General features: G+C 44.1%; 5 protein-coding genes, 2 long non-coding RNA genes and 2 pseudogenes across 10 annotated transcripts; 2 read left to right on the forward strand and 7 right to left on the reverse strand.

The window, feature by feature from the left end:
• Nucleotides 1–13,396: 13,396 nt before the first annotated feature.
• LOC120648946 lies at nt 13,397–14,021 on the reverse strand. Its single transcript, XR_005665124.1, has 4 exons — nt 13,956–14,021; nt 13,826–13,870; nt 13,643–13,738; nt 13,397–13,513 (listed from the first exon to the last, which is right to left on the reverse strand). It is a non-coding gene; the product is annotated as an uncharacterized LOC120648946 (long non-coding RNA).
• A 167-nt stretch (nt 14,022–14,188) lies between these two features.
• LOC120649502 lies at nt 14,189–15,494 on the reverse strand. Its single transcript, XM_039926314.1, has 7 exons — nt 15,317–15,494; nt 15,145–15,233; nt 14,943–15,056; nt 14,813–14,864; nt 14,653–14,727; nt 14,413–14,462; nt 14,189–14,209 (listed from the first exon to the last, which is right to left on the reverse strand). Exons 1-7 carry the CDS (start codon nt 15,492–15,494, stop codon nt 14,189–14,191), a joined length of 579 nt encoding a protein of 192 aa, XP_039782248.1.
• A 1,182-nt stretch (nt 15,495–16,676) lies between these two features.
• LOC120648489 lies at nt 16,677–16,995 on the reverse strand. Its single transcript, XR_005664964.1, has 3 exons — nt 16,962–16,995; nt 16,822–16,875; nt 16,677–16,730 (listed from the first exon to the last, which is right to left on the reverse strand). It is a non-coding gene; the product is annotated as an uncharacterized LOC120648489 (long non-coding RNA).
• Nucleotides 16,996–19,046: 2,051 nt separating this feature from the next.
• On the forward strand, nt 19,047–20,717 carry LOC120649658 (dof zinc finger protein 4-like). The gene has a single exon (XM_039926516.1). It carries the CDS (start codon nt 19,226–19,228, stop codon nt 20,339–20,341), a length of 1,116 nt encoding a protein of 371 aa, XP_039782450.1. The 5' UTR covers nt 19,047–19,225; the 3' UTR covers nt 20,342–20,717.
• A 4,397-nt stretch (nt 20,718–25,114) lies between these two features.
• LOC120649659 lies at nt 25,115–30,558 on the reverse strand (annotated as a pseudogene). Its single transcript, XR_005665330.1, has 9 exons — nt 30,068–30,558; nt 27,844–27,918; nt 27,666–27,767; nt 27,532–27,585; nt 27,341–27,433; nt 26,945–27,038; nt 26,271–26,375; nt 25,985–26,083; nt 25,115–25,863 (listed from the first exon to the last, which is right to left on the reverse strand). The product of XR_005665330.1 is annotated as a serine/threonine-protein kinase SAPK8-like (transcript).
• Nucleotides 30,559–35,196: 4,638 nt separating this feature from the next.
• LOC120649660 (transcription factor HHO5-like) lies at nt 35,197–37,179 on the reverse strand. 2 transcript variants are annotated; one of them, XM_039926518.1, is made up of 5 exons: nt 36,793–37,179; nt 36,596–36,723; nt 36,067–36,460; nt 35,895–35,971; nt 35,197–35,771 (listed from the first exon to the last, which is right to left on the reverse strand). In XM_039926518.1, exons 1-5 carry the CDS (start codon nt 37,004–37,006, stop codon nt 35,538–35,540), a joined length of 1,047 nt encoding a protein of 348 aa, XP_039782452.1. In that variant the 5' UTR covers nt 37,007–37,179; the 3' UTR covers nt 35,197–35,537. The 2 variants fall into 2 exon arrangements, with proteins under 2 accessions (XP_039782452.1, XP_039782451.1); XM_039926517.1 differs by having other exon boundaries at nt 36,596–37,179.
• Nucleotides 37,180–49,556: 12,377 nt separating this feature from the next.
• On the reverse strand, nt 49,557–57,155 carry LOC120649662 (upstream activation factor subunit spp27-like). Its single transcript, XM_039926519.1, has 6 exons — nt 56,701–57,155; nt 55,120–55,231; nt 54,827–54,998; nt 53,234–53,296; nt 52,994–53,157; nt 49,557–49,879 (listed from the first exon to the last, which is right to left on the reverse strand). Exons 1-6 carry the CDS (start codon nt 57,072–57,074, stop codon nt 49,757–49,759), a joined length of 1,008 nt encoding a protein of 335 aa, XP_039782453.1. The 5' UTR covers nt 57,075–57,155; the 3' UTR covers nt 49,557–49,756.
• Nucleotides 57,156–59,852: 2,697 nt separating this feature from the next.
• On the forward strand, nt 59,853–67,169 carry LOC120649661 (annotated as a pseudogene). The gene is made up of 11 exons (XR_005665331.1): nt 59,853–60,587; nt 61,578–62,219; nt 62,306–62,393; nt 62,719–62,781; nt 62,872–63,035; nt 63,441–63,516; nt 64,170–64,229; nt 65,484–65,603; nt 65,923–66,180; nt 66,281–66,357; nt 66,463–67,169. The product of XR_005665331.1 is annotated as a mitogen-activated protein kinase kinase kinase 5-like (transcript).
• An 875-nt stretch (nt 67,170–68,044) lies between these two features.
• Nucleotides 68,045–68,654, reverse strand: LOC120649549 (transcription factor bHLH84-like). Its single transcript, XM_039926374.1, has 4 exons — nt 68,544–68,654; nt 68,378–68,443; nt 68,224–68,289; nt 68,045–68,137 (listed from the first exon to the last, which is right to left on the reverse strand). The coding sequence occupies exons 1-4, from the start codon at nt 68,652–68,654 to the stop codon at nt 68,045–68,047; spliced, it is 336 nt and encodes a 111-aa protein (XP_039782308.1).
• Between the last annotated feature and the right edge of the window lie 1,635 nt (nt 68,655–70,289).

A 70,289-nucleotide genomic window follows, 5' to 3' on the forward strand; every position in this document is an offset into this window, starting at 1 on the left:
CTGCGACGCTCGCCGCCTTCCCACAGTGTACTTCCTACAGTGTTCGACCACTATACCCCCGCGATTCAGGGGAAAACGACGACTTCCACGCCCCCACTCACGTGTCCCGCCCCTCCTTGTAACTATAAAAGGAGGCGGGCTTCCTTTAGACTCTCTCGTCTAAACTCTGGCTGGACCTTCTCTGGTTTCTCTTTTCCAAGAGGACGTTCAGGGACTACCGAGCATTCATCTCAACCGACTCCACTCCTAGCAGAGACTTGGGAGCTTCCCTCCCTCTCTCGCCTTACTTGTACCCTTACTACAAGCACTCCAGGTGCAAGATAATACAGTGCCCTCGCACACCCCCTTTGCTGGACGTACGGCCCCGCGGCCGGAACCAGGATAAACCGTGCGTTACTGTGATTGCCTCTTGCATCATTATCTGGGACGAGGAAACACGCAGCATTTACTAGTTGGGATCCAGGCCCCCAGGTCGGGACACCGACAGGGATATAGGCCGACGGTTTGAATTTCGGAAGAAATTTTGATCGGCTCCATTCACCCCTCTAGTCGCCAGTTTCGGTCCCTCACGGACAAACATGTGTTGGCCCTGCACCCACTCTGCCTGCTGCCTGCACCCGTCGACTCATTCATCTTTCCCGAACTCCGAAAGTGCTGGCCAGACCAGGACCAGGCACAATTGAGTGACCAGACCAGACTCATGGCCACTCGCCCAAGATTTCAGCGTGACCAGACTCAGATTCCGGAGTGCTTCTTGATGTCTGATGCCTCTCTTTCCCGGTCTCTCTCTCCCCCAAGGACCCTCTCCCTCCCCTTTCCATCTTCACTCATGAGCCATCATGAGACACACCGCAATTTTGGACCTTTCCATGTGTCTGAGCCCTGATCAGTTGATCATCACTAGCTTCCCTTCTGGTAGTATAACTCAGAGCTTTTGATTGTACTGCCGCTGCTTCCACATTTGCTTTTGTGTCATTCGAAACGTGCTCATTTCATCACCTAGACATCTACAACATTGCCATTGGTTCCCAATTAATACCAAAGAAAATTCCTGTGTTTTCTATCCGTTACCAAAGACCATGCATGCGGATCAATGTGCTGTGCATGTGCATCCAGGGGAAACACAAAGGAATCAAATGAACAGTGCGTCTAGATGGGGTTCACAGTGTATCGTGTACCATCATGGCACGGAAACGAGCTACTACGCCTGGTAGAGTAGTAGTAGCTAGCACACGCAGACACGGTAGGTGGCGGGGGGGGGGGGGGGGGGGGTCGAGTCGAGGTCGAGGAAGAGAATCTCCCTTCGCATGCATCGCATCGCATCTCTCTCAGCTCGTCGTCGAGGCCTCCCATGACCGGTCGTCGTGTCCGGGAGAAGCGAAGCAGCCGGGCAAAGACCAGGGAGCCCGGGTTTCTAGGAGTCAATCCATCGGCGCACCGCCACCAGACCACCAGGCCAGGGTGCCGAGCCTCTAGGTAGCTAGCCCCGCCTCCTGGTCCTGGTAGCGGTAGCTCCTCTCGCTTTTGCGCGTGTCGCTTTTGCGCTTTGCGTTTGCCGCTCTGCCCGCCCTGCCGGTGCCGGCCCTGCCTTGGCGCCCAGCGGGGTCGGCCCCCAAACAAGAGGTGACCCTGCCACGGCGTGGGATCCATGTCGCGCCGCGCCGCGCCGAGGGGACGAGACGAGCGCGCGGCCGCGTTGGGTTGGGTTCGGTCTGGAGCAGGTCGCGCGGCAGCGCGGGGCGCAGGAATCCGGGGCGCCCGGTGAGGCGTGGGGCAGGGCCGGCCACCTGCACGCGGTCGTCTCCGCGGGGGCACCGTACGACCGCCTGTTGGCTGCCACTGCCCCGCCCCCGCGCGGCACGCTCCGACGCGCCCACCCCCCACCCGGCGCCGGCTTCTCGCTGCGCCGTAATTTGACCGGGCGGCGCTCATCATTCGCCGCCTCTGTATGTACCAGCACAATGGGTTAACGATCAAGCGCCCAAGTGGTTTTGCCGTCGTGGGAAAACCATTTCTTTCTGCAGATTTCGGCGCCTGTCTGACATATCGGAACCGATCAGCTGAAGCTTGAGATTATCATTCTGAAAAGAACCGTGAAAGGATGCTATTTAGCAGATCCAGTGGGAACGGAGACCAGGGTTTTGCTACCAGTGGGGGCAGCTTTGCTTTTCTGCCTTTTTTCTGCCTGTGATTTTTTTATTTTGAAATAAAACTGCTTGTGATTGGTGAATAATCTGTGAGAGGATACGCATGGCCGTGACCGTGCTGACGGCAGGCGTGCGTTACGAGCCGGCCCCACTGGGCCTTGGAGGATGGGCCACCACGCCGACCGACCGAGGCCGGACACTGGGCGAGGCGACCGGTCCGGCCGGATGCGCTTTGCCGCAGGGGACGACCTCCTTCCTTGTTCCTTCGCCGCGGCGCGGCGTACAAACATGCATACATGGGCCGCGGCGGCAGACGGGGAAGGCGAGCGTGCTCCTGTGTGTGTGTGCATACGAGCAGTATGCGTCTTGCCACGTCCAGATAAAGCTGGCTGCCCCGTGGAGCACTGTAGCACGCTCGCATAGGAGTCCTTGCCTAATTCTTCGGGCTGTGACCACTGACCAACATATGATGATTAGAGTAACTACAAAGTGATGTACTTGTATAAAAATCTCAATAACAACGACATGCTTGTTTACGTAGAAAGTGGATCCCTGGACTGAAACAAATGGTAACTCCCTGGTAATGCTATTTTTAATTTTTAACACGTTCCAATCACATCCCCTATTGCTACTTCTACAGCATGATGAGTGGTGATGACTAGAAACATCACGCCAAAAGCAGCTGCATCCATCTTGTAGCTTGTTCAAACCAAATTGCAGGGAGGGGGTCAAGGCGGGTTGTCACCTCACGCGAGTCACAGAGCTCTGGCATTTCCCGGGACGGTCAAGGCAGTTCCCTGCCGACCATTCTGGTGGGCGATAAGCCCATTATTAGAGCCTTCCAAGGCCCCAAAATTGCCAGGCTCAGCACCCACCACAATGCTTTCCTTCTTTCTCCCTCCATTTGGAACAAGAATGCAGCCACGCGGCTGTACTCTCGCAGGCGTGCATGGCAACGACACATGGCCTTGTACTCTTCCGGTATCTGGGAAGTCTGGGCTGGCCGCTCCGATCCGGGGCATTGACTGCATGATTGGGGAATGGAGAATCCCCCTGCCCGTCTCCACTGCTAAGCTACTACTCCTGACTCATGAGCATGTTCCTTTCCTTTCGGCTTAGAAAATTCCTGTGATGATTTGATTCCGATCGCTGGCTTGCGCAACTTCTACTGCTCCGGACTCTGAGTTGGAGTGCCATGATCACACGCTCCCGGGACGGGCCTACCCGGGCTGATCATGACGTTGCCGTCGTTGCATGCCACGGTCCGCTGACTGCGATGCACGGGCTCCATGACCACGATCACCTCCGTATACTATCGCTACTCGTGTTATACTCATCAACAATATAAGATGACACATCTCGTCACGGCCGTCACGCATATGTGCGTGGATTCGTAGTTTTCGACGCCCTGTTACTCTTTTTTTTTTTTGACCGAGAAGTACAGCGAGAAATCACCTCTGCGTTTTTAGGAAGGGTCCGTCTATTGCTAACTTGAGTGATTTGGCACAGTCCAACACTCAAGTGTTTTGGCTGTTTGAATCACCCAAAAAAAATCAAAGAAAAAACCGAGTGAAACATAGGACCTCCTCACTTGAATTTCATAACCATTAGATCTGAGATCAACGGCAGCCATATAATTTCAGAAAATAACTGAACAAAATAAATAAAACGGAAAAACTAAATAATTTCAGAAATACAAATAACAGAAAAAAGGAAAAACCATATAAAAGAAAATATTACAAATAAACTAAAATAATAAATCAAAATATGTCAAAAAAAATTCTATGAATTACAGATGCCAAAATAAAAAAATGGACTTACGCCCAAAAGGGACAAAAATGACAGTAGTTTGAATACTGTAATTTCAAATAAAATGAACAGTCAAATAATACTAAAAATTCAAATAATAAAAAATTCAAAAAATGAACATGGAATACAAATACTAAATAATCAAAAATTCAAATAACAATACTAAAAATATAAAAACTTATGACAAAATTTATCAAAATACTTTTATGGAATACAGAAACATGGACTTACGGCCAAAATGAACAAAAATGACAGTAGTTTAGAGGCTGTAATTATCAGTAAAATGAACAGTCATTACGAAAAAAGGGGGCGCAGTATGTAATGCCAAACACATGTGACAAATTCAAATAATCAAAAAATCAAAAGACAATATAAAAAATGCAAAAACTTATGACAAAATTTATCAAAATACTTCGATGGAATACAGAAACTCAAAATTATTTTGGGGGGGGGAGTAAACCCCACAGATGCCAAAAACAAATAATAAACATGGACTTACGGCCAAAATGAACAAAAATGACAGTAGATTGGAGGCTGTAATTATCAGTAAAATGAACTGTCATTACAAAATGAATATATTTTTATGTAATCCCCAACATATGACAAATTAAAAATTTCAAAATTCACCTAAATAAAAGGTTGGAAAAAAAACTTCTACGGATAACATAATCTTGAAAAAATGTTGATGCACTGAGTAATCCAAACACAGGTACCACATATAATAATTAGAGAAGATATTACGCCGAAAATGAACTTAAATGACAGTGGTTTAAAGACTGTAATTTTTAATAAAATTAACTGTCATTAGAAGAACAAATTTCTGAACCGTAGAAGTAAAAAAGAATATAGCCCTGATTATATTTGAACCAGTATCCACAATCCAAGCTGGTGGCACTGGTCAAAAAAAGGGCTGTAGATACAACAACAAAAAAGGATAATGAAAGTTCACTGAAATAATGATTGTGGACATGTGGGGACAACAAATAAAAATTGAAAAGAAAAAGACATACTGTAATATCATATAATGAAGGTCTTAAAAATAGAAAATGCCATAGTAGAAGCATGATTAGATCTGATTGTTTCAGTGGCTAAAATTAAAAAGTACTAAAAATTTTGGAAGGGCAGTAGTCACAGCTTTTTGGTCAGCTCCTTCTCAAATCATCTTGGACACTCTTGGATGTTGGTTGACATCATTGAGATAAAGCATGTAAGCAATGCTGGAAACAATATCAAAAAAGATCTTGTCATCACCAACCCTGACATAGTGCCCTCGAAGTCTTTCAGCCTTGTCCTCGTCAGGGCACAAAATGACTCGTCAGGGCACAAAATGAAACCAAAATTCCGTGAAGGATCAGCAGCAACACGATAATCTAGGACTTGCTTTGATCCAACATGACACTGCAAAGCTCGGACAGTCAGCATATGGCGATCAGTTTGCTTGGTTTCCTTTGACCATGCCAAAACAAGACAGCTTTGGGGGCCTTCTTCAATTCCAAGATAAGTGAAGTTTTCACGGCTCATGAGAACAAGCTCCCTTCTAAAAGCATCAGGCTTAAGTTCAGATAACTGAAAAAAAACAGAATCAGAACTCAGATATGTTTGTGCTATTAAACTACAAGACATTAAAATACTCAAAATTGATATTGGGGGGATTCTATAGAATTTCAGACTACCAAGCAGCGAATAAACAAAATCATAAATAAAAAAAATTGATATTGACATGAAAATTTCAAGCCTAAAAAATCTGGATTGGTACAAATTCAGAAATAACATACACCTGTTAGTAATAAAAAAAGGGCAAATACAGATATATCAGATTACTGAAATTGTGGGGCCAACACTGTGTCAAACACACATATGAAGAAAAAATGGTATTTAATGTCTGATATCACCTCACATTTCAGTAGTTACACCATGTTTATATATAAATGACATTACAATAACCACTGGAAATCTGGCTAGCATGAACTGTAATTATAAAAAAAATTATAGTGAAGGGGAAATAAGAAATATTACAGTGAAGGAAAATGAGAGGAGCAGGAAAAGAAATAAAATTTTACCGAGCTCTTATTGCAAACAAGAACCAATAATAAATTTTAAGAGTGTATCAACAATTTACAAAGCCATAAGTTATAAATTTAAAACCACTGAACACTTGTTCTACATTTTAGTATAAACATGTTCTGTTGATTATTATACAAGTCTAGCTAATCACATGTGTAGATCAGGGCTAAGTAGACAGAGAACAAAGTTATAGTAATATTTCTATAGTGCAAATGCAAATATAACAAAAGGGGTACAAATTATTCTATGTTGAGCAGAAACAAAAGGTTGTTTGGAACTCATTGCAGCCAACCAAAACTACAAATGACAAAATGCCAAGGTACTAGAAAAATGTTCTATGGTTCCAAAAGAACTAAATATAATCTGGTTTCCAAAATTTGCAAAAACCAGACTAAATAGCCCTCAAAAATTAAAACACAAAGATGAAAAATTATTTGTAGAATACACAAACATGAAAATTTCAAAGCCTAAGAAATCTGGATTGGTAAAATTCAGAAATAACATACACATGTTAGTAATCCAAAAATGGGAAAATACAGATATATCAGATAATTTAATTTGGGGGGGCCAACCCTGTGTCAAACACACAGATGAAGAAAAAAAATATAAAACTAGAAATAGTGGATAAGATCAATGAACTAGAAAAAAAAGACATGATAGACTGCACTGTCATATACTAAAAATATGCAAAGGTGAACATCAGAAAAAAATGGAGGTCGGGGATTGGCTGCAAAATACCTTATTGACACACCCCATCGTAAAAACTGACCTGCTGATTTGATCACAAATACTTGGACTGAACAAAATCTGTCTTATTAACCAAAGCAAACAAATCAAGAGTTACAGGGAGTAAACATTGAAAATGACACCTGGTTAATCAGTGTAAAAAATATAAGTACGAGCAGTAACTACTTGAAATGGGGGGAGGGGGGATGCACAGCATAAACAGCAAAATACAAAGGTGAATGCGATTGAAAGATACTTACAACAATAAAAGAAGAAGGGAGAGAAAAAAAGGTGACGAATGGGGAGGAACAAAGAGCCATACCTCGAGGTTTCTTCCGGGAGTAGAGAGGCAGGAGAAAAAATGCGATAGAGAACAATAAATAGGAGGTGGGTGGTAAAGAAGAGAAGTGAAGAGACGCCGGAGGTGAAGAGGCGGCACAGGAATCGAAGAGACAATCTCAACTCAGTGGGCTGTTTTTGTCTGTGGGCCACACACTATAAAGACAAACACAGGCTAACTTTGAGGGCCATAAGAAACAAAGAAGAAAAAGAAAAAAACACATCCAACAAAACTGGGCCAAAATGAATTAAAAAGAAGTGGGCCTGAAAAGTAACGACGAAGGAAAACAAATGAGCAAAAAGCCCGATTGGGGTGAAAGTGTTTGCGAAAAAAGCCCTCGAAAAGATACTGGGCCAAAAGAAAAACCATAAACCCAGACAACAAATGGAAAGAAAGGAGAACCGGGACTTACTTGGACACCACGATAGCTGTAGTCCTGGAGAGAAGGAAACAGAGGAAGAAGGGAAGCTTTTCTATTGGGATCTGGCGGTGTGTCCTTCCTTGGGGAAGAGGAAGATGAATCAGGAATCACAGGAGCCGCCAGACCATGGGGTCCTGAGCATGAAGACAGCAGGATCATCAAAGGACGATAGAGCAATCTACAAGAAGACAGGAGCACATGTCAGGGGGGATCACAGGTAAGTTTGCCAGATCTTGATCTCTTTGACAAGTAAATCACAACAAATGGGTGCAGGACTAGAAAAAGTATGAACATTGTAGCAATAATTAACATTGAAAACTAGAAAAACTGAATGCAGAAAAAATTGATAGAATTGAGAAGTTAATTTTTTTTAACAAGAAACACAATCAAAGTCAGTTCTAACACAGGGTTCAGATTTTGACACCCAGATGCAGACAGGAGCATCAACATAGGCCCAGAATTTACAAATGCTGCAGGCAAACTCAAATCACCTATACTGATTCAGGAAATTTAGACAAAAAAATGAACGAAAAATATAATTCTAATTAGACTCTGAGAACTGTTTATTATTGAACAGATTGAATACTATCAAGAACAATATGGAGTGAAGCAGATTGAAAATTGTTCGTTATCAGAAGATGTGTTAAGGGTTGTAGGAGATATGAGTTTTGAAAATATGATTAGCTCCGAACAGGTAAAGTAAATAGCCAAAATTGGTACTAATTAAAGAATAAAAATTAAATAAATTATAAATAATTATAGTGATAATGATTTTGTGAACAGGGCTTCTACACAGGATTGCTGCTGGAACAAATCAGGAATTCTCAAGAAGAAGGAGCTAGTACACAGGTAATAAAAAATAATAATAAATTCAATGCAATTCCTAAAGTTATAGTTGCAAAATAATTTGAAATGACAGTGAAACTAACAATGTCAAAATTATGCACGTGTGACTGTATGTACTAAATGCAGGCAATATCTTACACGGATCTGCTGACAGGGGACTACAGCTACGAGGTATGAATGTCATACATACATTGTCAACATTACACAGGGAATATATGTACAGAGCTTGATTTTTAAAATGGAATTTGAATTTACATGTAGGAAACTGAAAACATTAACCTACAAGATCTTGGGACGAGCATGACAGACACAGGCAGATATGAGCATGGAACCAGAGTAATAGATGTATCAACAACAATATCACAGGTATTGGCTAGCTTTACAGATCTAAAAAAATAATACTCAAGAATAAAAACATCAAAAATAATAAAAACACAACAATTACTTATTTGTCAAGCAGAGCGAATACATAGAAGGAGAAGATATTGGAGAAGATGAAGTATACAATGATGATGGTGTATGCAATCAAGATATCTTTGAAAACATGCAATTAGAAGAGGTAATTTGAAAAAAAATCTTTTCAAAAATTAAACATATGTAAATAATTGCATTTGCATATTTGAAATGAAAAAAAATAACAGTAACACAATCTGAATATTTGCATGTAACTGAGAAAGACAACATGAACACGTCGGATATGAATGGGGGCTCAGGCGAAAAAGGAAATGAAGAAGAAGTAAATGGAAGTTAGGAACTCACGGAGCAAGAGATAGAAGAGTTCATTCGCAAAGAGCAGCAAGCAGCATCTGAAGGAAACAATGCAGATGTTGACAGCAAGTACACACCGCAGATTGGGATGGAATTTAAAGATAGGAATGCAGCTCACCATTTTTTCTCATTCTATGGATTCCTTGCGGGGTTTGAAGTTGTGGTTTCACATGTTTCTAGAACATCTGCTAAGAAGAACAACAACGAAATTTATAAACAAGAAATGAAATGTCATAGATATGGGAAGCAAACAAAAAAAGAAGTGCAGACAGAGGTGGCAGATGAAACATTGCTATGTGAGGCAAGTAATGATGACAAAGCTAAACGGAAGACAAATGTGCAAATCAGAACTGACTGCAAGTGTGTGATGGTGGTGAAAGAAATATCTGGAATATGGAAAGTAATCAGGCTAGATTTAGAGCACAACCATGAGCTAAGTCCTAAAGACAGAAACCAATTATTCAGTGGGAAGAAGTATATGACTGACATGGAGAAATGAATAATAAGGACTTTAAATGATAACAATATTCCAACAAGAAAAATGATAGCTATACTCTCATACCTAAGAGGAGGATTGACAGCTCTCCCATACAAAACAAAAGATGTACATAATGTGCGAACAAAAATAAATAGAGAAGTGACAGGCAATGATATGACTCAGGCAATGGAATATTTCAGGAAGAGGAAAATACAAGATCCAACATTCTACTTCAGATTTCAAGTGGACAATAACATGAAAGTGAAAAATATTTTCTGGAGAGAAGGAATATCATTAAAATGGTCTGCAGAATATGGGGATTGTGTTAGTTTTGACACAACTTATATGACTAATAGATATAATCTTCCTTTTGCACCGTTTGTTGGAATAACTGGACATGCACATACATGTTTGCTTCGTTGCGCCTTTCTATCTGATGAGACAGCAGAAACATTCAAGTGGGTTTTTGAAACATTTGTTGAATCAATGGGAGGCAAGCATCCAAAATCAATCATAACTGATCAAGACAAAGCGATGAAGTCAGCGATAGAAAAGGTTTTTCCAAACTCAAAGCATAGAAATTGCTTTTTCCATATCAAGTCAAAGTGCTACAACAAAAATCTGAGATGCTTTGCAATCAATAAAGGACTGCCAGAGAAATTTGAGGATACAGTTAACTTCTCAGTTACAGAGGATGAATTTGAGATGTTATGGCAGGAAATGATTGCAGAATACAAACTGGAGAATAACAAATATTTTAATAAGATGTGGGAAACAAGAAAACGGTTCATACCAGTGTACTTCAAGAATGATTTCTTCCCATTCATTCAGAGTACTGGAAGAAGTGAAGGGACAAATGCTCGGTTCAAGGATAACGTGGGACCTACATACAGCATAGTCAGTTTCCTGAGGGAATACCAAAGAATTGTGGATACAATAAAGAATAAGGAAGAAATTGAGGACAATTTCAATAAGCAGAAAACACCAAAGGAGATGTTGTATAGATACACTATAGAACAGCAAACTATGGATTTGTATAACAGGAACATATATATCAAATTTTCAAATCAACTTAAGCAAACAGAATTGTACAAGTACAAGGAAACTGAAAAGGGGAGATGCTTTGAAGTGTGGTATAAAGCAAATCAGATCAAAAAGAGAGAGAGGATAAGGAAATATATAGTACTTACTGACCTTACAGAGGGTTGTGAAGATTTCAGTTGCATCTGCGGAAAATTCAACAAGGATGGAATCCTATGTGCTCACATCCTAAAAGTGATAGTAGAAGAGGAAATTAACAAAATACCAGACAAATATTTTATAGATCACTGGAGGAAAAAAGAAAGGAAATATCATATTCAGGAAGATAGTGATGGGAATAGTACACATGAATTGCTAAGGTTCAACATGCTGTCAAGAAAAGCTGCAATATTGACATCAAAAGGAGCAAAAATAGAAGAAGGGATGCAATACCTGGATGAAGAATTTGATAGATTGAACAAACATTTGGACTTCTTGATGCAAGATAAAGAAAGACGAACAACATCGATGATAACTAGAGAATCAGAAGTACATCAAGGTGAAGAAAGAACAAATTCAAACACAACAGAGATAGTTATTCTTCAGGAACCAAATAGAATATAGCAAAAGGGGAGACCAAAAAACTCAACAAGGTTAAAACCACTGGTGGAACAGGAAAGGGCTAAAATGGCAAAGGCAGCAGCAAAAAAGAAAAAAACCCAACAACAAACATCAAGTAAGCTACCTGTGTGAACAAAAAAAATATAGTCAAATAAAACTATTATATGAAATATACTAAAACTAATAGTGTTTTGTAGGTCCAGTTGCAAAAGGCAAAATGAAGATGCGTAGGGCGCTTCAATAGGAAACTGAAAGATCTTGACAAAAAAAAGGAAATGGAAAGGGAAGGAGAAAGAAGGCATGAAGCAGAGCAAGTTCAAGTAATATAGAGATCATAGACAGGAGATAGTGTTGTTGCATCAAGATTCATCTACCCTATTACAAAAATAGTTGTAAAACTCAGCACTGCAGGCTTGCAAAAAAAGTAAAAGACAGTACTTTGAAATGAACTATGCTTGTACTAGCTTATATATGATATTACTACTCGATGGACTGTGCTGTCATTTCAAAGGTCCTGCAAAAAAAAAAGATGGCATTAAAAACAAAATTAAAACAGGGAGTATAAAAAGACAAAGAAAAAGACAAAAAAAAATTAGAGAGAGGGGGCAAACAACCTTTTTGTAATGAGTAACACGATGCTTCATTCCAGAATTTTTTGGTTGGAAAACTAAATCATTGGCAATCTTGATCCTTATATTAGGGATGTCCTTTTGAGTGAATAGACAACGTAGTGCAGATCTTGGTGAGGTCCAGTGTTCAATGAACATCATTGTGTAGATCCCGGAATCAGTGCTGTGGTGCAAAAATAAAATAAAACGAAGTGAAGTTCAATATACATATCTAATAAAAGTTACACCCAAGATGAACATAAATTACACCACTATATACACTATAATTTATAATCAAATTGACTGTCATTTAAAAAAAAGAGAAAAAAGGCTGCAAATGCTTGTGAGATAGTATGACACACGAATATAATAGAAAAAATAAAAATAGTAACTAACTTGTTATCAAGAGGTTGTTCGGGGACAACAGGGTATACAAATTCATATTCACCAAAACCCATGTTAACTTGCATGTACTTGTCCCAATGATGCTCAAAGGAGGATCTCTGTGTAAAAAGAAAGAAAGAAATATCATTAAAAGGTATATGTGAAAATCATAAGTGATATCGAGAGAAAATAAAAAGGATAATAGCAACAAAGAATACTAACCAATCTGTCACGAACAATTTCTTGGAATTCATCATTTTGTTTGTAGAATGAATCAAGAATGACATACTTTCTGTCCTTTATATTGACTATGATTACAAACCAATGGCCTTGAAAGCGTGTTGGAAAGAACAGCTGAAAAGTAGACCAAATTCATAAACAAAATGATAGAAAATTAATAAAAAAATGAATATAGAACAAATTAAATTCAAAATTAACTAAAGTATATAAAAATACGAACCATGTTTGAGTGATGAAGAGGTCTAGCTTTGGAAGATTTAGTAAAGGCACGATACAAGATTTGTTGATCTGCTTCATTATAGTCCTTTAACAAGTTATCCTAACAAAAAATTTGAAAAAAGGAATATTGAATCAAAAGAAAATAATTAATAAAATGGAAAAGAGAAAATGCTTGAAATTTTTGATAACTTACAGCAATGTTTGAGAAGAAGTAATGCCTCTTTGATATGTCAGGATGACCATTGGGCTTGTGAAACAAACTGAAGCAGAAAGCAGAAACAACAAATGACTTGACCAAATCTCCGGGCTTCAATGAATCACCAAGAGACCAAAACGTGCATCTTACTCTGAACATATTAACAGCATCCTCACTAAGAAATTGAAAATCATGTTAAATTCAGAGGTAGCAGCAAACAAAAAACTGAACAAAAGAAAAAAGAAGTTGACTACTAACCATTGGAACTAAGATGAAGCCAATTTGCAAATGATATTATAATTCTCAACCTCAGACTTAGTGACAACAAATTTATTTGAAGAAGTGACAAAATCAGCATTGAAGATTGAAGCTGGTTTGGCAAACCTCCTTGGACCATGAATAGGCAATTTGCCACCAGTTGTTGAATCAGAAATCCTGTAAGGCTGGGAGGGCATAGAAAGCTGATGATTCAAATGATCAGTAGAAGAACCACTGCCTGCAGAAGTATTTGCATTGTTTCCAGATTTCAGAAGGATGGAATTATATATCTCATCAGATCTTCTAGTCATATGAATAACAGTATCAGATAAACTTCTTTCATCAATGATTTCGACATCTGGGCAGGGCTGAAGAACAAAAAAAAGATAAAAATAAAACACTTAATTTTGAGAAACAAATAATTAGAAAGTCAATACAACAACAATTACATGATACAAATATATATTGCAGGAACCCAAGAAAAGAAAAGAACATACTTTAGAAGAAGATTCTTTCTTTTCTTTCAAACAACTAAACTTTTTACTTGAAGATGAATGAGGAGTGAAATCCAAGGTTTACATTACAATAGGAGTCTGAAACATGATTAAAAAAATGATAGTTAAAAAGAAATAATATATTTATAATAACAATTGAAGAAGGAAACCAAGAAAATAGCATACTCTTTGGGAGGAAGCAGGACAAATATTCTCTTTCCCAGGAAATTTCTACAGAAAAAATGGAAACATTACAAAAGGGGAGTTAAAAAAATTAAGAAAAAACAAATAATTTGAATTAAAAAGAAGCTCATACCTGACGAATTGAAAATCTACGCATTCCAGGAACTGGGGAAGGAGAAATCGAATCGGGAGCATATCTATTTTCAATGTCAATCATGATAACATCACTAGAAGAATCACCATCGACTTCAGAATTATCTGACTTCTTCAAACATTTAGAACGATCAGAATTTGATGATTCAACAAGTGGTTTCATTTGAGGGGACTGTCTTGGTTGAGGAGGAGGTGTGGATTCATATTTTTGGCTTAAAGACCGATATACACGATCTACAAAATACATAAAAAGACAAGAAAAATCAAAATGAATAGAACAATTAGATGTACAGGTGGTATATAAAAAATATGAACAGAAGCTTCAAATATCGTGCCGATGATGGGATGAAAGCTAACATGAACATATAGCTATTAATCAAATTGACTCATTGGCAAAAAAAAGGGTAGTCTGAGTGGTAATTACTATTAAAAAGTACCAAAATGACAGGAGCAATAACACTGTAAAAATAGATAAATTCAACTGTATCTGAAAAAAAAGAACTATATGTGAAATAAATATGAGTAAAGGAAATATAGAGTGAACAAAAATATAAGCTGCTCTAGGAATAACTCAACTACATGATTAAAACAATATGATGCTGAAAAAATAATAGACACAAATCTTGGGGGTAGAGAAAACACTGTCTTAGAAAAAAAGGAGAAGAAAAGAAACTTACGGGTAGGAGGATAGCCAGATTGTTGTGGGACAAATCTTGGGGTAGTTTTATGGGCAGATGGAGGAGTGCATGAATCTAACATATGAAGATGGAATGAAAATTAACTGAAAATAACATAAATACTAAACATTAAAATATAACTAAATCAAAGTTAACTAACTGTTTCTAGTCAACTTCTCCATGACTCTAGCAACAACAGATGGAACATCAAGCTGAAAAAAAGAACAACCATAATAAGGTTTTTATAAAAATTAAAAATTGAATGCAAAGAGTAGTGAAAAGAAGATTACATTGGCTTTCTGAGTGTTGATATTTGCACGAGACAAATTAGGAGTGGGTAAAGTAGCTGGTTTTTTCAAATCACGAACAGTAGTATCACCGGAAACAGAAGGAGAGGATTTGATCTGATAGAAAAATAAAGAGAAAGCAAAAGATTAAGATTAACTAAATATGAATAAAATAGAACACAAAAAGGGAAACTAGATAACTAACCTGACCATCACTAGTAATTGCAGCTGAAAAGGAGTTATCATATTCATTGAAGGGTTGGTGTTGGGAGCAGAAGACATGATCAGAGACATCTATATAAAATAAAAAATAATTAACAAAACATAAAGAAAAACAAGGAAAATGAGAAATAAAAAAGGTAAAGAAAGAAAATTACCTGCATCTTTAACAGTAACATCATTAGGAGAGTTCTGATGTTGGGAAGCAGCATTAACATCTTGAGAACTGTACTCATCATTATTATCATCATCAGTGGCAACAGAATCAGCAATAAGCTTCATAAGATATAAAACCAACTGTTGTGATCGGGTATCAATGGAGTAAGCATGAGTCATCAGTTTACAAAAACAACTTTTCAGACTATCGGGAAGGGCATTAACAGAATGGACATCCAAATTAATGGAGACACCAGAATTGAAACAATAATTTTGAATGAGATTGCAGATATCGATCTTCAAATTTTCAGGAAGGGTACAGCCAGAAACTGCGTCAAGCTTCCGTTTGAAATCATCACCAAATGAAAGGGGGGTAGGATTGGCAATGAACCTAAGATCCTATAAAAAAATTATATTGGAAAGTATACAAATAGAAATATTAAAAAAAATATAACAACAAATTGTGAAAATAAGTGAGACTAGAAAGAAAGGTGATACCTTAGAAAAACATGTACGAGAAATGTCAAGAAGCGGATGATACCCATAACAACCAGGAGATTTCGAATCAAACTCAGCATTATCTGTAATCATTGAGCCTTTCCAAACACTGATATGAGGAATAGACATAGGGAAGTGACGGGCACCAAAATCAACATGATCCAAGTACAAAACCTAAAAAGAAAAAAGAAGAAAACACTTTAACTAAAAAAATAGAGAAAGCAAAACAACAAATGCGTGAAAAAAATAAGGGGCCTATGGATAAAAGATACTTACAGCCCAATAATAAAGGCAGACAGGGAGAGTTCCTCCATCAGAATGTTTACCCTTGTTGAAGCTTTTGATACCATCAAGCAACCAATCTAGAACAAAACCACACCAATCCAGATCCTTAGCATTGCCAATGTCTTCGAAAATTCCAAAGTACTTATGGCTAGGGGTCACTGATGAGTTTGAACACAGAAAACTATGTAGTGCCACCAAAATAAAACACATGAAAACCTCTTCATCTGACAACACTTCATGATCAATGATCTTTTTAGAGAAGAATGAGACAGGTGGGATTTTCTGTTTCGCAAACTTAGACAAGAGAATTGATTTCCCAAGAGATGGATCTGAAGGAAAACACTTGTCGGACAATGGCAAACCAAGAACCAAATGGACTGATTCTTTGGTGAGAGAGATGACTTTGCCATTGAAAACAATATCAGCAGATCTGTGGTTGACGTGTCTAGCTACCCACTTCACAAATTTGTTTGGTACAAAACACCTATCAAAATGAAGTAGACTGCCAAAACCAAAGTCTTCAATAACCTTCCTATTCTCAGGGGTTAATGACTCAACAACTGATGAGAAAGTAGACATAGAAAATCTTGTGAAAGCATCTTTGCTGAGCTTGACAGAATTAGAATTAGTCTCCTAAGCAAAAGGAAAAATAAAAAATTATTCTATGATGAGCAAGAAAAATAAACACTCAAACAGAATTGAAGCAAAGAAAAAAGAAAATAACCTCACGACTAAGAGACAATGCCAGCTTCCTTTTTAAAATTTTGATCTCTGCAAACTGAACAGAAATAAAAGGAAAAATTGTAAAGTGCTAAATTAAAATAGTACGAACATAAAGAATATAAAAAAATAACATGTACTCACATCCTTAAGAACTTCCTTATAAGCAGCTCGTTTAAGCCTTTCGTGATCACCATCATAAGAATGCTACGTAAAATAACATCAAAATCCCCATCTTACTATTACATAAATTATAATACATAATAATATTTCTGCAAAAAAAATGATAGCAAAAAAGCTTACATCAATCCCATGAGAAGCATCACTTTGGTTTTCATCTTCTGAATCAAAGATATCTTCAGACTCGACGGAATCACAATAAATCACAATCTTGAGAACTATCGATATTGATACAAGCATTGGACCTCTTCCGAACCATTTGAAAAGAAATAAAAAGAGCAAACATAAACAAAGCGACTTTGATGTGACAAATGGACAAAACAACAGTTACCAAAAGCCTGCCTAATAACACAGAGTAAATACAGGACACTACAAAGTGAATGATGTGAAAAATAGTTTTTAGCACACACTGATATTGATTTGGGGACTCCAATTTACAACATAATTGCTGAGGCGATGGTTTCATCAGACCAAAAATGAAAACAATAAAATAAGTAATTTCAGATACAAAATGAACAACATTTATAACCAAATTAAACAGAAGTACTCTATGCAGGCGACATAACGAAGACGATATTCCTACTGTTACGGTTGCAGTGACAAATAAAAAAACCTAGCAAAATCAAGCACACCAACGAAGCATAAACACAAATTAGTAAGAGGAGATATCTAGAAATTCAGATCTAACTGACCTAAAAACTCTGGTGAAAAAATGAGTGTAATAAGCAACAGCACAAATAGAATGCCGTTATCCGCAGCAATAGCAAAATGGGGGGTGGATCTAAGAAGAAGAGCAGAATAAAGCAGGATGAACAACGGCAAAACAATCACAGACACGAGATCCACATACATCAAATCAAGCTAATCACAAAGTAACTAAAGGGGGAAAATGAAGCTCATATGTAAGGGAGAGAGCGAGCAACCCTCCCCGCTAGCCTGGGCGTCGCACCCCGTGTTTCCTCCAACCCCTACCCCCTAGTGACCAAAAGCACTAGTGGGCGCCCCCAGGGCTCCTCCAGACATCCAATCCAGCAGTGGGGTAGCGGCAGCGCCGCCGGCGAGCGGCAGCGCCATGAAATCGACTCAAACAAACCTCATAAGCCAGACGCAAATCAGAATGGATGGAAAATCAGACAACGAGAGCAAATCAGACAACGAGAGGATGGATCGGCATCCAGATAGAGACGACGAGAGCGAAAACTCACCTAGAACTCACCGATACCTGAAGAATCACCTGTGCTTAGCTCGAGCGCAAGGGGAATCGCCTCTCCGGGCGAAAGTAGCAGGGGGAACTGAAAAAAGGAAAATTAAATGTATAATTTAAAGGAAGCAACGGGAAGGGAACCGGAAAAAGAGGCGCGGTTACGAAAAAAATTAAAAACAATCTGACAACTCAGGTCCACATGGCAGAGGTAACCGAAGCGGGATGGCGTCTAGACAGAACGAAGGGAGGAGATGGACGGGGAATCAAATCGAACGGCAGCTAAAATCGAGTGAGAGATCAATCAGAATCACTCGAGTGACAAATAGCTTAGGAATTTTAGGAAAGGGTAAGATGTACGTACTTCTTTTGAAAAAGTGCCCAAAAAATTATGCAGCGTTTGTTCTCAAAATTAGTAATATTCTGTACATGGGTGTAAAAACCATTTGTAAAATTAGGGTCTAGGCTAGATAATTTGGTAAAGGTGAACAATGATCACCTGCATATGGGTACCAAAAAGAGACACTAAACGGAGACAACTTGGTCAGTTGGAACTAGAACATGGCAGTGTTCCAAACTGTGGAGCGAAACCCTACCACCATTCATCATTCCAAGGTACTGCTGGTGGTCCCCACCTTCTTACATTCCTAAAACCCTGGTTCTACCCACATGCAGCCAACAAAGCGTCCAAGGTAATTACACATCAAGACAAAGCTTAGTTTCTGAACAGAGACAAAGCCAAGGCACAGGGACAAAGCAGCTAACCCTAGCTCAATCCAATCCAATCCAATCCATGGCAGGACGATCCTTCTCCTCCTCCCCCAAGCTCCAACCTCTTTATAAACCGCCACACCCCAGTACCACTACCCCACCCACCCCCATCCTCTCCTCTGATTCATACCACAAAGCAAGAACCTGAAAGCAACCACACCCCACCGTCTTTGCCATCTCCAAGAAAGAACCCATCCCCTTCTGCTTCTGCTTCAAGAAGCCTTTTTGAGATATTGAGTTTTCGCCATCCATCACCATGATCCAAGAACTGCTCGGAGGGGCAGCCATGGACCAGCTGAAGAGTATGAACGATGCGAACCCGACAAATCTGCCCCTGTTGCTTCACCCCATCGTCTCCAAGCCGTCGCCCACGTCCTCCTCGTCGACGTCGTCGCGCTCGTCGGCGCAGCAGCAGCGGTCGACATCGGCGACGTCTTCGCCGCAGGGGCAAGGGCAGGCGCAGCAGCAGCAGGGGCAAGGGGCGGAGCAGGCGCCGCTGCGGTGCCCCCGGTGCAACTCGTCCAACACCAAGTTCTGCTACTACAACAACTACAACCTCACCCAGCCGCGCCACTTCTGCAAGACGTGCCGCCGGTACTGGACCAAGGGCGGCGCGCTCCGCAACGTCCCCATCGGCGGCGGCTGCCGCAAGCCGCGCCCCATGCCGACGCCAGTCGCGAAGCCGGCGGTCTCCTGCAAGTCCATGGGTGGAGCGCCGTCGCTGGGCCTCGGCGTCGGCTTGGGCATGGGCTCCGGCCCCGCGCCCTGGGCGTCGTCGCAGCAGGCGGCCGCCGCGCAGCTCATGGCGCTGCTGAACAGCGCCAGGGGCGTGCAGGGCGGCCACGGCGGCGGCAACATGCACAGGCTCCTCGGCCTCGACACCATGCCCCACCTGCCCCTCCACGTCATGCCGGGCGGTGGTGGCAATGCCGGTGGCGCGCCGGCGTCGCTGTGGCCGCCGGCCGGGCCGCGTCCCATCCCAACACCGCCGCTCATGGACTCCCAGATCGGCATGGGGCCGCTGGGGCAGCACGACGTGCTGTCAAGCCTCGGGCTAAAGCTGCCCCCGCCGTCGTCGTCGCCCGCGGCGAGCTACTACAGCGACCAGCTGCACGCGGTGGTGAGCAGCGCCGCCGGACGCCCGCACGAGTACGACGGCCCCGGCGCCACGTCCCTCCCCTGCACGACCGCGGCGACCTCGCTCCCGCCGGCCGCGTCGTCGGGCGTCTCGGCTGCGCTGAGCAGCGCCACAGTCGGCCTAGACCTCCCGCCGGTCTCCCTGCTCGCGCCGGAGATGCAGTACTGGGCCGGCCCGGCGGCGATGTCCGTGGCGTGGCCGGACTTGCCCACCCCCAACGGCGCGTTCCCATGAGAGCCGGACCCGACGTACGGAGGGCGCAGCTGTTTCTTCATGGCACACTAGTAGAACGTGATCAGTAGCTGGATCATCAGTTCAGCCTTCAGTGTAGCTTTGTCGTGCGGTTTGACTGTGTTTTGAGTGAGAAGCAAATCCACTCGGGGGGAAGTTAATCCAGGGTGTTTAGTTACTGTTGTTTTTGTTGATCAGTGGGAGAACGGGAGTAATTGCTTACTGTTAATCAGAGTTATCTTTGTTCCTTCTCAATCTGCTGTAGTGTAGTAGGGGTGATGCATAACTTTGTATTTGGTGTTTTGCATGAGGGCCGATCATGGATTGATCATATTAGTCTCAACTCTCAACGGCATGTTCATTGACTAATATGCATAGATGATGGATTTGTGTGTACCTTCAAATAAAGGTGTTGCAGATCATCTAGCTTGGTAAACTTATTGCAGTAAGTATATGCATGTATTAGCTAAAAAAAGCTTAATTTATGTATTATGAATGGTCTCAAAACTACATTTCCTGCAAGATAGTACATGTAGCCAGTGCTCACTGGTCAGTACGTATCAGTACTTTCACTTTGGTTTCTCACGGAAACGCAAGTACTACAGAGTCGTTGAATGCATGCAGCTGTAGGTTTTGCTGCAAAAGCAGCAACTCTGTTGGTGTCCCGAACAATTTTAGCCGGCTTTTTTTGTGGTGACTATCCTTTAATTAGTTGGCTGTTGCCAACGTGCCGATCCTGTTCGGCAGAAATATGTAGCAGATCCACTAAATTTTAGATCTCCCACGTACATCTCCTTCCTAGCCGTCGCTTCATTTGTTCTTTTAGTTAGTTCTGTTACCACATCTAGTAGATGACTAGCTCTTCGTTCTTGTGATCGCCTGCCAAACAAGCTAGCTAGCGAGCAGTGCTGATATGATGCCCAACGCACGATAAGATACGACGAGTCGACGACAGCCAGTTATTAACACTTCATCTTACCATCTAGCATCAGCAATATATACATAATGCGCCCTGGCAGGATTTAAACCGACCCTGCCAACAAGGATTTGTTGTGTATCCATGCTGCCATGCATGCATCTCAAAATGGGTAATCATGAAACTGCCATAGTGATCTCGGTAACTAGCAAAAAACAGCAACTAGTTAGTGACATTGTGATGAGAGCATTAGACTTTTTTTTTCCGAAAGGTTAAAACTTAAAAGCAATAGACTAATTAAACCCGTCTTGATAGTACAATCCGATTGGGCCATCATCATGGGCACCTAAACGGGACCCTGCATGCCCAAAATCTGCTCGTTCAAACTTGTTTCTGAACAGAACCGATCTCAGAAACTGTACCCGCCTGAAGCTCGCCTTGCCTGCTCCATCATCTCCTTATCTCCTTTAAGCACGACGTGCAGGCAGCGAGGGAGCCGGTTTGTCTTCACTTTGAGGCAAGAACGCAGTCGGCTCAGACCGTCAGGCGACAGAGATTCAGAGCAGCCATATCGGAACGTTGGCGCAGTCAAGTGCCCAGAGGGAGGGCCGGAGGGGGAAAAAAGCGAGTCAATTCCCTGCATGCCATTGAAAAATTGAGGTGATCCCTTATGTGCCATTGGAAATTAACTCATCCCTTGTATGCCATCGTTTATAATTTTTCATCCCCTACATGCCATTGCCGTTAAGTTTCCTAACAGACCGATGACGCACGCCGCAGTGCAGTGCTCTACCACCGCAGCGCTGCGCAGCCGCTCGAGCCCTACCGCGCGCGCCGCTGTCGAGCCGCTCCGGCCCGCCGTTCCCGATGCCGCTCCGCGCCGCTGTTGCCGAGCTACTCCGCCCCGCCGTTGCTGAGCGACGCGCGCCCGGCCCTGCACGCCGCGGCCGGCGCAAGCGGAGGGAGCAAGGGCCGCGGCCGCCCCGCGCGCCCGGCCCTGCTCGCCGCGGCCGGCGCAAGCGGAGGGAGCAAGGGCCGCGGCCGCCACGCGCGCCCGGCCCTGCTCGCCGCGGCCGGCGCGAGCGGAGGGTGGCCGGCCGGGGAGGGAGCCCCGCCGCCGCCTCGACTCCTCCGCCATGGCCGCCGCGCGCGAATCCTGCTGGCGGGGCACTGCCGCGCCATGGCCTCCACCGCCGCGGCATGGCCTCCGTGAGAGAGAGAGGAGGAGGAGGAGGGAGGAATGCGATGGGGACGAGATGGGCATCCACCGCCGCGCCATGGCCGGGCCAAGGACGGGCGCACAGAGCTCCGCCGCGAGCTCTACCAGGGAGGCTCCGCCGCCGGGGGGCAGGGGCAGGGACGGCCGGCCGCCCGCGCGCACGGAGCGGCCGCCGGGGCAGGGACGGGGAGCAAGGGCCGCGGCCGCCGCGCGCGCTCGGCCCTGCTCGCCGCAGCCGGTGCGAGCGGAGGGTGGCCGGCCGGGGAGGGAGGCCCGCCGCCGCCTCGACTCCTCCGCCATGGCCGCCGCGCGCGAATCCTGCTGGCGGGGCACTGCCGCGCCATGGCCGCCGCCGCGCGGGCGGGCCTCCACCGCCGCGGCATGGCCTTCGTGAGAGAGAGAGGAGGAGGAGGGAGGAATGCGATGGGGACGGGATGGGCATCCACCGCCGCGCCATGGCCGGGGCAAGGACGGGCGCACGGAGCTCCGCCGCGAGCTCCACCAGGGAGGCTCCGCCGCCGGGGGGCAGGGGCAGGGACGGCCGGCCGCCCGCGCGCACGGAGCGGCCGCCGGGGCAAGGACGGGGAGCAAGGGCCGCGGCCGCCGCGCGCGCTCGGCCCTGCTCGCCTCGGCCGGTGCGAGCGGAGGGTGACCGGCCGGGGAGGGAGGCGCGCACGGAGCTGTCGCCGGGGCAGGGACGGGAGCAGGGGGAGAGCGTCTCGCGAGATCCAACGGCTCTGTTAGGAAACTTAACGGCAATGGCATGTAGGGGATGAAAAATTATAAACGATGGCATACAAGAGATGGGTTAATTTCTAATGGCACATAAGGGATGACCTCAATTCTTCAATGGCATACAGGGAATTGACTCAAAAAAAGCGGAGGCCAGCTGAGGCCTGAGGGACTGTCTGAACTGGCCATGCATGCCACGCCAAAGCTGGCAGATACACGCATTCAGACCAGTGCTTGTACGTACGGAGAGAGAGTGCTGTGCCTGTGCCTGTGGCCAGGGGGCCATGCGATGCGATGCCGCCAGGGACATGGAGACTGCCTCCCGCCCTAGTAGCTAGGAAGGTGTATGTCCTTGCACGCTGTGCACGGCGTGTGTGGCCTACTAGTAGCTAAAACGGCAGCGTGCTGCGTGCAGGTGGGATTCGATTCTCCACTACAGTGCGCAACCAATGGCAGGGCTCGCCGGCAGGGGCAGCCATAGCCCATAGCGATGGCCGATGGCGACCGACTCGACCAGCTCGCTGCTGCTGCTCGCTACTGACTGCTCAGCCTTATCATCCCAGCGTGGTGCCGGCCCTGGGGTTGGTGGAAGCAAGAGAGAGAGAGAGAATCGCTTCCTTTTGTTCTGTCGCTGCCTCCCACGCAGCATGCACGCATCCGTGTCCTCCATGGCTCCATCCATCGCTGATATCGCTACGTACCCGGCGGTACCAGGCGCAGAGAGCACAGCGTTAGCCTGAAGAGGAGACGGAGCAGGAGGCCAAGCCGGAAGCGAGCGAGCTACCATATGCCGGAGCAGCGGCGTGGTGGTGGCGTCCTCGGAAGCCGGAGCACGCATGTAGCAATATTCCCCGTCTCGATGCCGGGCTCTGCGTCGATCGACAAGCCTGCCCATTTCTTTTCTGGAATAGCGCCGGAACCGCTAGGCTTTATCCTGTCTCTCGGTAACCGTTGTTTGTGCTGTCTCCCCGCCCAATCCTTTGCCAGTTTGCTGTCGGTCTTGGGTCCTTTTTATTTTAGCGCTTCCTTGTTTGCAACCTTTTTTTTTCCCCGGTTCGGCGCGGTTGTTGGAACTCGCTTCGCTTCTTCATTTTGTTCGGGCCTCAGGCCCTGAGAAGAGAACAATTGTCTGTAGCGCCAACTCTCCGCTGAAATCGAAACAGTCGCGGCGCGGTACTAAGCTGTCTGTGCTGGCGGCTCGCGCCGTCCAAATACATGGGCTTCCTCTTTGCCATTCTGAAAGAAAGGTTGTAGGACTAATCGAATTTTTTACCAGAAGCTAAGATAACAAGAAAAATATACATCTTCTCTAGCAAATTTAGACAATACTTTCTCTATTTTAGAGAATAATAATTGAGGAGGGAGCAATAACGATATAGTTAAAGAAATACATAGCAATTGAAATATAATACATCACATATAAACTAATGATACTCTTACAAAATGCAAGGTTTATATATAATTCAATTCTTTAGGTTAATTCAGTTAACCGTGAGTAGGAGCTGAACTTTTTTGGTTATTTTGGTTCCGTGTTTTTTGGAACTGAATATGAAACCAATTTTTCGGTTTCGATTATTTCGATTTGGTTCTCGGTTAATTATGCCCACCTGAGCTGGAGGCACGGTATTAGCTGTGCTATGGTTTGATCATCAAGTATGTTGATGTTAATATTTATATTGAATACCGAGTTCAAAATTTTAGTTTTGACCATCAGTAACGTGAAAAAGGTCCTGATCACACTTCGACAACGATTTTTCTTAGGCCCAGATTGCACATAGCTACATGTTATCACACACAAAGAGAAGATATAAAGAGTGTTTTGAAGATGCTCTAAGGCCCTAACACGCAAATGTGAACGTGCACCAACCACAAAAATTGAAATGCGGAAACCGGGAAATCCACGATCCAGTGATGAATTTGGATGCCCCAAGCACAAACTTTTAAAATGCAGAAATCCGGGATACACACTAGGTAGTAAAAATAACAGCAGAGACCGAAGTTTACAGATCAACAGGAGTAAATCTACTTGTACATATATAACACTAACACACAAGTCGAAGTTTGAGAGTATCCAAACCTCAGTACACAAGCAAGAGAAAGCTAGTTTTCCGAGGGATGTAACCCCAGTTTGGCTACAACATCTGTGTTCCACATAAGACACAACAGGATTGCGATGCCATCTGCAGGAAACTGGAAAACTACAGGACGATTTTTCACAAAAGGATGCTAGTTCTTTGCCAGAGTATACAACATCAGGGCATCCCATGCCTGATTGATTCTTTGGTGGACTGGTAAGATGGTTATCTGAGATACATCCCATGCCTGATCGATTCTTTGGTGGGCTGGTAAGATGGTTATCTGAGATGCGACTCACATTGCATACACAATCTCACCGCTGCTGTCCACATCAAGATCGGAGTCGGATTCAAGGTCATCCATGTCGTCATCCATGTCTAGTCCATCAGCTAGGATATTTATACTGCGAGAACAAGCAGGTGGTATGGTAGCCTCTGTTAAAATCTGCATGATCTGATCCATAGTCTGCATTGGCTGATCAGGCTCCTCGTATTGATTGCTCATACTATCATCATCCATCAGATCAGCAGGAAGGTTCTTCAGGAACCAACTATGGTTCCGTATTTCAGGGATTGTTATCCGCTGCATATTTTTATATAACAAGAAATGTCAAGAAAACCACATAGCAAAATATCTTCTGATTTCTGAACCTATGATAGCAAGGATCAAAGCCTGGTTATTACAACAGCAAACAAGGACTTACCATGGCAGGGTCACCAACAAAAATCCTGGAAATTAGATGCCTGCACTCTAGAGATATGTTCACGTTATCTGGAATCGCATACTGAACATTCAAGATACGCTGCAACAAGATGCCACTATCAGCTTATTTGTTAGCTAAAATGGGAGAGCACGTAAGGTGAAACATATAGAAACAAGGTAGTAGCCGACCTAGTTTAGACATTTAGACAGGCGCACACTTGTGCGCACTCAACTTGTATATACAGAAAAAAAATGTAGCTAAAGCGTGAAAAGCAAATTAAGATTACCTGAATTGTCTTACGGAAGTTCTTAGGCTCTTCTGGGTCTTCGAAAGGATATGCACCAACAACCATAACGTAAAGGGTCACTCCACATGACCATACATCAGCAATCTGTTTGTCATAAACAAATCCATCAGCGAGGAGAAGCTTCCCTCATATAGGAGGTAACCATACAGTTACGCTACTAATGACAAATCATAAGTGAAAGTTTTCTGACTGGCACACTTCACACACATCATCATCATCATCATCAACAACAACAACAACACACGCACATGCCCCCGGGCGCAGCACGCACGCACACACAGAGCACCAACAACCATAGCTTAAAGGATCACTCCACATGACCATACATCATCAATCTCTTCCCTCATATAGGATGGAACCGCCTAAGGGCTTGTTCGGTTAATCCCCTCCACAAGGGGGTTCAGGGGGGTCCAATCCCCTTCAAACCAAAGAAGCTCTAACTGGGCAGTTACCACTACTAATGACAAATCATAAGTGAAAGCTTCTGACCACTAAGCACGGGCGCACAGCACACATACACAACAAGAACATCAACAACAATAATGCCATCAGTACTGCATGTTTATGGAACTTCAATGCACTGTCATGAAGGTATACCCAACTCCCAAAAACACATCTCTCGAGATATATTAGAAAAGTGATAGAAGAAGTACCTTGCCATCATATTCTTTTTTCAGTAGAACTTCAGGTGCAATATAAGCAGGTGTTCCAACAGTCTGACTTTGGTTGCGAATGAAGAACAGATGACTGCAGAAAATGGAGAATGCATGACATTGTTCATTAAAAAGAAAAACCAAAACCATAGGAGCATGTTCATCATTCTATGACTGTTTATTCATCAAGCCAAACAACAAACATATACACACGTGCCCATGCCTGCATGCAGACGCAGACAAGCACGCCCACGCACGCTCACCCTCACACCCACCCAATATTTCAGAAAGGGTTGCAAATCATTAAACAAAGGTAGCATAACCCAGGAATATTATCTAAAATAAGATTAATCTGACATAATAAGATTAAGTTTACATAGAGTCATAGAGAACAACCTTGGAATAACCAAAGTCACATATCTTCAAGCGAGGAGCATCACTCCCATCTAGCAGTGTGTTCTCCAGCTTCAGATCACGGTGACATACTTGCTTGAAAATAAGGATGGAAAAAACACAACTCAGCTTAATGCATGGATGAGTAAACTGTAACAATAGGATGGAAGATATGTCATTATAATAACTTATACCATTGAATGGCAGTAGCTTACTCCTGAGATAAGCTGCTGGAAGAAGTAGCGAGCCTGAAAACACATACAAATGCATTTGGTAGGATCAAGAAAGAGATGTATCAAGAAAGATGAACCGAGTGGCAGGCACAAACCTCATCTTCACTGAATCGCACATTCCTACATATTCTCTCGAAAAGCTCACCGCCAGAGGCATATTCCATGACAATAGCAAGATGTGTCGGGGTTAAAATAACCTAGCCATACATAAGAAATATATTTCAGAAATGTTTAACGATGAAAGGGGAAAACAGCATCATAATCCTGACTCACCTCTTTAAACCTAATAATATTAGGGTGCTTCAATGATCTATGATTAATTATCTCGCGCTGGACATTTTCATCTATCTGCACATGATAATGAAATATATATATAAGAAGACCAAGGATATGACTATTGAGTGCAGCGATAACTGATTACCTAGCATTCATGAAAGAAAAAGAAAATGCACAAAAGGAGAAAGATTAAAGAACACACACGTGTTTGCATGAACCACGCACATTGGAGTTATTTAAAACAAATCACCAAATGAATGGGAAGGAGGAAATTCCATAAAAATAGGCCTAAAGTCTGGACACTGACAGGGATCATAAATAATATTGGACCTTTAGTATGAATTGATGTTGGTCTCTTAGGCGTAGAAGCCAAAAGCAAAGGGAATTAACAAGCATCTGTTTAACTATCCTTAGTTTCAGAATTTTTAAAAATTATCGATTATTATTCTGTCAAGAAGTAGTTTCAGAATTTTAAAAAAAACATCGATTATTATTCTGTCAAGAAGTACTGAAACAGATAGCAACAAGAGTAAAGGAATGGTAAAAAAATGCACAACTACCTCCAGTTAGATATATACATGGATAAAACGTGGCTATTCAGTAAAGAGCTTACACGCATCAATGTAATTGAATGCCTGGGTGGAGCTGAATGGGATGAGATTATTTATGCACTCCACTTCATGGTGTATCAAAAGGATTCCACTCTGTCCCCAACCTTGCTACGCAATCAAAATGTGTCAACTCTTGTACAGTGTCACAAGTCAGCAACTACCTCAATATTAGCTATCAGAGACAGGATAGGCTTGTCATTTGTGAAACCGGAACACTGTATATGATGGCAATGCTTATAATTTTTCGTGTTATGCAAAGGGAAGCGTGGTTAAATGAAATTAACGCTTAAAGTGTGGTTTTGTCATAATTTTTCCAGTATAATGTGGTTTTGTGAAATCTATGATATACTTTGTTGGGCCATGGACATATAATCTTTCCACTTCTTCTGATAAGACATGCACTCCTATGCATCAAGTAGTAGTACTTAGCTATGGTATAGAGTTATGGAGCATCACAACCATTACTGATTAGAGTATACATGTCTTGGGCCAAATCATACGCAATTACCATGGTCGTATTAAAACTAGATGCAGTATCCACAAATGTTGGATCCAGATGGATAAGTCGATAGGATCAATGGATCATGCCTAATGGCTAACATCAAGCGGTAACAGCGAAATCCAATATATGGACACAGCCAACGAGAAGTGTAGTCCCAACAAGTCAGTTACCTGTGTTAGTTTTAATCATTATCTGAAAAGAAAATGATTGGACCTTAGGGGCCTAGGAGGTACTTCAAAACAAGGAAGTCTTTGCTTTCTTTCTTTTTATGCATCAGCAAAATGGGGAAACATTTTTCAGGATTAGCTAAGCAATAGTATTAATTCAATACCAAACACCGTATATTTACTAAATTCACACAAAATAAATCCAACTAGATATATTGGGCCTACATTACCTATGACATCATAGAGGTGGAGGCGTGGGAGTGTGGTGCTCGTGACCTGTGTTCGATCGCCTGGGCAGCACAGGTGCAAAATACCATTTTGAAGACAAAAAAAAAAGTAGCGGTGATAGCCACATCCCTTAAACTCAACGAAGAATCAAACAATCTAAATCTTTGTCTTTGTGCTTGCTGATATTGTTAGGATTAAACCATAAGCCCAAGCTCACACACCTGGCCTGAAGCATCAAAGTTATGAAGTTCACTTAGGCAAGCAGGGTGATTAAACTGCTGTTCCAATTCAACTATCAAGCTGGCACTAAATCAGCATAAGTTTGCTTGTTTAGTGATTTAAGTGGCGAATGCTTAATTAGCCCCATTACAGCACACCCGAACAAAATCTACACATAAACAAAACAATAGTTTAAGGATACTCAGACATATCAGATGGCACAAACGGCAAAAAGTTGCAGCCAATATTCACATAAGCAACAAATAATAACCCAAATTCGCACAAAATATACGGCGGCCCTAGCCCACGAAACGAATAGCACGAGCACGACCAAGGATTCACCACTAATCGTGAGAATCCCAAATTGGATAGCCCCTTCCGAGCGCAGACGCACCAACGGAACCAACCAAGGTGCGACGAATAGATGTGTGACTAACCACAATCTGCGCCGAATCGAGTCCAATAGGGGAGGGAGAGCGGGATCAGCGCGATACCTTCTCGCCGCGCTCGATGTACTTGACGGCGACGAGCTCACTGGTGCGGCGGTCGCGCATGAGGCGGGCGACGCCGAAGTTGCCTGAGCCGATGTCGCGCACGAGCTCGTACCGGTCGCTGTCGTGCATGATTGGCATGTCCATGCCCGGCCCCACCGTCAGCGCCGCCCGATCCGGCGCCGGCGCTGCCATGGCCTGAGACGGCGATCAACGGAGGCGTTTGTCGGGTTCCTTGACCCGATGCCCCCGGGCGCAGGCTCCCTGCTCCTTCCCTCCCTCGCTCCTCTCCCTCTCTCACTCCTCTTCTCTTCTCGAATCGGCAACGAGCTCGTGCTCCCTCTCTTTCTCCCCCCTCTCGACGAGTTGGTGATGTCACTGGCCGACCAGGAGAGAGAGAGGCTTTCTCGCCTTGCCGTTCGGGGGGACGGGGGCTCGGGCTCCATGAGTGATGCTGGAAGTGGTTTTTTATTGGTCGTCATCTTTTAGGATCTGTGTCATAAATCGTCAAGCAGGGTCGCAGGGATGAGCTTCCATCTGTAGAACTCTAAATAAGTTGTTTGTTTGTTTTATGCAGTGCTAAAAATTACCTTAAGTTCAACAGCATTAAATAACTATGCATAAAATCACTAATACAGACATACAGTACGGTGAAAATGAGAGGGAAAATATGTGCGTATAGTAACAAAGGGAGAAATGTGCTTCCTTCCTAAGGCGGTCCTTGCTAGGAAGAGAAATTTGCCTGACTAGAGAATTTTCAGAACATACCATGGGCCAAATAGCAGTTTGCTATTTTAGTACCAGGGACCCACATGTTTTTGAGACACCCTATGGTAAGAAAGCCGGTTGGCCGGTGTTATGCTAGCGTTTTTTCTCCATTTTATAAGCTGGTGCTGTGTGGGCCGAAGCCTTTCCCAGCCCAATTTAGTGTACTAGGAGATTATTTTCACAAAGCTCAGCCCATATCACATTCCCACGTACAGTTCGGCCCACTTGACTCGCCACTTAAATTTGGCAACGGCGCTTGAATTTCACTGCACACACCGGTAAGGCAAAAAGCAAACCTATAAGATGCGGTAGAATGATCTGGCAGTTAACTTCAAAAAAAAAAAAAGAGATGCGGTAGATGATTGAGATTAGGCCATGCTCACGTCTCACTAACCTAGAAGTGGAATTGCACCTTATATTTCCTTAATCCTTTTTTATCAGCAGATACCTACCCTCAGTCGCTGTCTCCTTTACAACCGAAGATACGCAGTTCTTTCACTATTTCTCATCTTGCTTTTTTTTTACCTCCAAGGCTCCAACTGATCATGATCTATATCCATACTAAAAAAAATGAAACTACTATAAGCTATCTCATGCCAAAGATGGCAGAAACGGAACACAAGAAATCGCGTGCAAATCCACTCGCAAAATCGGCAGCTTTCACTATTTTTAACGCTCACATATACGCTTCCAGATCCCCCGCTTACACATTCAGAGAACAGTGCGAGAAAGACAGGGTTCTCCCTCTTTGAAAGACCCAGTCTCTTTGTTTCCTGGAACCAGTTATCTGCATCATACTATAGTTAGCACCACCAGAAAAAGGCCCGCCGAATTCGGTTCTGGCCGCTAGCTGCCCCTGCGGCCAGCAACAACAAAAGACGGCCGGAGATCAGAGCGCGGCACCGAATATCCACTGGCCACATCGAGCGGCGATCATGCCTCCTCCTAATTCCTATCACCAGCAACGGCTGGCCAATGGCAACTAACTCACGCGCTCAATTAACTAGCTTATCGCCGTCGGCCACAGCCAGCCGGGCGGGCGAGCAGGCGAGCTGACACCTCATCCGCACAGCGGAAAGGACGGGCGCGCGCGGCCGATGCTGCAAGCCACCGCAAGAATATTCGCTCGCTGAAAGCGCCTTGCGAGCCATGCGCAGGGTTTAATTAAGGGTTTTTTTATCCATACCATTACAATTTTCAAAGTTTGGAGAAACGCCATTACTATTCGTCTATTTTGAAACATACCATTACAATTTTTCGTTTCTCGCAAAAATGACACGGAATACGTATGGAGACAACTTGGGCCCAGCTGCAGGTGTATATGAATACGTATATTGCATTGAAGGCTCTCTCTCCTATCACTGACTCACGGGCCCCACATGTCATCTTCTTCTTCCTCCTTCCTCCTTCCTCCTTCCCTGCCGCCCTCCTCCTCCCCGTGGCCGAGGTCGAGCTCGAGGCGGCTCTCCACCCGACGCCAGATCTGAGCGAACGCGCCGCGACGCCAGAATAGGGGCTCAGGGCGAGGCCGGGGACGACGACGGGGGTGGCGGGGCAGACCAGCCGCGCGCCGCCCCTGCTCCTCCCTCTCGGGACCGGCGGGGCGGAGCTGCTGCTGCCCGCGCCACCGGTCCGCCGCCGTTCGCGCCCTCGTCCTTTCCTCACGCGCCGTCCGTGCCGCCCACGAGCAGGGGATGGGGGCACAGGGAGCACGGGAGGGAGGCGCCGGTGCCGAGAAGGGAGGCTGCGCGCGAGCGGGGAGGAAGATGGCGGCCGGCAAGCGCGGAGAAGGCAAGGGTCGTGGCTGGCGCGCCGACAGAGGGAGCAGGGGCCTCCCGCGAGGGGGGATGCAGGAGCAGCGCCGGCGAGTGGGGAGGGATGGAGGAGCAGGGGAGCCGGCCGCCACGCGCTCGCCGCCATCCTCCGATGCGAGGCCTGCTCGAGCTCCCCGGCGCGGAGTGTCGTGCGCCACCCTGGGGCGCTCTGGAGGTAGCAGGAGAGGAGGACAGGGGAGGGGAGGGGGCGGCCGTGCGCCACGCCGCACCGCGTCTCCGGCCGGCCACTCGCCACGCCACGCTCCTGCCCGGGGAGGGAGCAGGGGAGGGAGGGAGGCCAGCTCCGCCGTGCCGAGGAGCCTGTGCGCCACGCCGCCCTGCTACTCGTCCTCCCTGCCGAGCCCTGAGGCGTGCTGGCGGCGGCGCGTGGCTGGAGGAGGGAGGAGGAGATGCAGAGGCGGCAGGGAAGGAGGAGAGAGAAAATGGGAGGAGGAGGGCGGCAGGAAAGGATGAAGAAGAAAATGACATGTGGGGCCCGCGAGTCAGTGATAGGAGAGAGGGCCTTCAATGCAATATACGTATTCATATACACCTGCAGCTGGGCCCAAGTTGTCTCCATACGTATTCCGTGTCATTTTTGCGAGAAACGAAAAATTGTAATGGTATGTTTCGAAATAGACGAATAGTAATGGCGTTTCTCCAAACTTTGAAAATTGTAATGGTATGGATAAAAAAAACCCTTTAATTAACCGACCGGTCCGGTCAAACCGGCGGGGTCCGGTACAGGTATACCGGACCGGTTTGGCCGGAAACCGGTAGAAACCGGTCAAATTCAAATTTGAATTCAAAAAACTCAGTTCAACCGGTTCGTACCGGTATACCAGCCGGTTTGACTGGTTTGAATTCGAATCCAAATTTAAAATCTCATGTGTAACCGGTTTGGAATGGTATACCGGCCGGTTTGACCGGTTTACCAAGTGGGCCTTAATGAGCCGTCTCATTTTTTCCTTTTCTTTTTTGGTTTAACTTTAAATGCCCGAAAAATATGTTAAACGAATGATTTTTTGAGAAAATTTGACACCATTAGATTCCTCGCACCTTGAAGTATTTTTAGGAATTTTTCATTTTTTTTGAATTCAAATTTGAATTTTGAATTTGGGCCCTGGCCATGCGACGCGCTGCTGAGCTGATCGCCTGATCGGAATCAGAATAATCCACGCGATATTTTTATTTTATATCTAATTTTTTTAATTGCTTCCCTAAAACCGGGCCGTAGTTTTGTTCATATATGTGCACTTTTTTACCACCAGACCACGTGAAATCATACGATCATTTTATTTTCCTTTCGGTGATTGACCGATGGAAGCAATTTTTAAACTTTAAGAGTTACAGTTCTTGAACCCTGCGCCAAATTCAAATTTCAACTGCACAATCGTATCTCTTTTGATGAGACCTTCGACATAAGATTCTCACTTGTATATATTTTGATGATATTTTTTAAAGACACATAAGTTGCTTTATGTAGAATGGAAAATACCAAAATAAATTAGTTAAAAATGCTCAATTAATCTACTAAAGTTGTTTATCATTGATCAAGTAATAAACATTTACCTACCCGAATAAAGTTGTTGACCCTTATCCGCTAATTATACCATTCAATCTATCTTCGTAATATCAACAACAGTATCCACTTAACTGAACTCAAATATATGAAGTACAATTTTACAATATCATAAGTCATAAGCAAATTAGAATACACTACTAAAAAGTATTTTCTCTCAAAATATATGGTGAAATATAATGATGTGAGGTTTTGTTTTCAAGATATTATTGAAACAAACACAATGGTGCAATTGGATTTTGATTTCGATGCTCGATTTGGAAACTATGATTTTTTTTAAAACTTGTGTGCATGCACACGTATCTATTATTTTTCTCCCCTCTGCACGCATACATACACTATGATGTGTTACCGAAGGAAAATAGACCTATAAAATCTTTTAGCCGTAAATTAGCCGTGTCTTTTTTTTCACCTGCCAGTTGATGCGGGAAAGGAGCTCCCAAAATTTTGTTCGGGGCACCGAGCCGGGCGGCAACGTGCTTCTGAACGAGTCGGGTTATACTAAGCTCCGGATAAGTATGGGCGGACAGAGATAGAGTTGTTAATGGTTGTTGACTCCAACTCTGCGAGAAGGGGTAAGGTGTGCTGAACGGGGCATGCACGAGACAGCGACGTGCAACTTATCGGAGATCTACGGGTATCCTTCTGGACGTGATCGAAAGGGCGAGCAGGCATGCAACCAACCGTTGGTGGGAGAAGCCGTTCGGCCTCAGGAAAGAACGGTGCAGATTTTAGCTACTTCATTCAGAAACATGCTGGTCGAAAGATTTATATTTATTAGTTTTGTTTTTGAAGCTCACGGTTATTGGTTCGCTTCAGTAGTCTATGGTCTAGAGGGAATTCTGATCTCTGTCAGAAACCTAACTGTTACTCCACTGTTGAGCTTCATTGAAGCTGAACTGAAGCTCAATCTTCAGAGACGCTGAAAATAAAAGACGTACTAGTATGTGATTCATTAAAACGGCAAGTATTTGCAATCAATAACATGATAATAACTTAGAAACAAGCAGACAACAGTATGTGAATCTCGCATGTATATAATTCTCAGGGCGAAAATTTGGATCTGCCCGGGAACTAAAGTCAAGAAGCCTCATGAAAACTGGTATCAGCTTTTCATGTACATGACAACCAACAACCAAACTCATGATAAGTTCATCTCTTGGGCACGCACCGCCCAATCTCCCTGTATGCATGGCCTGGCTGCACTACAGCCTCTCCTGACTGACGAATCTGTTATCGCCACCGATGCGCAAAGCCGCGATGCTACATCTACACTCTCAACCGATCTTCTGCAAACGCAGCCTTGCAATCATTTCCGGCTGTAGCCTTCATCAGACTTGCCATCTTCGTCGCTGCTGCTGCCGTCGCCGCCGACGGTGGCTGCAGAGATGGCCGTCCCTGACCCAGAGAACTGAAGGGGGCCCTGAGGAGACCCTGACTGTGAGCTGCTTTGCTCCTGAGAACCCCAGAGGCCACCCACCAACACAATCGACTGGCTCACCGGAGCCACGCCGGGCGATCTTCTGTTGTGCAGCCGGTACTTCTGAATATGAACATGACATGATCGAATTAGTTTCCAAACAGGATACATAACTAGAAATGGGCATTAGGAAGAACTAATAGTTGTGCATAGATGCCTGGACAAATAAAGTGGATAATTGCTCACCTGGAGATGGCTTTTCACTTCGTCGTTTGTAAGCCCGTCCACTTGCATCACCTCTCTGATCTGCTTCGGAGTAGCAACTGCGATCACGATGGAACAAGTCTGTAAGGCTCCAATATTCGTAGTAATTTTATATTTTTGAACAAAAGGTGAATTTATTGGTCCCTTATCTTACCTTGTGGGCCACCGAGTTGATGCAAGGCAGCAACAAACTGCCGGTGAAGCTCCGGCGACCAGCACCGCCTTGTCTTCCTCGCCTGTTGTTGCTGCTGCTGAGTCTGAGCATGCAGGTTGAGTCCAGGGCCAGATGGTGACATGGTGGCAGACAATCTTGCGGCGCCAGCGTTCTGCCGGTGTTCATCAACGGCAGGGACCGGAGAGACCGATGTCTTTGCAGCCCGTGGCAGCAACGACAGACCGGGCAATCCGGCAGTTCCCGAAGCGTTGTCATCCTTCCTGAAGCACGGTGGAGGCGGCAGCGGCACCGCCGGAACAGCCCGTATCGGCATGGGGCCACCGAGCAACTTGGGCTCCGGCGAGGTCACCTCATTTCGTTGCTCTTTCTCGGACTGTAAAAACACGTATAACCAGTCTTTTTCAATAAAAATCGGAAACTTCTTAATAATACTAATCCTAACAAGTAGGAACGCGATTGAAATTCGAGCATTCAACGAAAAAAAAATCAAAACTGCAGAACAGCTTACCTTGGATGTGGCGTCGGAGTCCACCCAGAGCTGCGCGGTGCTCATCCATTTCCTCTTGTCGCCGTCGTCCGGCCTCAACTCCGAATCGCCGCCTTTCCTCGCGGCCTCCTCCTTCAACTCCTCGATCACTGCCACCGCACACCGCGTCAGCAAACCGCGCCGCGGAGAAACAATAATAGGTGGTGTGCTGTTCTCACCGTCGGCGAGGAGGCGGACGCAGAGCGGGAGCTCGCGCCTGAAGACCTCGATCTTGCGGCGCTCCTCCTCGAGGCTCCTGATGCAGGCCTCGATTCCCGCGGGCGCGCCCTTTGCCGCGGCCGCCGCCATCCCGCCGGCGCTCCGCGCGGCGAAGAGCCTGAGGTCGAGCCCCAGATCCAGCCCCATCCCGATCTCCGCCACGTCGAGCCCCATGCACGCGAAACCACAAGCGCGCGCGAGAGAGCGAGCGAGCACCGCCACCACAGAATCTCCGCGCGGAATCAGCGACCGGAAGCCGAGACGAACACGAACAGGGAGAGGTAGGAAGGAAGGAAGAGGAGAGGGCGGAGGGTGGGCCGTGGGCGACTGGAGGATCTGGATTCCGGAGGTGCGGCCGCCGGGGGGGCATATATAGACGGGCGGCGGCGGGCGGGGGCGAATGGAATCTGCGAGCTGGACCGCAGGATGGGAGGAGAGGGTGGGGTGGGTTGGGTGGGCGCGCTGCGTTGCCGATTCCTCACGTCGCGCGTCGTCGTCCCACTCCCACGCACACTTCCCCACCCGGTGAACCCACCCCACATCCATCGCGGCCTCGAGTTACCGCTTCTCGCGGCTCCGGCTCCCGACACGGCCCCCGCGGTTCGCCCATTTCGCACCCCGGCCCACGGCGGCCTCCCTCTCTCGAGTCCGAACATTTGCGCCGACGCCCCCGTCTTTCCTCCGAGATTTACGGCGCGGTCCCTCTTTCGGTTCCCTCGAGCTTGCGTTCCGTGCAAGTAATGACAGCAGGGCTCGTGGTTAACTGCATCTCGCCACCACCTTATTAAAAGCTCTCTCGGCGTTTGCGTGCCCGGACGAGGGATCTGGATGGCGATGCCCCTTTTTTAGACGGGGGGATGGATTCGATGATGATTCCTTCCATTCCCTTCCCTGGTCTCGCGGGCGCGAGGCCGCCCCTCGGTTATACTTCGGGCGGCGCCGTGGCGGAACGGGCTTGGTGCCGCGCCCCCCGCGCGGGTCGGGGCAGATGGATGGATTGTTCTTGGGTGGCGGCAATGACCGCATGCGCAACGCTCCGGACTCCGGAGTACGGTGGTCCTGCCATTTGTTTTTCTCTGGCTGTCCTCACGATGGAAGGGTCAAGTCGGTGATACAAAGCCGTACGTTCCGGATGGTTCCTTGTGTGGCCGGGTATGGAGATCTTTTTTTTTCTCCGACGAAAATATGGATATCTTTTTGCTGGGGGAAGGTAGCTTCCTTCATCAACAATTACGTACGTGTTTCATTTGGTGAGGCATGGCTTGGTAATGTACCAAGGTGCCAAGTCAGCAGTGAATAAGGTTTTGGAGTAATCTGAATTGAACTGTTACCAGATAGCACAGCTATATTTGTCGGATGATCCAAGTGCAATGATATCTAAAATGGTGCCATTATACTATTATTATAGTCATCTTCAAGGAATTGAGCTGGCACGTCTTAAGACCAGCGACACTGCAGATACATACACCTCAGCTCTAGCGGTCGCATCGTGTATAAACAAGATTATGTATCATATAGGCTAGCATGTATCTACAATATAATCGAGGTAATACGGTGGATGACACGATCTCATTACGATATTGCAATGCTGGCACGTAATAAGAATATCGAGTAAATCTTACACCACATGAATAGACTTACAGCATTAGTGCACAATTGCACCGCAATACGTCTCTGTCATAGAGCTTGACATACAAGAAAGAGAAGGCCTAAACCTTGATATATATATATATATATATGAAATTGTGAATCTTACACAGTTACTGTACAGTGTATGTACTCTAGTGGTGTAGTAAATCATATACCGCATATCATCGATACCAGCCCGAAGCAAAACCGGCCGGGCGCAACCGGCCAACCGATGCGACACGGCACTTCCCTTTCCCGGCGAGAGGAGGATCGCAAGTGGGCGCATCTGGATATGGATTGGCCAGAGATACCCTCCCCTGTGGGGGCAGCAGCAGCAGATGCAGAGCAGAGCAACGGGGACCGTCCGCTGCCGCGGGGCCCGCGCCCACGCGCGCGCTGTCGGGGCGGGCGTGCGCGCTGACGCGGCTCACACTCGGAGCCCCCAGGTCGTCGAGCGCGGGATCGGCTCGCCGCATCCGCTAGCTAGCTAGCGTACGGCCTCCGCCCGCCGAGTCACCGCGCGCGCCGCACCTTATCTCTTCCCTTCCCCGCCGTTTTTCTTCTTTTCTGGAAACAATTCTGTCCCTCCGTTTCCGTGTCACAGCTTGCATGCGGCAGCCGGAATCCGCCCTGTTCTTGGCTCGGTTTCGCGTCGATCCTTTTTGGGGTGGGGATGAGCTTCCTGAATCGCAACGGTTTGCTTTGCCTCGTTTTCACTCCCGTGACTGGAGCGAACTCTTTACCGGGTACAACTCTACTTTTTTCTTTTTTCTGGACACTTTGCTGTGTTGTGATAGAGAATATTAACCTGACTAGTTCACTTGCGAAATCCTTATAGAGCGCTCGCACGCTGTTACTATTGGAGCGAACGATGGCCACGTGTCCTTACTAGAGATACTGCTTCCCAATTTCGCTTCGTTCAGCCCGCGTCGGCCGTTTCCCGGGTACTGCTTCGTATTCCAACGTTATTTCGAAATTTCTAGACACTTTTTTTTATTCATTTCCCCTTTCCCCTTTCTTTGTTCTCGAGGTGTAGGCAAAAGGGGATCGCCGGATTTGAGGTGATTCGAGGGAGACAAGGCGGCGAATCGCCAGAAATTCATCTTGATCTCGACGTCGCGCACCGCGCTTGCCGTGCGATTCATCCACGCCGAGGCGGATTACGCACGAGAAGCGAGCGGAAGCTGCGCCGACGCCGAGCTCGCCGCGCCTCCGTTTTGCCTGCTTCGTGGGGAGTACGCCGGAGACGAGGAGGCAGCCGCACAGAGGTCCGCCGCACTTTAGTTCCCTGCATCGTGGGTGGGGGTATGTCGGAGCCGAGGAGGCAGATGCGCCGATGTCGCAGCCGTCATTTTGACTGCATCGAGGCAGAGTACGACGGAGAAAGAGAAGGCAAGCCACACCGAGCTTGCCGCGTCTTCGTTTCGTCTGCATCGAGCCGAAGTACACCGGAGAAGAGAAGGGAAGCCACGCCAAGCTCGTCGTGCGCCGTCGTTTCGCCTGCACCTAGTGGATCGATGCGTATCGACACCGAGGTAGAAGGGGGTTGCAATTGCCTCCCCTGCTGGTTTTTTGTTCGAGACACCCTGCTTTTGAGGGGGGATCTATCCTCCTCGTTGACATCGACCGCAGCAACCGTCGTTGGCTTTCAATTTCAGGTGAGCTACATTGCCCCGTCCTGCCTGTCCCTCGAATCCATGGCATGTTCCTCCTGCATAGCACCACGATATCTTCCTCCTGCACACCACCACAGCAGCACCTTGCTATGGGAAGCACCTGCACACAAGCATCCGTAGGATTTTGATCTTAGGTTTCTGCATCTGATTATTCATCTCATCTGATGAGCTGCCTGCAGAAGCCTAGCTTTAGTAGGTAAATTTTCATCACAACATTATAAGATTTCAGGCTTTTGGCAATATCACCGGAAAGATTGAATTCAACATACCATTATACATATTGTTCAAATCAAGGATCCTCTGTTCTTTTTTTATTCACTAACAAGGAAGACATGTTCCCATCAAGATTTTCTTTTCAGAAACAAGCATGCATAGTTGTTTTCTCTGAAAATTTCAACATAGAGGCATCATATTTTTAATTCTGACCTATACATTATGGGCTACATATAGGCAAAGTAATTATCTGAAATTTAGAGAAAAACTATTGATTATATGTATTCTAAGTTTACAAGTAGTATGCACTGAATGTGTTTTTAGCCATGTGGCTTGAAAAGAAAGTGACATATGAAGTTTTTAGAACATGACATTATAGTTATTTAGCTTTCAGTTACAAAGTTTTTGCCATGATACTTGAAAGTTTGCAGCATCCAAAGCTTTTGACTGTATCATTGTTTGGAGAGGTTTCTTCAACATAAAAAACACCAACATGTTAGCATGTTACCATTTTTTGCAGGATATTTTTGCCTAGGCAGCTGCAAAGTTTACTGTTTTTTGGTAGGAGCAAGTGCATTGTGCCATGGAGAAGAAGGTACATATTATTTCTTCCATGTTTTCTAAAATTCTCTTCATTTGCCCAAAGGCTGGGATTTGCATAGATTCTCTTTTGTACATGCTATTTTTGAATGATATTAGGACTAGCGAGATGTATGTTTCAGATATCACTACTAGGTTATTTTTACTGCATCATGAGTCAACTTGAAAAGGATAATGAGTTTTTATATAAAACTCTTGGTCTACAAATGTAATGTTCAATATATGCTAGCGCTAAGTTTCAGATATATGAGTAGGAAGTTTTGTACATGTAATTAAAATCTTTTCAATACCCAATGGGCTAAAATATTGCAATCTGTAATATAAAAGCTTTTACTTGTGAATATGTAATTATCCAAAATATTTTCGGGATGTACAATGCTCCCTAACTAGCCAACATCTCAATGAGTCAATGGGGCAGACTACTAGTTGAAAAATGCTCAAATGGTCCTTTCTCGGCTCTCTTTAACTTTTTGCATGAAAGTTTAACCTTGCATCTAACTAGTCCTCAAAGAAACTAGCTAGATAAGTGCTCTTTTAGTACTAGAATGAGTAATATCATTGTCTTAATAATTGTTCTATGCCGAGGGTTGCTAGCCCAAGTGGCGACAGCAGCCGATTGGCACCCTGCAGGTCGCGAGTTCGAACCCCGGTTGGGGCGAATTTCAGCCCGTGGTTAAAAAAACCCCTTTCGATGTGCTCGCCGAATGGCATGGCCCTTGTGGGCATGGCCAGGATTGGGTTTATTTTTTCTGCAGACGGAGAAGTCGTTGCCGCTTCCTCTTAATGAAATACGGTGGGGGCCGTTTCAACCCCCCCCCCTCCCCGGCCCCATTTTTTTCTTAATAATTATTCTATACCTTTGTCACAATACGACATCTTACAAACAACAACACTACACTACAGACCTAGATTACCTTTTTGAACTAAACATAGTCTCCTCAATCATGTAGATATATTGTTTTTGTGCATTGGTTGAACCTCAATTTTCTTTTAGATTTTTTTACTTTAAAGTTTGTGTTCTGGCTAAAATTCATCAGTTTATATCCATAATTTGAATGCTAGACCAAAGTTCTATATTTATAATTTAAAAGTTTGCAACATTCTAGTAGAAAGATTCTGGTATGCAATATGAGAGTTTAGATATAGAAAATATTGTATATATATGTTAAAAGTTTTATATATGAGAGCCAAAAGTTTTTAATAGGCTAGTACAAAGTTCCCAACTTCAAAATGCCAAGTTTTAAGTTAGTTTCTGATTTTGGAGCACAAAGTTCTGTATCTAGGTGTAAAATGTTCGAAGATGTGCTAATACAAAGTTTATGAATACTATTATTTTTGAAAAAAATACCTTACTGTGCCTAGCACTCTCCATAAAAAATGAAATTAATGCGTTTTGAGTTGCTAGTATTTGTAGCAATTCGCCAAGGCATTTGCACAGTAGGGTCCTTTTGTTTTTCTAAATTATGGTGAATTTTATTTTGTGAGTTGTGACCATGATGTGTCCACATTAACAAGAAGCTTACTAAACTCCTAATGTGTGCAGGTGAGACCAAGGCTCATTGATAGCTCTGAAACAAGACTTTGAAGCCCACCAATTCTCAAGCATTCAGGTGAGATCAAGGCATCTATTTCTGTAAAAAAAATCTATGCATAATTTCTAAGTTTATAAATTCATAATATATACATATGATTTTTTTTTACCTGCATAAGGAAAATCTGACATGTGGTTCATAAGTTCTGCATACATTATTCAAAAGTTTTTTGACATGGTGTGTATAGATTTGATACTCCGGTATATATAAGATTTATAAATTTAAATATATATGCATATTCATGGATTCTCGACATATGAGTCAAAAGGTTTTTTTTACATTTCATGAGTAGTCATGAATTCTTTACTTATTCAAAGCAATTTTCCTTAGTTTGCACATGTGTGCTGCAAGCAAATGCAGCGAAACACACATATGATCCAACAAACACATCTTTTCATAGTTTTAAGTTTAAAAGTTTTTGAAACTACAAAATCTATTATCATGATAGCAGAAAGGTTCATAATATAGATTCCAAATGCTTGCCATGTACCACGGTACCGAATGGTGCCGAATGACACATCAGGCTGCTGCAGTGTTGCCACATACTAGCTACTCCTTCCGTGCTTCGCAAGGGACCAACCAACGGTGCCTAGATGCTTTGCCACATAGGCGCTCTGGAATCAACTGTTCCCAGATGCTCCGGTACAAATTAAAATACCCCCTGCAGCTAATCATTATGTGTACATGGCAATAATTTTCATCTTCCGTTTCATTGATATCTAGTCAGAGGTCCAGAGCACATGCTACTTCACAATTGAGCTAGTCCTACAGCCTTAGCAACCAGCTCTATCTTGTAATGGTTAAATCTGCTAGCATCATCTATTCCCCTCATTCTGGCTGAGTCAATTTTGGGGGGAGGCTAATCAGATTGAGGCATACGACTAATATATTTGTATTTGGTTTCAATCTAATTGGCATTAATTTTCTAAATGATTATTTTTTGCATAGGATTAATATAGCAGGGTTACAAGAGTAAGAATCAATTATCATAATTCAAGGATAGAAATCCCAAATTTGCAACCCATTCCATAATTTTCTACTGTTTATTAACTATCATGCTGGAAGCTATTGTACACAAATTTCAAAGTTTTACATCTCTAGGTATAAAGTTTTCAGTATATGTGACTAAAGTTTGCACACCAAACTCCACAATAGAAAATAAAACTCTTTTTTATTAGGCACACAAGTTTAAGATTGTGAATTGAAGGGTTCAAAGTTTTTATTTCATGAATCATGACTTGATATATTCATTATTTTTGTAACTATTTGTCAAAAGTTTCTATATACATGATCTGAAAGTTCCTCAATATTTTCATTCAAAGTTTCCAAGTAGTCATTTTAGAGTTTTAGCATAGAACTTTGTAAGTTTGGACTGGGATGTTTTATGCACATCATAGTTGTTTATATATTCTAATGTTCAGGATTGTAACATATTTCCAGATAAAGTTTTAGAATCGAGAGGTACAAAGTTTATGATAAGTTAGGACAAAGTTCCTAATATGTAATGCAAAGTTTTTTTAATTATGAAGTATTAGATCTAAAAGTACAAATTTTTAAATGTGGTATCAAAAAGTTCCAGACTTTTTGGAAGAGAAAAGTTGGATTCACAAAAGTACAAAGTTTATAACATGCTACTACAAAGTTTTCATATTGGGATTGCAAAGTTCCGAGTTTATTTTACTGAGATATTTTTGACAAGTGATTTGCAAATATCTTGAGTTGAAAGTGCAAAGTTATTGAATTTAATGTTAATTTTTTATTTCAGTATGAAGTTTTTATGTAAACATTTATATATATGTATTTGTGAAAGGTTTCAAATATCTATGTATAAAGTTTTGTATCTAGTATTATAGATTTTTAAATTTAATTGTAGAAAGTTCTTAAATTTACTGTATAAATTTTTGGAATTACAAAGATTACATGTATAAGGCTGTATTCATATTTATGAGGATTTTTTCTAATTCCTATTGATTCCATGCCAAAATATGTTGGCTCCATGTCTCGGATATGTTCATAAGTAAGCTATGTGTGCCCGTATTTGTATACAGACATTCTTTTTTTTCGATGGACTGTACGAACTTTTTACTATTATTTTTTATGTAAAAGGCATTAGTCATAGCTACTCTATATATTTGAGACCTTCGGTATCCAAAGTGACATATATCTACACACACCCAAGTATATATGATTGGTCAACTAATCGCATCTCGATCCACTCCATCGTGTAGCTAATCTTTTAGCACTTTACCAAGAAGACAGAATCATGGGCTGGCCAGGGATAGACGTCGATGTCACTCTTTGAGACCTCAAGAGAAGATTGGAACAGACACAAGAAACCATTGTACCTGCCCTCTCTTATCCAAACCGTAGAATGTGGATTGCTTGCCATCTCTCCAACGAGATGAAAGGTACGGTGTGTCACCTCTGGGTTGTGGCCACTTGAAAGCATCCGTGAACATAGCGTGCAAAGCAGTTGTTCCTAGTAGTTATAGTAGGTACCAACTAATTTTGACATTTTTTTACATGATACCTTATTATAGTTTATTTATCCTTCTTCTGAAAGTAGGAAGCATATTGAATAATACGTTAGTACTTAAATAGTTTGCGTGTCGTACTATTATCTAGATTCGGTTCTTGAACTCACCGAATCCTTCAAGTTCACCAAACGACAGTTTCATGCTAGTATAAAACTTCATCCGGAAGCTGATCACCAAATAAAGAGATGCCCTGAAAACAAATGTTCATCAAGAATTGATTTCCAGTGCCGGCCTCCAACCATATGAAATGAGAATCCGGGAGAACGACCTACATATCTGCCCGCATCTTGACAACGGTAGGTTGGGTTCTGAAGCAAACAAAAGGCGCGCACTTTGGACGTGCAGGCTGAGGAATCTCTTTCTTTTTGAGCCACCATGCCCTGATGCACCCAAAAGGAGGAATAGCCAGATGATAGGACAAAGGGATGCCCCAGAAATGCAGAGTGTGGACTGCTCTGGACTCTGGCCAAAGAAGAGCATTATCAGTGGAGTGCTGATGAATATGATTCCTTGATTGGTTAAGTGTCTCTCCAATTGCATGATGAGTGGCATTTGATGCCTTTTCTGTGATTGCTACCTGGCTAGGCTACCTCGTCTTTTCCCCAACTGATTGTGCAGAGGCTTTTTATCCCATGTATGTCATCACTCGATGGATTATTTACCGATGGATATTTGAGAACTGAGTACTTCCAATATAACTCTATCTAGGCTTGTTCTAAGTTCAACCTTTTTTTAACTTTATCTAGAGGTTTATATAGACTAACAATGTTTCTAGATTCATCACGGTATTATTGTTAACTGAAGTAAAAGAACATTTAATTTGGCATTGGGACAAACCTGGATAGATTTATATTTGTGATACGAGTAAATAGAGATATAGATCCTGAATAGACAACCCTATCCGGGCTACATATATTTGTGTATTTGTTAGTTGTTTGTGGTAAGCAGCAAAATTCATTGAGCTCATAGATAGGCGAAATGCATCGATTTCTCCTTGAAGTTCTGACGAATGTGAGATTAAAACGATGATAATAATATACCATGTCATCAAGGTAGTAGGGCTGGAGAAATATGGATCCAAGCGCCGTCTGGAAATCTCTCACCACAATTCAGATAGGGTCCAGCTAGCTAGCTCCAAGAAGTCAAGAACTCATGGAGGTCGCAAAGGAGAAGTCGCATTCCTGGCCGTACCTAAACCGGGACTAACCTAAAACGGCCCATGGCTGCCTCGAGGAGACAAAGGAATCTACTAGAACAGCATGCCAACATGGCCCTTCCTAATCCTCTTTCCTCTACGAGTTCAACGACAGCTTGGCCCCTGGCCCAAGCGTCCACACACGTATCCAGGTGTCCACGCGAGAGAGAGAGATGTGCAGGGACGCAGTTCTCGAACCATATTTTTAGTAGCTTTCGTTTGGTTGGGACTGCGTGATTGGCTCGGATGCAGGAAACGTCTGACTGGAGCAGCTGGTTTCCAACATGTGGTTCTTTTGTTAGCAACTGACCTTATATTATCACAAGCGTTCAGAATCTTGCGGACCTATCCACAAGATTCGCCAGCTAATAATGGAGGATAGGCAAGACCTGATAACATATAGAAAGCCCGGCCCGTTGAAGTAGTAGGAACTAGGAACAGCATGTCTACACACAATTGCTCTTGATCTTTTGTTGATGCCTTATTATACAAGTAGGAATAGGAGCGTAACAGTTGGGATCTCATGGCTATGAGAAAGGGTACGTAGATGTTGTTACTACAACAAAAAAAAAAGCATCAATTTCCCCTCACAGTGGCTAGTTTTTTTCTCTCTGAATATTGCAGTATTCGCACCATTTCCCAATTAGTGAGCATAGAAGAAAAGTTTGACCTCGGTATTTCTTCACATGGAGAACAGGGACCTAGGAAGCAAGTACAGAGAACAGAGCCTGTAGCCCTGTCCTGCACTCGGATGAACACCGATAGAAGTGGCGATAAAAAGGGTTGCTTGGCCAGTTGCCAATTTCCAGCCTTTAACTCTTTTTTTATTTACACAAAAAAGTGTTTGACTTTTGCAGGAGTGCGTTGAAGCAAGGGAGGGAACGCCATCAAGTCTCCACGGCGCACACCAGCACATCGAGCTGCGCTTTATCCTTATCTTTCTGCCTAAAGATGTTGGCTTTGACCTCTCCTCCTTCCTATCTGGTCCATGATATTTTCGAGACTCTCTTGCAGTAGTTGGCCCAAAGTCACCTCGTTAAAAAGGCATGTAAACCACACTGGGCCATGCATGTGTGTGATTCAGAGACTCAAAATTGACCACAGATATACTCTCATTCTTGTATATAACGCACGCAAATTTACGTCATCGACATGTTGTTCGCTTGAATTTTGTTTGGAAATCACACGGATTTGAAGCATGCTAAACAGTATTTGAATTTTGCAGTCTCTTCTGAGTTTGAGTAGCATAACTGAACAAGTTTGACGACAGCCAGGTATCCCCATCTTCGTTTGGAGCCAAAAGAAAGAAAGTTCGGTGGAGCAGAGAGCGGAGGCTGCGAGAATCTGAAGCATTTGAGGCCGTCGTCCACTGAATTTTTTCCGGAAGCAAACGATGGGAGAGAATCCGGAGGCCATCTGGGCGACAGGGACGGGCGCACGAGCCACACGGCACTCGCCACCAATCTTCGGCGATCTCTCACCAGATCTTTCTTCCTTCCTTTCCCCACTGCAAGTATGATTCACGCCCAGCTCGCGTTGGTTGGAATCTGGCCCAATCTTTGCGATGGATACCGACGCGACGCACGCTAGAATCCTGTGCCCCTCGACTGAGACGTCGCTGTGCTTCGCTGCCTCTATTCCTCGCGTTTCTCGGGGACTACAGGTTTTCACTTGAGAACCAGAAAATTTGGTCGCCGCTTGACTCAAAACACCAGAAAACATGTGTGCTGAGGAGCTGCGGACTCCGCTTCTTTTCTTCCTCCTAGAAACATGCCGTTCATGTCAGTTTCAGAACAGCTTATGAAGAAATCCGATCAGAAGAATAAATATAAATGAGTCAAAAAAAAAAATCAGAGATTCGGTTGCACAAGCCACAAGGGCAACGAGGAAGCTGCCCTGCTGCAGTATTGGCCCGGTACTCCGGTGACCCCACTTCACACGGACCCCGGCAACCCCCACCTGACCGACAATGACCAAAGACCACGACGCCCGACCAAACAGCTAAAAGCCTAAACAGAAGAGGCTCCGACCTTATCAGATTCACAGTCTGCTCGTGTAATGTGCACATCTTGATGCCGAAAATTCTCAGAATACGATCACAATCAAATGAAGAATCCGAAGCACTCCGACGAATGGTATTAGTGAGTGAAAATTGAGCAAAACGTGTTACCAAAAGTTGCATCCTTCATGAAAATCTGAAATGCCATCCACATGATAAATCAGATGCCGTTTAGATGACCCCTAAACAAATGGAAGAACAAAGCAACCAGTACCAAGTCAGTGGGATGATACAGCAAAAGCAGGTGCTGTACTGCTACAAACTTCATCCATATCAGATGCTAAAAGGATGAAAGATTCACTGAAAAGTGGAAACCCCTGCAATCCTAAGAGACAAGGGCTAGTGCTCCCATTTGCCTTTACGGCGCCATGAGCGCTATTGTTCGAGGCCAGGCAATCGCATCCTCAACCCTGACCCTGAGCATAAACATGGAGGGACCATAGTATCAGTAAGAGCATCTCCAAGAGTGGCCAAAACAAATTGTGAAAATCTAGTTTTAGCACTAAATACAAAAAATCTGTCTCCAACAGTTGCCCAATCAACATCCCAAAACTCCCGCACGCCCAAAACCAGGGGCAAACCGAGTTAAATTTCCGCCGGTCCCCCGCGCTCCCAATCGCACGTATTGATGGAGGAAACATTGATCCTTCCATGCGCGGCACCTCTTTTTGTCAGGTAGCCGTGAAGATCGCAGGGCATGTGATCTTCCTTCCTTCGTTGCGCTGGCGCGCGGCCGGCGGTCATTGAGTCATCTAGGCGAGATGATAAACCTGCAGGGACACAGAGCAGCAGCTATGAGCTGGAAACACGGTCGATGCTGGAGTTTTCTGCACGGCTTGCATCCGTCACTCACCAATTACCACCACAACAACTAGCCACCGCCGGAAGGGAGCAGAATGGATGGATTTTCAGTATTCACTAGTATCCAATAGATGGTTTTCAGTGACACTGCGTTCTGCTGGCTGGTGCTGGAGGTTGATGCTGGAATGTTGTGAGAGAAAAATATTGTTGGCTGGTGTGGTGCTGGAGCAGAACAGAGTCTGAATTGTGAACTCATAAGTCAAACGTTGGAATGGATGATGTGGCAGCAGTTATCATATTTTAGCAACTAATTTTTGGGAACTGTTGGATATGAAGATCTATTTTTGGGCACTCTTGGAGGTGCTCTTAGAACACATCAGAAGCCGCACACAAAGAGTTTATGCTCCTACATTTTCGGAGGGTGTGAAACGGTTAGTCAACAGTTGATAACTTCATTAGACATTGAGAAACCTAAAACTGGTAATATTCGGAAAGTGCCAACAATTCCCACAAGTTAAAATTTCACATCACTCACATAGCTCCTAACTGTTCCATGATTACACATTCTGCAAAACAAAATCACCCATGCTTTTGGGTTTTAGCAGATCCGGATGGCAGGTTGCTACTTTGTCTTGGTAAAATGGGGCGCAAGTAGCTTTGAAACCGTGAAGCCGTTGAACGATTCAACTTGCAATAGGTCCTTCAGCTTCTCATCGCAGATTATTTTCCTCCGATCAGAAGGATCCTTACACCAAAGAAACAAATGGATTCAAACAATTAAGAACAGATTTGCTATTGTCTGAATAAATAAGCACAATATAGGAAAGGGTAGTGGGTAGGGCCAGTTCAGTCTCCCTTGCTACTGTTCTGCAGAACCAATCTAAATGAACATGCAAATACATGAACAAAGGCTGGACTATAAAAGATAGAAACTGGAGAACTTCAGGCCCAAACGGTTCAACTCAAACAATGCCTTGATTTTTACAAAGTAGAGCCACTTTAGAAATGTTTAGTATTGAATGAAGGGGAAATGGAGCTCAGCAGCGTCACTGCAACTGAAATGTAGGAAAACAACACCGCAACTGGTTGAGCTGGAAAGTAGCACCCAAAATAGAGAGAAATGGAAATTATGGAATATACAATTGCCACTGAGATTACCTTTTTTTCTTTTTACGGGTGGACTAGTTAATACAAGCATATATATGACAAAGTTGTCTATGGTGCACCACAAAGAGAAACTAGATCAGAATATGAGTTACATGTGGGGGAAACAAAATGGAGAAGTGCGCGTCCTAGCGCTTGTATATAGCTTGGGTAGACAGAGGAGATAGGGGTGCATACGCTACCTTGTGGCTGAGACCTTAATGACAAGGCATTTTGCAGAAACACCCCAGGTATTATTTACCATCACAAGACAATTGCAATGTTACTTTCTAACATTTAGTCTCAGTGATGCTACTGAGCTAATGTTCCTTAACTGAAAGAGGTGACAGCGAAATGTATGACAACTGAAGTTCACATTCTTGAATAATGAGGCATGCTAATTCTTGCAACAAATTTTTAACTGGTTTGGCTATTCAGTGATTATTTGAAAAGACATGCTCACAGCACATCTAAAAAGGGTGAATTCCTCAACCTAGATTCTAGACCAATCATGCATCAGTCACCCGAGTTATTACTTATTACACCATTTTTTTGGTTGTCTAAAAAGTGACACTGAGCCTGAAGCTGCAGACGAGCAACCATAGAGGCCAATGAACCTACACCTGAAGTACTGCAATCAGGGTTTTTGAAACCGGTTTTCAACAACCACAATTTCCCAGACCTTTGGTTGGAAGCCAGGAGACATCCGACAACAGGTCAGATCCCAGTCATATTATGTTCTAATATTTCCTTTCAAAATTTCAATAACTTCCACAAAGGCCAACATAAACAGATAGTAGAGTTGAAAACAACAAGAAAAACATGTCAAAATGCCCTAGATTTTTCTCTCAGCACCCACAGGACACAGAGGAATTCCTGTTCATAAACATGCATGTACATGATCTTTGTATAGGACCTATTCTTTAGGCACTAGTATCCACTATGGGTAATAGCCAGAGTTCCAAGTCGCAGCAGTAACCAGCAAATTACTGACAATAACTGTGTAAGAAACTGAGAATCGATTGACTGCCACGATACAAACATCATGGTGGTGTTGCACATGTAGAGGTACAGGCAGATGGCCCTTGGCCTTGGCCATAACCATAACACTACAGACTAGGATCAGGGGCGGAGCCACGTTAAAGGTTGTGGGTGCGGCTGCACCCACAAAATTTTCACAATCACTTACAATCCCTAGATTTTGACCATGTTTGCTTCAATTTCATACATGTATTATGAAGTGCCGCACCCCCCCTCTATTTGTCTCTAGCTCCGCCCCTGGTGGATAGGCAGACAGCCCCTTTTTTTTGAAAGGCAACTAAAAAGGGCGTACCCAGTGCCGTAGGCTTCCCGCACTGTGCGGGGTCTGGGAAATATAAAAAAAAAGGCGTGGAAGAAAATGTATCTTGAATATTAGCCACACTAGAACATCTGCTGAGGTTGCTTCTATGGGTTCCCAAGTGAAGGATACAGCAGAATACAGATGATACTTGCAAGTGATCTGGACCAGGGTAATAAGGCACTAGATGCTTATGTAATAGGAAATATGGTTACCCTTAGCAGGCAAAATCATTCATTGCCTCATTGATAACAAAATTTCATGATTTCAAACAGTGATGCTCCATATTACTTCATGATAACAATGGGTCCGAAAGTTCTAGTTTAGCGGAACTCATAAGCTAAAATTCCAAATAGAACCCCAAATATAATTACATAATGCAAGAGTACAATTCAAAAGCAACAGCTCAGATGGGATGTGTATTCAAGCATAAAAACAAACCTTAAGGGCATGTACAATGGTTTAGACAGCTGCCGTCTGTAAGTGTCTCGTATATAGCACACAGACAATAAAACAGACAACTCATACAATAATTTATCTATTACGCTGTCTACAAGGCATTTAATCCAAACATAGTCATATATCATGATGATCAAGCATAAACTAGATCTTTGTGTGCCATTTTGTTGCTTTCTACAAAATACATGTCGTATGCTAGATAATACAATCCTATTAACATTGTAATGGAATTATATATTACATTTCACTTCATGATTATAAATTACCTTGTGACTTCTACATTTTATAAGGACTATTTCATAAAATAACTAGAGGCTATATTGTAAAATGAAAAATATCCGCTTATCTCTATCTCCTGTTCTCTCGATCTCTCTCAACCACCTGTCTCTCTCTTTCTCGTCCCATGCTTTCTCTGCAGCGTCGGGCAGCCGGACAGCGGAGCAGTCAGCTAGGCAGCGTGGAGGCCGGACGGCGCTGTAGCCTACATGCGAGCGGGCGGGTGGTAAGCGGCGCAGCGGCAAGCAGCCGGAGCGCAGAGCGATGACAGCTAGCTGGCCGGCTGGAGAGCGATGCGGGAGCTGCAGTGTGGCATGGGGCGGGACACAGGTACCTGATTTCTCACTCAATCCATGGGGGCCGTCGCTTCAATCCACAGCTCGTACAACCGGCGACGATGCCGTCGCTACTCTTGGGAGCACGAGCCATGGTCGTCGTCTCACGAGACGACGGCCTAGCCCCTCGGTATTTAATCACCTTTGGTAAACGTAATTAACCGGACATAGACGGCTCATTAAATGGCGTTGTACATGCCCTAAGGGTCACAAACCAACTGAACCACATCAATCAATATCTGAAAGACCAAGCAATTCTACAATGATAATGCATACAGCAACGCAGTATCCAGGGAATGAAATTTACCTGCAGGTTGTTCTCTTTTATGTATTCCCACATTCTCTTCACAACATCTGATCGTGATAACATACTCTCACCGGTGCCAATAAATTTCACTAAATCATCGGAAAGCTGAAGGGGCATAAGAAGACCAGATCCAGACCCCGAAGAGCCACCCTTTTGCTTCTTTCCTGCAAATGATAGTTCAGCAACAGGTTGATGAGAATGGAAACCATGATTGCGTGAAGACAAGTAAATATTTCTAACCTTCATTCCTGTCTCTCTTTTGTGGCTTCTCTTTGGGTGTTGATCTGTCAGGAGAGGCAGGACCTGACAAATCATACTCAAATAAGTACTTTAGAGCTACAATTGGGAAGGTTAATAAACTAGAGATAGGTTAACCAAAAACAGCTAACAAAATAATCTAACTGTGGGGCATGGAGCCTGGAGGCCATCATTTTCCTATTGTGCAAACATGATAAATGGCACTTATAACAAAGCAATAAGCAAAGCTAGTAAATAATCAGGCAGAAACCCACACGAAAAGTTTCTAATGAACAGGGATCAATTAAGTACAGACAAGCACAATAGCCAAAACAAACTACAGTCAAGGAACATGTATGAATATTGAATAATAAGGATCAACATGAAGAATTCTTAAAGATTTGGAGAAATACCAAATTACTACCTCCAACTATGATGAAAGTCCATATTACCCCCTAAAATATAAAACAGTTTATTTAACCCCCTAAATGTTTTAAAACCAGATTATTTTTGACCTTTGGCACTCCATCAAAACCGGTTTTGGTACGTGGACAGTGGTTTTCCTTGTTTTGATGAATCCACATCATCAATCACTGTTCACATGTGTCCTGTTGGTTCTTCCCTAATCTAGCTCCCGCCTGCTTGGCGTTGCTCCGACGACCCGTAGTAGTGCTCTCGCCATGGAGTGACACGATGGCTTGAGGGCACCACGTACCGTCCAGCCTGAGCATATCCGTGGCCTCGGAGGAGACGAGCACATGAGCTGGCCTTGGGGCTTGGCTGCTAGCTTGCATGAAGTTGAAGGACGAGAGACTGGTGGTGCTAGTGGCTTCAGCGGATAGAAGAAATCAAAAGGGTGAGAGGGGAAGAGTGAAAGGTGGCTAAACTACTAATTGCTAAAGCTGTAAAATTCTGATCTGGATGTAGAGCAGCAGCAGTGTGGCGGAGAGTAGTAGATGTGCTAGTGTCCTTGGCCTCCATGAATTGCTTGCTCGTTGGAGGAAATCAGAAGAGGAACACATCGAGATGTAGCACTGGTGCTGCTATGCTATGCTATGCTTCTGGTTCTTGCCGTTGGAGCTCGTGATTGCTAGTAGGGAGAAGCAGGTGAGGGAATTATGAAGGTGGTGGCTGCTCGAATTGGAGAGAGGAGCAGATGAGCGATGACGAGACCATCCCGGTCATCAAAACAAGCAAATCCACTGTCTATGTGGTCAAAACCGGTTTTGATTGAGTGCCAAAGGTGAAAAATGAGTTGGTTTTGTAAATCCAAGGGGTTAAATAAACTGTTTTATATTTTAGGGGGTTATGTGGACTTTCATTATAGTTGGAGGTAGTAATTTGGACTTTTTCCTAAAGATTTCAATTAAGTTCAAGTTTCGTTGCATTTTCATCCTAGATATGAACATCTACAGTGTTAATATTCCATTCCTCATCCTTGATTTTCCTTCCCGAGTCTTTTTTCTGTGCTCATTTCCTTTTACCACTCCACACCCACAGCAAACTCTACTAGCTATATCCTTGGAGAGGGAAAACATTGGTATTGCACTGGTTCAAAGCTGTACACATAGAACTAAGTGTAGGAAGGATTGGTACCCTCAGAATTCAATGGCCAGATATGCTTGGTCAAAGCTTTATTCATTTGGAACATATCGATGGAATTCACATTGAAGATCTTCTTCAATCTTTCATCAGGCAAAATCTTCCTCTTATTGTTTTGATCTTGTAGATTATTTTCTCTAATATATGCCCAAAGCTTCTTCACAACCTGAAAGCAAACAAGCACAGCAAGAAAAAACTAAATGATAATAGGCTTTTCATGATCAATTGATCTGACATTCATCCAATGGAAGATAGATATGGATACAGAATTAAGTTAATAGTGTCACCTCTGTCCTGGCTAACTCAGAGGCACCAACAAACTCTTGAAGTGCAGGGGAAAGACTGCATAATTTTGTAAAGCCACCACCCCTTTTCTTGGCACCATTACCTTTATCCGATCTAAGATTGTGAAAATAAAAGGAATATTTAACACGATGTGATTATCCACAAAGAACCAGAACTGCCACTAAGAAAAGTTGATTGCACATGTGTAACAGAGCTGGCAAAACATATTTAAAAGTTAAAACAACCAGAACTGTAACATGAATATGCATGCAGTGATAATAAGAAGTTGATTTCTAAATCTCAAAAGTCATATAAGACTAAAATTCCAGAGTAATTAACAGAAAGAATAACGGTATGGGCTAATTGACAAGCTTCAGGTACCCAAAGGCTGAGAATAATCTGTCAAGACCAGTAGTTGTACTAATTTCATCTACCACATTCCAATGCATATAAGAACTACTCCGATATGATCCAAAGTTATCGAAGAATATAATGAACAGAAGGAATGAAAAATGGAGCCAAATCAAAGCTAACTGGTACAAATAAGAGACACTGAAGTCTGTGGAAGCAACAAACATCAGTGCAACCTTCAAAAAAAACTCGGCCGGGTGGGGAAAGACCGCCCCACCGGTATTAAGCTAAGAAGAAGCCTCGGCTTCCCCGACCGAGAAAATCCCCGAACCCCAGCCCCGCCCTGACACTGGGAACCGTAACCCCTGGGAATTGCCTGGGCCATACACGGTCCTCAGGCCGACCTGGGCCGGCTCTTAACTAGTGCTTTGGCACACAGGACCGGCGAGAGGATTTTTTTAACCACAGCCTGAAATTCGCTCCCAGTGTACACATAGTAAAAGGAACAGATGTGACACTCCTTAACTCATATCATCTTTCGGGCAAGCCTCTAGTGGTGGACCAGTTAGAGCGTTGAACTCCAGGAGTCGTTGAAACTCCTGTCCCAACCCGAGTTCGAAGCATGGCACCTTCTTAGAACAAAGCCCTGGGGGAGTCTCCACCCATGGTCGGGTTTTTTTTCATATCATCTTTTAAGCAACAGCACAATCCAAGTAGCTAATAGCCTAATATTTCACACTCCATATCACATGGTGGGATTTATTTGTGGAAGAGATCACAAGGGCTAACTGAGGCATGACATGATTCTGGGCATTGCCCTGGATGTTGTCAATGCTGCATAGGTGCCGTGGTCAGCTACCGCGTCACCGAGGCGGGGCTGAGAAGGATACAGGGATGAGCTATTCTTGCTCGGTTAATCCATACAGCTTCATGTTGCACACAAGTAATACTGAAGGCATGCAAAATCTTACAACACCCCGCCATTAGAGCCAAAATCACACCACCAACGCTAATCAAAGAGCCATTTCGTACAGTGCGATCCAGAACCCTCCGGGAAGAAATGCCGAGCTGGACCCTCGAATCCGGAATCCCCCTCACTATTCGCATCGAAAAGCACAGCACAACGCACGGTGCCGGCACATTCCCTCACGATTCGTCCAAACGACAAATCCACGGAACCTTATACATAGCAGCAAATGCAAAGGGAGAGACGGAGAGCAAAAGCCCCTTACCGCTGCTTCTTCCGGGCGGCGGCGCTATCCCCATCCTCGTCTTCTTCCTCCTCCTCCTCTTCCTCCTCTTCCCCCTCGCCCTCCTCCTCCTCCCCCTCCCCCTCGCCCTCCTCCGGCTCCACCCCCGGCTCCTCCTCCTTGGGCACCGCTGCCTCCTCGGGCTCCTCCTCCTTGGGCTCCTCCGGCTCGGCCTTTGCGGCGACCTCGGCGAGGAAGAGGTCGACCTGCTCCCGGATGAAGGCCTTCTTGTGGGAGAGGTCGGCGCCGAAGTCCTCCTCGAGGCGGCGGCGCAGGGCGGCGGTGGTCGTGGTGTTGAGGTCCGACGACCGCAGCACCTCCTGCAGCCGCTCCACCAGCTCCGAGTCCGACACCATCGCCGCCCGGTCGGTTTGAGGTCTGTGGCTGGCTGGCGCACGGGTGCCGGGGTTTCGGCTGGTTTGGTTTGCGTGGGCTCAAATGGAGCGGCTTGCGGGCGTTGGGCCGCCCAAATACACCGTCACTCACGTGCCCTGCGAAAGGGTTACCTGCCTTTTTCTCTCCCTCTTTTTTGTTGTGTCCGTCATAATTGTCGAAGTTAACTGATGGCATGGCCATGAACTGAGGGTAAGTATAACCTACTCAGCTAAGCTAAGCTGAGGGTAAGTACATCATATATGGTATTTCTTTTTTGAAAAGATCACCATATATGGTATCCGTCTTAGGTTTCGTGAATTTCCCCTAAGCAGCTAATCTGATGTTAGGATAAACTAATATCCGCATCATCCTACCTACTAGTCGTAATTAAGAGCATCTCCGACAGTTTGGCAAATTGATTGTCCATCCTTATTTTTTTGAAAAAAATGAGAAAAATAGGTCTCCAACAGTTAGGCATCGCACTTGGCATCTTTTCCAAAGTTGCTAAATCCGGGTCTTCCACGCTCATCTTTGCGCGCGCATCGTCCACGCATCTGAGGCATCGCCGTGCTGCTGTTGTGCTGCTTTGCCTGCTTGCTTTGTGTGGGACTGCAACATCTGCGCACAGCAACGGACTCTGGCTTCAAAGGGTGCACTGCAGACGACATGACCATCACTACAACTCGTTGCACGGAACATTGCGACCCTAGCATGTGAGGAATAACAATGCAGTTCTGCACTTCTTCTGGGTGCATCACGTGCCTAGTGCCGGGTACTGTCCATGATTCCATGATCTACACTTCCGTAGTGCACCATGTAGTTCCGCCATGGGGCGAGCGCGAGACTAGCCTCGAGCCTCGTGCCATACACAACAGAGGAGGGAAAGAGTTTGTGGGGGGGGGGAAGCCGTCAAAAAAATTTGAGGGTCCACAAATTAGATATTGGAAAGGTAAAAATGCCAAACTATTGGAAAAGAGTTGTTTTTTACTTAGCATATGGTTTTGGGAGTTGGCAAATCACAAGATTTGCCAAGTAGATTTTGACAAACTCTTAGAGATGCTCTAACATGAAAGATGCATTACTTCTAACAGCATGGTAACTTAGGATCTTTTTTTGGTTCCCAAACTCATTTTTGTTACTCCTTCTTAAAGACTGGTCACATATCAATAAGCCTATGGTTCGAGGCAACTTGTAACATCTCTTTTTATGACATCTTTTTTATCTATCCCTTTAAGAACTTAAGGGTATAGACTAGAGAGATAGCAATATGTAGCGTAATGAAAGACCGGGTCTAGAGCTTACAAAAATAGTACAACCCTCGTCATATCTTAGTGGCCAGGCTGCCAATGCAGCCCAAAGAGCTAACATGATGTTTTAACCTAGATCTAGCAAAATGGACTCAATTTTTTTTATATCCGATGGATTTTACATGGAAATTGGTTTTAATTATTTTTTAGAGTTTTCATGTTGTCTTCTTGCAACATGCTAGAAAAGTAGATAATTCATAGATGTTCTCACAACAAAATCGAAATGCCTATTAACCACGTTTGCGGCACTAGCAGTTGGATCTAAGTATATGTCATTAAATTAGCAACATTTTTAATTATAATAACCCAAGATACTCCTAGCTAGTTCCTACTTCCAACTTACCCACCTTTGTTAATATAAAAACAAAAGTTCCAAAATACACCTAGCACATTATTCTAAAATATTCACATCTACTATCATATCAAAATTAATTTTCACTTAGACATTATATCACGCGTGATGACACACAATATAGGCGTATGACTAATATCATGTGGTGGGATATAAAAAAATAACCTTATACAACTCACTAATATCATGTGGTGAAATATAAAAAATAATCTTATGCAACTCATTAAGGAATAAGAACAAATGCAATCCATTAAATGTAACAAGAATCTCTCTCTTTTTTTAAAGAATTGTTGTTGGCCCTAGCGCCACCATGTATTTGATTAACTAGTTTACATGTGTGTTAAGTATTCACACGAGTATCAAGCATTGTACGTATATATGTATGTTGTTATCTTGGTTATTATATCTTTCTGCTTACACGACTAATGGTTTTGCTAATGTTAATAATATTGGAAGAGCATGGACCCTAAACTTACACCATTGTTCGCTAGATTAGGTGATCTTTAAAAGTAAAGTTGGCAAAAATCATAAAATTAAGTAAGGGTCTGTTTAGTTCATTTTGCAAAAAAAATTTGCAAAGGAATCTTGGTCATTTGAAGTACTAAATGAAGTCTATTTGCAAAACTTTTTGCATAGATGGGTTGTAAATCGCGAGACGAATCTAATGATGCTAATTAATCCATATTTAATCAATAATTAGCGGATGGTTACTGTAGCATCATTGTTGCAACATGGATTATGTAGGCTCATTAGATTCGTCTCGCGATTTACAGCCCAACCATGCAAAAAGATTTATAAATAGACTTTATTTAGTACTTCAAATTAGTAAGATTCCTTTTTACTTTAATGTGTTTACGGCTTTTTGTGTTTATATGTAAAGAACAGGGCCTAAAGATATTTGAACGTGTGTATCAAAGCCCGCAACAAGGAAGGTCGAAGGAAAAAGCTGCGGAGAGGAAACGAAGCAGGCAGGAAGCCATGTACAGTGCGGCACTACGTGATGTGTGGCCTGCATCAGAGGAGCATTGAGCCATTGACTCGCTGGACTTCTTTCGCCAAAGCCGCGTGACCCCCGATAGCCACCGGCCGGAGCCGCTCTCCCAGAAAAACAACCAACCAACCCCGACTCCCGACTCCCGAGACCCCCCTAGCGAGAAACTAAAAAAGCCCAAATGGCGGGGGGGAGGTCGTCGTCTCGTCTCCCCTCCCAGCGATCCCCTCCCACCGCGACGCCATTTCCGCCACTCCATGATCACTAGGGTTTCGCTCTTCTCCCCATAACCCCTCGTCCCGATGGGTTGGTGGAGGCGCTCTGGTTCTCCCTCCGGCTCCTCCCAATCATCGTCCGCATCCACGCCCGCGTCCCCCGCGCGCGCCTCCACCTCCCGCCTCATCGGCGGCGGGGGCAGCGGCCTCAGCTCCCGCCGCGATGGAGGTGGGGGTAGCGGCGAACCGCAGCCGCGGCTGAGCAGGGCGCGTCGGATGCGCTACGTCGTCGACGACCTTGAGGTCGGGGTCCCCGCGATCGGCGTGGACCCTACGGCGAGGAGGGACGTGGCTGCCGGGTTCGGGCTTGCGACCGCGAAATCGACGCCGATCTCGAGGTCGCCGAGTAACATGGAGGTGGCGCCAGCGAGATCGTCATCGACCCCCATGCTGCTACCGCATCCGCTGCCCCTGCCAGGCGATGGGGAGCCTTCGTGCCGCGGGCCAGGGAGGCCGCTTCCGTCGCCGACGCCGAGGATGCTCGACGGGGAGTGGAACTTGCCTGCAGCGGAGGCTCCAGGGGTTTTAGAGACTGGGAGTGAAAGGATGCCACCATTGCTCGCGCAGAGGTGATTCATTCTTAGTTCTTATTATGTTTGATCCTCGCTAGCCAAAGTCACCCCTAATTTAATTAGTGTGCTTGTAAATCATGACGCGAGTGAGGGTGTCACATTCACAGCTTGAGGATTCCAGAGTCAGTTTATGATTATTGATTACAAGCAATCTGTGCATTTCAAAAAGAGTGAGATATCAGACACTTAGTTTTGGGCAGGTTATCTTGCAGTGAACAAGAACAGTTTTTGGGGTGCCTACGGGGTATAGAGACTGGGGGATGGTATCATTTGATGTAGGCTATAGTGATTTTGATGATATGGACATCAGGGTTCAGGGATGGAGCTTTCAGATATGGATTGTGATTTTAGTAACTTGAGTAGTTGTAGGATGTTACTAACTCATGTTTATTGGAGATCATGACATCAGGTTGCCTTAGGATGATATATCACAGAATTATATTTCTTATGTACTTCGGCACATTTATCACAGGTTACATATGAGTTGTGATGATCTGTGCACATGATGCTTTCACTACAGATTTCTGCATATAACAATCCATAAAATTGCACACAATGATTCTCTATCTCCTGGTGGCTTGATTAGATACTAACATGATGGAAAGAATTATCTAGGATGGGATTTTAATAGACGAGTGGCTTGGTGACATGCTGTACTGTCATTGTACTAGGTTGAAGTGGATTCCTGTGAAGCTTCTAAACTGAACTGAAAGACTCGACAAGTTTAGGATCGTTAAATCGAATTACGGTTGAAACAATCTAGTTCAGTAGTGCTATTAATAATTGTACCACGAACAGTAAAGATGCACAACACTTCATTTTTTATATCTTGCTTCTTTTGAACATTTGTACTCTGCATGACCCATTGCTTAAACTATTTCCATTTCGTGAATATGTTTTGTGTTCCTTTGGAGCACTGCAATTCTGCATCACTGGTGATTCTGATGTTCATATGTGTGAATTCTGATGTTCTGTCTATGATAATAGAGTGGTGGCCCAAACTCTACCAAAGACTCACGAGCACAATGACTTTCGGTTAAATGGGACTACTTGTGGTCAACGGAGAAAAGCTTTTAAAGAGAAATTCCAGGATAAGAACTCAGATGAGACTTTGAACTTCAGATTGAACATTCCTGCTAGGAGTGCACCAAGTAGTGGGTTTTCGAGCCCTGTGCAAAGTCCCCGAAGATTGAGCAATGTAGACTTCTCATCTGCTGCAATATCCATCCATGATACCAATGTATGGTCAGTGCAGTCTATCTGGTCTTCTGATCTGACGGGATCTTCGCCTCCTTCTGCCTCACCTGACAAATTTGCGGGTTGTCAGGAGCGTTCTCCTCGCTCAAGTCCACTGAGAAGTCCAGTTTTAAGATCAAGAAACCCAAGCGCACCTCCATCACCAATGCATCCAAAGTTGTTTCCGGAGAACCATGTTTCTCGTAATGAAGGCAATGGAAGTGCCAGTTTTCACCCGTTACCTCTTCCTCCTGCTTCTGTAAGCCCAAAGCAGACAAATACTAGCCACCAGGTAGTTTCAAAAGTTGAGGTGCCATCAGTGGCTGGTCAATGGCAAAAAGGAAAACTCCTAGGCAGTGGAACATTTGGATGTGTATATGAGGCCACTAATAGGTACAATATTGTATTTTATCATCATGAAGTCATGGTTATTACTTCATTTTGGATTCTGAATGTTATTCTCTTTCTTCTACATATAGGCACACTGGAGCTCTTTGTGCCATGAAAGAGGTCAACATAATTCCAGACGATGCTAAATCACTCGAGTCTCTGAAGCAATTGGAACAGGTCTGGCCTTATTTCTTTGCTGTTTATTCTGCACTGATGGTATCACTACAATCAAATTTGTATGATTGTGCCCTACCAAATTTGTTTACATAGCTTCATCAGATTTAAGTAACAAAATTTTGCCTTTGCTTATATTTTATTTGCATTCCTTTTGTACCTCCTGTGATCCTACATACAGTATGATTCTCAAGTTCAAACCATTTTCAGGAACTTTATTGAATAATGCTAAACTGATTGTGGTATAGTACTATCTTCTTTAGCATGAAAATTATGAAGCATCAAGCATGCACTTATTTTGTTCACCGGCTTTGACATTTGTTTTCAGGAAATTAAGTTTCTTAGTCAATTCAAGCATGAAAACATAGTGCAGTACTATGGCAGTGAGACTGTAAGTTCTCCTTTGTCATGTTACGTGCATTTATTATTTACCGTGCCAGTTTTGAGTGATATGTAATGGCTATTTGTTGAACCCACGCAGATTGAAGATAGATTCTACATATACCTGGAATATGTTCATCCTGGTTCAATACATAAGTATGTTCATCAACATTGTGGATCACTGACAGAATCAGTCATCCGTAACTTCACACGACATATCCTCAAGGGTCTTGCTTTCTTACATAGCCAAAAGATTATGCATAGGTAATCTATCTATTTCCTTGTTTTCAATTTTTTAGAATAACAATATCTTAACTTTACCTATTAATTAATTTAATTGACTATTAATTAAATTTAGCCTAACAGCTTGATAGCTCTTACATTTTTTTTACCATATCCATTTAGCGTAGATTGTACCTTTTCGTTGCCCGTTTGGTTTCAGTGTTTGTTCACTTCATTGTGTTTTCTTAAACTAAAAGCTTTATCTAGATTCTTCTGGAGGCTTGTTTACACCAACCTACGTTGTCTATTAGCAAGTATCCTCTTCTTTTGCAATCTGGAAACACCGTCTTCTTTTGGACCGTGCTATTGCTGAGTTTTGCATATATCAGGTTCTTTTATTATGCTGAAAATGTACAAGTGTACCTAAATATAGTTTTGCTCTTGCAGGGATATCAAAGGTGCAAATTTGTTAGTGGATATTAATGGTGTAGTGAAATTGGCTGACTTTGGAATGGCTAAGCATGTGAGTTCCAAATTACCTATAGTTTTATGTTATTCACTATTACACACAATTATCCATTAGTCAGTACCCCTGAATTTGGTTTGTCAAAAACTTACCATTAAGCTTATCATTACCACATTCAAGATAACAACAGTATGTTCATCCATTTCGTGGCAACAATGTCAACAACAATATGTTCATCCAAGCAACTGCTTCTCTCTTAAATGGTGCATGAAAAATTGTGACCATAATGATTGCTGTGCGTACAATATGCTGCTCAACACAAATATTTGATATATGGAGTAGCCACCTAGGATTAGTATCTTGAATCACATTGGAGATGTTGCAATTGCAATAGGATTGGAATGTAGGATAGATTTGTAGCGTGTGAGATCCTACCTGATTCCACCAAAGATACTCTATCCAAAATCTACCATGTATTTCAACAACGATCCATGCAATTTTACATAGATGCCTCCAGTTAAAAAAAGTTGAGTCTAAATCAATTATCTACAGTATCAACAGTTTTCCAAGTTTTGCATTACTTTCTGTGGGGTGGATCCTGATTAATATAGTAGTCATTTTTGTCCTGTAGACAATAGGCATATATATTATTGGTTACCCTTGGCCTTTATAGTTGATCTTTTTTCCTGCACATTTTCTTCTCTTTTCAGCTGAGTACTGCAGCTCCTAATCTTTCATTGAAGGGAACACCATACTGGATGGCTCCTGAGGTGCAACCTAGTTATTCATGTTAATTTCATCATTTCCTTCTCTCCCGATTGCAACGAGGCTGATTATTTTCATTTGATGTGCCTGCTCTTTTTTGTATACGTCATTCAGAATATACAGTGTCGCAAAAAAATGAACTTGTTAATCTAGTAGTGTACCAGTTTTCCTTTTTAGAAGGTCCAATGTGAAGTGAATAAAGAAATTGTTCGAGAAAAAAGTGAATAAAGAAATTGAACCAGGAAGTTGGCACAACATTTAGTGAATTTAAGTTGCTTTTATGAATGAGAACCTTAGCAGTCCTATTTACTATTTTATATAAACAGTTAGTCTTCTCTAGAATTTCATCCTTGTTAAGCAAAGTTTAAAAGCTGTGACGTTTTCTCAAAGGTTTAGAAGTACTGTGTTGATCAAAAAAGAAAAAAAAGTCTACACTGTTAATTGGTATTTAACGGTCTAGACTGCTAAATAGCTGGAATTTGGAATAAAAAGAAAATACAATTAGGAGTTGATATCCACAAAAGTGGTAAGAATAATACAAAGATGTTGGGTGAACAAGGCTAAATGCACAGACTTTGCCCAGAGCCCATATGATCCAAGCACTCTTCACAGCTCTGCATGCACATGCACGATCAAATTGATTCTCCCAGGCGAGAACTGCCTTCCCTATGATCTCGTGGCACTGGAATGGGAGAGGGACCTGGAACAAGGTGCGGCGGGAGACAGGCCTGCTGGACTGCAGCATGAGCTGCGGAGCTGCCGGCTGATAGTCTGACTGGAGTGGGAACCTATATTTTTCAATTTCAAAGTCTGACCTATAGAATTGTTATGATAGAAGTTTCCTAGCATGGACTATGGTTTCTTAATTATGAATCTAGGAAAAACATCTTATAATGCTATGTGACGAGCACATTGTCCTCTGCCTCTGACATTGAGACAACATGCCAGATTGCCAGCAGAAGTGCTCGAATGCATCACTTGCTGCTTTGCTCCCAGGCCATCTTAGGCAGGAGTTAGAAAGAGAGGCATGTCCTCAATCTAACGAGAATAATGGGCAATAGGAAAATATGGTACTAAAAAAATCACCATTCAATCTTCCCAAGGTAGGGTGTATTAGATACTGTGATGACCTCTTGTAACAGTTAGGTTTTATGACCTTGCTGGTGGCTGTGCTATTGTTTATTTTGTTTGAATAAATTACTTGTTTATTTCGAATTAGAGGTGTAGTGCAGTCACACTAGTACGTTTTTATATTGCAGGTTGTTCGGGCCACACTCGATAAAAGTGCAGGTTATGATCTCGCTGTTGATATTTGGAGCCTTGGTTGCACAATCATTGAGATGTTTACAGGAAAACCACCTTGGAGCGGTCTTGAAGGGGTAAGTTGTTTGTGGAGGTTTCCCTGTGTTTTGAGTTGTATTTATGTAATCAGAGTAGAACATCTTTCTTTACCTTAGGTTCATCTGATGAATGTTGATAATTTGTCTTACATAGCACCTTGGCCTGATCAAAGCTGTGAATATGAAACAAATAATGAATTTTTTATTGGTACATGTGTGATTGCCTGACTAATCTTGGCCATATGAGATAACTCACTGTTTCCATTTATGGAGAGCGGTTTGTGATCAGTGGCCTAAAAAATGAATTGGTGTCTTAAGATTCTTAATCATGAACTATGTATATTTTGTGGTGCTGCAGCCTGCTGCAATGTTTAAGGTGCTGCGCACGGACCCACCAATTCCAGATAATCTGTCCCCTGAAGGGAAGGATTTTCTGAGATGCTGCTTTAAGAGAAACCCTGCTGAGAGACCAACAGCAAGCAAATTGCTTGAACACCCATTTATCCAAAATTCAAATCATTTCAACCAGCATGGCTCTACACCCTACAACCAGCATGGCTCTACACCCTACAACCAGCATGGCTCTACACCCTCATTTGCAGCAATGAAATCCCCAGTAAGCCTTCCCACCTTTTCTCCTTCCCACATTCACACGATGTCCAATGTTTCAACTTTGAAGCTTTATGCACTTTTATAATTCAGCTCATTGATGACAGGATACTGGGCACAATGGTGCAAGGGACAGAGTACCCTGGAAGAATGATTCGTGCATGAGAGGGAAGCATGCAAATGGGTGAGTACTTCTGTTACATTACGCTGTTTTTCTGATCTATTGATGAAAGGTTCGTGTTATTTGAGACTGTCAATTGTTAACCCCTGGCATTTTTTATTCTGGTAGTGAAACAAGCAGTGCTCGGTCTTCTGGGTCATTGGGGCTTCGATTGACAACACCCCTACCCAACTCAGGAACCAATAGCTTGCCACCTCCACCTTTGAGTTCGGCCTCCAGTTCTGGCTCTGCAACCCATACACCAAATGGTATGAATTTTTCAGTCGCATACCCTCAGCCTAGTCCATTGCCAAAGCCCAACGGGAAGGAAGCAATAAATTTGATTTTACATTGAAGCACAGCATGCCACCTATCACAATATCCTGGCCAAAAAGGCACACAAACATTCTGAGGGTGCCACCTAACCTCTGATCCTTGTATCGCCAGTCATAGTTGACAATTTTCTGGATGTTGTAAAGTATTTTCCATGTAAAGGAGATCACCACGGTATGATCACAGGAAAATGCTGCTAAATGAGGGGGCCTTGTGAAATCTGTTGTAATATTTGGTTTCTGTTGGGGTGGGGGGGGGGGGGGTGATTGCATTTCCCATGTAACATATTTATTAGGATTTAGCTGTAGGTAAAACTAATGGTCCTGATTGTCGACACATAGGACATTAGGTTTAGCATGTGTTGCTGTTGTATGTTGATCATACTTGATGTAATCATTGTTGATGATTTTTTGGGCCCAAGTAATAAAATGTTGACTGGCAAGGGAGCTGCAGATCACGTACCGAATTTCTTCGTCGTGGCAGACTGCTCATTTGGTTGTTTATGAAGAAAGGGTTCATTCGTGTGGTTTCTAATTTCTTTTGTAGTGGAGGCTGTTCTTAGACTGTTAACGAAAGGGTGTATATGCCATATTCCCTTGGGAATGTCGCATCGGAGGTAATCCTCATCCAATGGTAATTGTGACTTAACTGCCATTTCTTGACTCTTGAGTTTGACCACCATTTGGTGATAGTTTTTGTGCATTGAACATCTCAGTGTGCTGGCGTGATTGATTGTATATGATGTAATTGATTACGCAGGTTTTATTTCAGCAGTGCTGCGGTGCGTAGTAGTGGGTAAGGAGTGGCAATCAGCATCCATGTTGAGATCTGTACTCTCCGGCTAACAGAGAACCTCTAATCATTACATACAAAAAGCAGCAACAAACCATGCTGCCAATTAGTAATGTTAAAGTTATACAACATCAACAACAAAAAAAAAACTAGCGGAATGCTTCATTATTCTTCAAAGGTCGTGATTTGTTGTATTATAGTCATCTGGTATTATTTGTTTCTCCATTACCCAAACTTCAAAAACCAATTAGGTGAGAAAAAAAGATCGTACCAATTTTACATGTTACAACTACAGTGTACCTGACTGGGTATCAGTACAAAAATGGGCATATACGTCTTGCATGTCTTCCCCTGTCCCGATGTAGTTAACTCTTAGTGTACGTATTGAAAAATGACAGGTAAAGAGGAGCCAAAGAAGTGTCTCCAAGAAAACGACTGTGAATGACATCAACATTGCATCTTGCAAACAACGATGACCCTATTAGACCGTAATTTTGTCAGTCAAAAAGATCGCTCTTAATAATTGGCCCAGTTTTTTCAGTCTTCAGATGGTAACTGTAAGTCTGTAACCATGAGACTCGAGACATCACTGAAGAGTGGAGATCTTAAAGTCGATTCCTAAGCTCATCCCATTGTAAGCGATCGGGGCGTACATCCACATCTCATCAGAACTCAGCATCTGATCACGAACACAGAAGATCTTGTGAGACGCTGATAACAAAGCCAAAGCGCAACGCTTAAGAACAAGCGTGTCTGCTTAATTACCTTGATCTGCTGCTGCAGGAACCTGACGTAGTGAACTGCCTCCTCAAGCATTGTGCTGATATCAACCTGCAGAAATGTGTTTCATGGCAGTTAGCAAACACTAGCACTGGCAATTAGACATCAGTGAATTGCGCGGCACAAGACGATCAATTACTTTGGTTCCATTGGGCACCAGCTTCTGCAGAATCTTGAGCCTCTCATTGATCCTTTCCCTTCTTCTCTGCCATCGCAACAAGAATACTCTGAATCAATTTACTGTGTCTCGACTAGAACGATAGTGCGATGATCCATCGATCTGCACTGCTGCGCATTGAGCTCACCCTTGCATAGAGGCTCTGGGGATCGGTCGCCGACCCTTTGGCTGCCCGGGCCTTCGCCTTGCCGCCACCGTGAACCCCCGACCGGCGGCTTACCTCGGAGCAATTGGACATGGACTCGTCGGCCGAGCAGCTGCCTTTGCTTTGCGAACTCTCCTGGATGAACTTCTGCGCCGTCTTGGATGCCGCCTTCTTCTCCTTCTTATGCCGCCCAAGATCCCCGCCATCGTGGCCGGCCTGAGCCTTCCGCTTCGGGATCGACACCGCGGCGCGGGCTGCGGCGCCGTCATCGCCTCCGCTGCGGTGACCGGCCGTATGAGTGGGAATCAGCGGCTGTTCCGTTCCCGTATGATCAGCGGGCGAAGAAGGATTGGGAGGGACGGGGTGGACCACGCCCGTGGTCCCCTCCTCCTCCCCGTCGCCGAGGAGGTTTAGGTCAATGGCGGACGTGCACGGCAGCGTCGTCGTGCGCGTGTTGATCCCGAGCGACACGTCCGGCTCGGCGAGGTAGTAGTAGCAGCAGCCGCTGCCATCGAAGTAGGCTCCGCTGCCGCTGCTGTTGCTGTTACTGGCGTCGCCATTGGAAGGCCAGTAGCAGGCCCCGTTGCCGGGGTCAGGCCAGTACGTGGAGCTGGTGGCACTGATCTCGCCCAGCTTATCATGGTGCTGATGCTTCTGCTCCTGCTCCTGCTCGTCGTCGTCGTCGTTCGGGTACGGGTACGGGTACGGCGCCGCGAGGAACTGCGCCACGATCTCCGACTCCTCGTCCGGCGCCGGCGCCGCCGGGTACTGCGAGCACCAGTGCGCGTCTCGGGACTCGAGCCAGGCGGTCAGCTCGGCTTGCGACATTGCGCGAGGACCGAGGTGCAGCTGTGTAGTACTAGAGCGCAGCAGAGAGAGCAGTAGGCGTGGATGGCCGGATGTCGTGAGATCGGTGTGAGTATTTGTATGGCCGTTGGGACAAAAACTAAACAATTTCTGATACAGCTCAGGTAGCTGCTGGCTGGGTGCAACTCGGGGAGAGAGTCTGCTTACGAAAATCTGAACAAGTTTCAGACAAGAAAAAACACACGTAGATGTTCGTCATCTGACGATGGGACAATAATGGTCAAGATACGCGGAATGGCTCTGATTCGGGACTTGCTTGTTTATGAACCTAAAGAACAATCAGTTTGACCCCCCAAAAAAATAGGGCTAGCAAACTGGCAGTTTGAATTGCAGAGCGAATTTTGTGGAGGAATAATCGAGCGGAGAGATCGTGGAGGCAAGTAAACTGAAACGGGAATGGAGACAGCTGCATGATGATTGTGATGCCTCAGAGGGGAGTGTGTTTCAGAGTGATCATTTGTCTGTCAACTGTAAGCAGGCTCTGGGTCCCATAGTTGTGCTCGACATGATCTCCATAGCTGTCTCCATCTGGTTTTGGAACATCTAGGAATGGCAAGTCCATACCCCATGCGTGCAAATTACAAAATCAGAACCTGGATTGGCCGGAGCCACCCAACCTTGAACTTGTACCACCATATTTGTGTAGTTTTGAACGTCTGACTGCACCTCTTCGATCTTTCCAAAATGTGCGAGCTCCAACCGAAGAGCAATCATTTGAAGATGTATACTGTATGATAAAATTAAAATTGTCCTGCCGGCTGCCGCAGATCAAATCGACCTAAAAAATAGATTCTAACGCGTCATCGTGTTAGATCATTGATACTTCTTTTTTGCGATTATGAACAGCTTAATTGGTTAAGT

Source organism: Panicum virgatum, chromosome 9K (genome assembly GCF_016808335.1).
Source record: "Panicum virgatum strain AP13 chromosome 9K, P.virgatum_v5, whole genome shotgun sequence".
NCBI classification, from domain to species: domain Eukaryota; kingdom Viridiplantae; phylum Streptophyta; class Magnoliopsida; order Poales; family Poaceae; genus Panicum; species Panicum virgatum.

Excerpts from the sequence above, each read along its gene's own strand:
- LOC120649502 (XM_039926314.1), bottom strand. The coding sequence starts at position 15,494 with ATGACTCATGCTTACTCCATTGATACCCGATCACAACAGTTGGTTTTA. Across the intron at positions 14,865-14,942 it reads TCAACACTCAGAAAGCCAAT|CTTGATGTTCCATCTGTTGT; the intron begins GTAATCTTCTTT and ends TCTTTTTTTCAG. Across the intron at positions 14,463-14,652 it reads ATCTGGCTATCCTCCTACCC|ATACAGTTGAATTTATCTAT; the intron begins GTAAGTTTCTTT and ends CTTTTTTTTCAG.
- LOC120649658 (XM_039926516.1), top strand. The coding sequence starts at position 19,226 with ATGATCCAAGAACTGCTCGGAGGGGCAGCCATGGACCAGCTGAAGAGT.
- LOC120649660 (XM_039926517.1), bottom strand. The coding sequence starts at position 37,006 with ATGGGGCTCGACGTGGCGGAGATCGGGATGGGGCTGGATCTGGGGCTC. Across the intron at positions 36,461-36,595 it reads ACTCCGACGCCACATCCAAG|TCCGAGAAAGAGCAACGAAA; the intron begins GTAAGCTGTTCT and ends GTGTTTTTACAG. Across the intron at positions 35,972-36,066 it reads TCAACTCGGTGGCCCACAAG|TTGCTACTCCGAAGCAGATC; the intron begins GTAAGATAAGGG and ends TCGTGATCGCAG.
- LOC120649662 (XM_039926519.1), bottom strand. The coding sequence starts at position 57,074 with ATGGTGTCGGACTCGGAGCTGGTGGAGCGGCTGCAGGAGGTGCTGCGG. Across the intron at positions 53,158-53,233 it reads AAAGAGAGACAGGAATGAAG|GAAAGAAGCAAAAGGGTGGC; the intron begins GTTAGAAATATT and ends TATCATTTGCAG. Across the intron at positions 49,880-52,993 it reads TAAAAGAGAACAACCTGCAG|GATCCTTCTGATCGGAGGAA; the intron begins GTAAATTTCATT and ends CTTTGGTGTAAG.
- LOC120649549 (XM_039926374.1), bottom strand. The coding sequence starts at position 68,654 with ATGTCCAATTGCTCCGAGGTAAGCCGCCGGTCGGGGGTTCACGGTGGC. Across the intron at positions 68,444-68,543 it reads CCCAGAGCCTCTATGCAAGG|AGAAGAAGGGAAAGGATCAA; the intron begins GTGAGCTCAATG and ends TTGCGATGGCAG. Across the intron at positions 68,138-68,223 it reads TCCTGCAGCAGCAGATCAAG|ATGCTGAGTTCTGATGAGAT; the intron begins GTAATTAAGCAG and ends GTTCGTGATCAG.